The sequence below is a fragment of the Akebia trifoliata genome, chromosome 4 (assembly GCF_017979445.1).
Source record: "Akebia trifoliata isolate Shusen 1 chromosome 4, ASM1797944v1, whole genome shotgun sequence".
NCBI lineage: Eukaryota > Viridiplantae > Streptophyta > Magnoliopsida > Ranunculales > Lardizabalaceae > Akebia > Akebia trifoliata.
In genome coordinates this window covers 38861020-38933108 of record NC_141378.1, presented here as the reverse complement: position 1 = coordinate 38933108, position 72089 = coordinate 38861020, and the positions used below count along the sequence as shown (strand labels likewise).

At 34.1% G+C, this 72089-nt stretch overlaps 2 protein-coding genes and 1 pseudogene across 3 annotated transcripts; 2 read left to right on the top strand and 1 right to left on the bottom strand.

Moving 5' to 3' along the window:
* The first annotated feature begins 43011 nt into the window (after positions 1-43011).
* Positions 43012-48362, top strand: LOC147404905 (14-3-3-like protein B; annotated as a pseudogene). Its single transcript, XR_015177990.1, has 8 exons — positions 43012-43209; positions 43330-43494; positions 43585-43672; positions 44629-44870; positions 46362-46896; positions 47389-47446; positions 47578-47744; positions 48092-48362. The product of XR_015177990.1 is annotated as a 14-3-3-like protein B (transcript).
* Positions 45911-47364, top strand: LOC147404906 (potassium transporter 7-like). Its single transcript, XM_086441003.1, has 2 exons — positions 45911-46651; positions 46801-47364. Exons 1-2 carry the CDS (start codon positions 46355-46357, stop codon positions 46831-46833), a joined length of 330 nt encoding a protein of 109 aa, XP_086297129.1. The 5' UTR covers positions 45911-46354; the 3' UTR covers positions 46834-47364.
* Positions 48363-50730: 2368 nt separating the features above from the next.
* Positions 50731-51237, bottom strand: LOC147404904 (ethylene-responsive transcription factor ERF109-like). The gene has a single exon (XM_086437937.1). It carries the CDS (start codon positions 51235-51237, stop codon positions 50731-50733), a length of 507 nt encoding a protein of 168 aa, XP_086294063.1.
* Between the last annotated feature and the right edge of the window lie 20852 nt (positions 51238-72089).

Below are 72089 nucleotides of genomic sequence, written 5' to 3'. Positions count from 1 at the left end.
GAAAGCTTAATTGGAAGATCCAATCGTCGAGATGTACTTGTGAGCTCAAGGACTCGAAGAACTCAAGATCTCCATTGACAAATCTTGTAGAGTTGACTGAGTCTTTGATTTTATTTTTAATTTTAAAAATATATGTATGTGGTTACTTGGTTCAGCCCTAAAAAAACCAAGCTCTTGTTAGAATCGAGGATTCTTGATAAGAGTAAAGGTTTGTGAGTTTCCGAAGAACAAAACTCACAATTTCGAGAGAATGCGTTCTCTCGATCTTAAGGTTTTAAAATTTAGCTTATGTATAAAAATTCTATGTAAAAGGTTTGAGGTGAACCATAAACCCCTTTGATAGTGAACACCAAGTTCCTAAGTAGGAACCTTGGGAGTGGATGTAGGCACGTTGCCGAACCACTATAAAATGCTTATCTCGTGTTTGTGAAAATACTTATATTGGTTTACACTTAAATGAATGTGTACTATGAATGTATACTATGCTAAGTATGTCATGCCATGAATGTTTAGATTCTAAGAGAATTTCAATTGCATTGCAAACTAGAGACTTGCCATAAGAATGGATGTAAGCACATAGCCGATCCATTAGATGACGTATGTTTTGTGCATGTGTTTATAATTCCACAATTTACACTTGAATGTTTTGAATGTCATGCGATGCCATAAAATGCCGAATAGGTAAATCGTATATAAATGTGTCATTGAATGACATGATTAAATGAATGATTAAATTTCAAATGTATTTTCGTTAAATTCATCTTAGAGACATAAGTGCCAAATCAAGGCTAGGTGAATGACTTAGAACACATAGTCAAATTATCAACCTAAGTTAAAATTGGATAAATCGAATGAAATTTTAATTATCCTATTTACCCCCCCTTTAAGACTAGATATGGTACGAAGCACATATTTTCAGGTCTCTACTTTTCCCAAATAATACTATATTGTAAAATAAATCTAAAAATAATATAAAAATAATAATTAAAGTAATTACCTAGCAGATTACGACGATTCCCTTAGTATTAGCAGAGAGTTTCTTTGTATGAGTTTCATTGCTATTCCTCTATCATTGGATCTGTTTCTAATCTCTAAGTTGAAGTATCTTTCTTCTCGATCTGATTGTTTTTTAACTTTTTAAGGGATTTCTGGGTGTTTTTGGAGGGTTTTGAGGAATTTTTTCAGTAAAAATTGGGATTTGGATGATAGGTAGGGAGTTAGGACTTCAAAATCAGTGTTTGGAGAAGGTTAGGAAAACTTTTTGACCTACTTTTTCTGGGGTTTATTTTGACCTGCGAAATTAGGTTGTGGAAGTTCTATATTTATAGATTTTTTGGAAGAATTAGGGTTTGACTATGTCTTTTTTTAGATAAGATGAATTAGGATTTTGACTTAAGTCTTATTTGATTGACTAAGTTTCTTTAGATTAAGATTTTAATTAGGATTTTGATTTAAGTTTTATTTGATTAATTAAGTTTCTTTAGATTAAGGTTTTGATTTAAGTTTTATTTGATTAATTAGATTTCTTTAGATTAGGGTTTTAATTAGGGTTTTGACTTAAGTCTTATTTGATTGACTAGGTTTCTTTAGATTAGAGTTTTAATTCTTATGTACAATGAAAGAATATATTTTTGATTTTTGGAGAACCCCCCTTAATTATATTTTAATTCTTTAAGTCCCCTGATGGATGGGTTTTTTAATAAATATCATGGGGCTCCACTTAAATAAGTGTGCAACCATTAACAATTTTGCCTAAGGGCCTGATTGATTAATTTTCTTGGTTCAAAATTTTAAATTCATTATTAAGGTTTCACTTTACGTAAATTAATGTTTTATTTATTAATTTCAAAATTTTAAATTTTTTAAATTGAAAAATTACCGTTTTTCCCTTGAAGAAAACTTTTGTGTTTCAAGTTGTTTTTCGATGTTCCGAGATGTTTTAGAATCGATTTTTCGTAAGGAATTCAATGGGATTATGGGTTTATGCCATTTACAAATTTTTATGCATAAAACGATTGTGAACCCTATAATGAGCATTTTCGTAATTTTGCCGAATTTGAAGAAAAAATGGTTTATTTGATTTCACTTTAATATTTTATGTGTTTGAAAGGATTTTCCTAAGCATAAGGGGGGCTCTAAGGATGTTTTGATGTTAGGAGTATTTTAGTAATTTATTTATTTTTTAGTGATTTTTATCGTAAAGCTTCTTTTTTGTCTACAAAATGATGATTTCTATGTTTTTGGGGTTATATTTTTCTAGCGTAGCGTGGTTTCTACAGTTTTGTTAGCTTGAGATACCTCATCCGAATTTTTGAAACATATCTAGTAACAAATAAAGCATTGGAATAATCATCCATCATTAGGAATCGTCGCGATCGGGTTGACGAGTTGATTAATCAGGCGAGTGCAAAAATGGGGTGTCTACACCTATTCGTTTGAGTTTGAGGAGTCAACTTTTTTTACTTTTAAGCCAAAAAAGTCAGATAAATGATGTTCGTTTATACTTTTTTGACTCCCACAGATTTCAATTGAGGCCTAAAAGTAGCTCTTAAAAGAAGTTGTCCAAGAGGGATTTCTTTAAATGACTTTTTCTAGAAGCTAAAAATGTAAAACGGTTCAAGTGTAATTACCAAAATATCCTTCATCTTTAATCAAAATTTCAACCAAATTTAACCTTAAAAAACAAAAGGAGATTACCAAAATACCCTTCATTTTTACCCAAATACCCTTTATCTATAATCAAATTTTCAACCAAACTGAACCTTAAAAAATAAAAAGGAATTATCAAAATATCCTTCATCTTTACCAAAATACCCTTCTTCTTTAATCAAATTTTCAACCAAACCTAACCTTAAAATGCGAAAGGGCATTACCAAAATACCTTTCATCTTTACGAAAATACCCTTTGTCTTCCAAAAAGGGATTATTACAAAAATACCCTTCATCTTTACTACTAAGATCAAAATAAATTCATCATCACTACTTTATTACTAAAACACCCTTCATCTTTATGTGGATGTTGGATTGTGTATTATGTAGGTATTTTCATTATCAGAAAAATTTCATATATTCATTTTTAAGAGGAGTTGCTACCGAAATTTCGATAGAATTATAAATTTATAAATTTATTTAAATTAAAAATAATTATTTTTATAAGTTTTTAATATAAATTTATTATATATATATATTTAGTGTAATTATATATTTATTAAGGTATTCTACTCATTTTTGATGCATTATCAACATTAAGGGTATTCTGATCATTTTACTCGAATCTAATAATAAAAAACTGTCAAATGAATATCTATTTCTGGCTTATGTGCTTATGTAACGAATAAGCTTCTGCCGGATGTGACTTTTCAAGCTCTGGGCTTCTACTTCTTCCAGAAGCCAACTTTTAGAGTTGGAGTTGGCTTCTGTAAATAACAGACCCTAAGTTTCTTCATTTGGATGCATGAAAATGCAAATTATGGAAATCAAAATTAGGAAACTCCAAAAATTTGCGAAATTGAAGTCATAGGCCTTCTCATCTAATAAACCAAATTGAACCCCCACCAAATAATTTACGAATCTAACTTTGTTACTATGCTTGTAGTCGGATAATAGAGTAAGACTCAGCCACTTGGTCCACTCATGTAATTTTGTTGGAGATAACTCAAATGAATCCATATTTTGCTTCTCAGCAGATATAGTCTTTAGAAGTCTAGAACCATCATCTTCCAATTAAAATTTGAATTAGATTCCTAATTCAAAAGCCACAAATATATATATATATATGGACCAGGATCCGTGTACACACATATCTACTCATATATCTACAACGTGTTTTGTCCTATGTGGGCTAAAATTTTTAGATTGACTTGATTTTTGGTGAGGATGATCTCAATGATGAGGAGATCAGCCTCACAAAAAATTAGCTCAATCCGAAACTTTTAATCTCGTATTTATGAGTTGAAGAATCGTGGACCGTCTATTTTTTTGTAAACCACTTTTGATAAGGTTAAAAGTTTTGGATTGAGTTGATTTTTGGTGAAGATGATCTCTTCATCATAGAGATCATCCTCACCAAAAATCAGATTAATCTGAAACTTTTAACCACATAGGACAAAACACGTTGTAGATATATGAGTAGATATATGTGTACACCGAACCTGACCCTACATATATATATATATATATATATAGATTAGGATCCGTATACACATAAAGCTACTCATAAAGCTACAACGTGTTATGTCTTATATGGGAAATTTTTTTTTGGAATGGACTGATTTTTTGTGAGGATGATCTCTATGGTGAGAAGATCACCCTTGCCAAAAATCAGCCCATTATGAAACTTCTAGCCCCATGTTTACAAGTGAAAAAATTTTAGACCGTCCAAATTTTGTAAACCATTTTTGATGGGGTTAGAAGTTTTGGAATTAGATGATTTTTTGCAAGGATGATCCCCTCACCATAGAGATCATCCTCACAAAAAATCAGCCCATTTCGGATCTTTTTAACCATATAAAAAAAAAACGTTGTAACTTTATGAATAGCTTTATGTGTCTACGAAACCCGACCCTATATATATTGCCTTTTTTTTTTGTCATAAGTTGATGTCCCTTTGGATCTAGGCGATAATTGATACTTTACAAGTGCAACTTCTTCTCCAAGTTCCAAAGTATAACAACCCCACCATTTGTTTTTCTTTTTTCAACCCAAATTTTGCAAGATTTTGACCTCAATGTTGGACTTGGGACATTGGTTCAATCCACGATGATTGAAAGTTACATTTCTTACAGGAGATTGATTGGCTTCCATTCATAATTAATGAATCTTTTGACTATGTCTAAATCCATCACCACACTCAAATTGGATTCTTTCATTCTATTTCAATTTCAATTTCTAATCGAGCATATATGTAAGATGAATCTTTTTTCTTTATCCATGTGTATTGGGGAGAGTCAATACTTGTACCAATCAGACCAAAAGGTAATTCGGGTAACCTTATCCACACTAGAATGGAAGACATCATCTCTCTAGCTGATTTGATCTATGGAGACCATTTTCACGAAATAAGAGGTCATCCACCTATTGTCCCTGGGCCTCTTGAAGCATGCACTTGACACCAGGTAATTTGGAACTATTATACAAATTGCTGATTTAAGGACTTGTTCACTATCCTCTTAAAAAGAAAGAGTCCTTCATCAATGGACATGATGTTGACATGGCCGTTAAGCTTTCATAGTCTCATCATTGTCGCCTTCAAGCAAAAGAAATACGGTCTTTTCCCCTAGAACACTCATAGCAAACTTTTACGAACCTTGCTCTTTTTTTATAATTCTTCTAGGTGTATTTGAGTACAATCTCTACTGAGCATGATTTGGTACGACACTCTTTTGCGACGGCACCATCATTGTCACTTGAATCTAAATTTTTTTCCTTCATTTTTTACATTTGCTTAGTTTTCCCTTCTATTTTCTTTGAAAATTTCTACCTTCCTCCATATGTACCTCTACAAAATCCCATTAATCCACAAACTTTTTTATTTATTTATAGATTCTATTAACCATAAACTTATGCCTCACTTTGTATTCTCTTGGTCTAATTTCTATTGATTTTATTTTTAGAAATGTCGATGTTTGGATTTTTAGTGATTTTATATTTTGGTGAATGTTGATTTTTTCTTGGATTTGTGGTAATTGAAATAATCCTATTTGAATCCACACAAATTGTGTTGGTTTAATGTAAGAATATAGATTTTTTTAAATTAAAATAATTATTTTTATAATTTTTTAATATAAATGTATTATATTTATATACATTTAATATAATTATATATTTATAAGGGTATTCTAATCATTTTTGGTGCATTCTAGCTGTATTATTAACATTAAAGTCCTGTTTTGTCGTGAAAAAAATTGTTTTACACATCCTGAATTGGATTTTCTCTGACCCTGTGGTGGTAAATCCTACGCCATGTATGTTTGAAACCAATCTTGATATGGGTTTATAATTTATATTGTTTGTTTAACATTGGTACAAGTCTATTTTGGTGTACTAAAATTTTCAAATTCAAATTTAGTATTAACTATAAACATTAAAAAAAATATCATAAAGTAAAATCTTAAAACAAAAAAATAATATTCTAACTAAAAGTAAGAAATATTTCATTGTCATGCTTTTTGAAAATCACTCCACATTGCCTCTGTAATTGATCTTCAAAGACATTCAGCATTTTGTCGTTGTCTCCTTCTACTAAGAACTTTTGGACCTTGAGTTTGAGCTTGATAAGTTTCTAGGTCAATTTCTTGTTATCTTTCCAATCCTTCCATTTAAAAAAATAAGTCATTGCTCTTCTCCCTTCGTATATGATTATGTAGGATACAACAAACTACAACTATTTTCACTTGTGTTTCAAATGGGTATGGTGGTGCAATTTTCAAAATAGAAGAATGCCTTTTTAGTATCCCAATAATACGTTCGACAACATTTCGTAATGAAGAATGTTAAAGATTGAATATTTCTTTAAAATTTTCAAGACGAAGACTACCAAATTCTTTCAAGTGATAACGAGTGCCACGATAGGGAGCAATAAACCTTGACATGTTAGCATAACTTGCATTTATAAGATAGTATTTACCTATATCACAAAAAAATATATTAGTGGTATGTAGAATCTAATAGTTTAAATAAAAGAAAAATGTGCATTATACCTTCGGGTACATGAAGTTTGTTGATGGGCCTTGTAAGTGCCAAATTTAATACATGTGAATCCGTAGCAGAGCCTTGATTTTCTACCAAAAGGAACTTGTTCGTCAATAGGAATCAATGTTGAAATACATGTTTCATCTATTACTCTAACACAATCCTGTAACCAAATATTTGTAAAAATATATATAGTAATTATAATAAAAATTGATTAAAAAAATTCATACATTAAAATATGGATAGAATCTCGAATCTTCTAAAATCTTTTCGGGAGTATTAGATCCTGGAGCTTAAAATAATTTTTAGCTAATACCACAATTGCATTCAACACATTATTAATATGTCGATTTATCATTTCACCTGAATGTTGAAATCTTTCTTGAAGTATTCAATATCGTTGATTATGACCAACTGCAAGTATGAACATCGTTAGTTGTTCCTTTATCTTTACTCCATTAGTATGATGAAGTAAGACTTTCATTTATAGAATATCACATAGTTTTAAAAATACGTGTTTTTTCATACGAAAATTTTATTGGCAACGTATATCATGACCATTAAGTACTTCATTTACGTACATTGCACTAGTAAGTTTTGAATCATGATAAGGTGTTTTGACTATATAATTGTGGTAATAAATAACAACTAAAGTGGTAGTAACAGTTGTAGTTGATACTATAATATCTTGATTATCAGATATGACCATGATAGTTGAAGGTTTTTTTCACCAACTTCATATGTCAAAAAAAAAAAAAAAACAAAATTAACATTAGAATAAATAGAAAATTATAATATATTAATTTATAAATACAAAAAATCCCATCAAATTAAATAATCAAACATTAATTTTCTATCAAAAAAGTTATTAAACATTATTTATTTACTTTCAAAAGAGTAGTCACATATAAATTAAATAAAATAAATATTGGAAAAGTTATGCAATGGATATACATATCCATATAGTAATAAGCCTATTCTAAAGTGAACTACCAAATGATGTTCTGTGCAACACATTCATTCAATTGATTTATGGAGTTTCCACAACAACCACTCCCTTCGCCTTTTAACTCTAAACTCAATAAAAATTTTAGCTTTTTTTATCATATTCTAAAAACTCCAAAGCTTCTAAGAATGTAACTCGATCAATATCTGGCACAATTTCTGTTAAAATTTTTTGATTTTCGCCATTCTTATTCGTTAGTAATGTAACAAAAATAGCAATCTCATTAATAGCTCTAAAGCTTCTAAGAATGTAACTCAATCAATAGCTGACACAGTTTCAAGTGTAGTAATTACTTGTTTTTCTGTTGAAAAATTTTGATTTTCGCCTTTCTTATTCGTTAGTAATGTAACAGAAATAGCCATTTCATTAATAGCGTCTACCATACCCTTTCCAATACTCCTTCATGGCTTCTTTGTTGCACAAGAACTTGATCGTGTTGTCGATCGATGCTTTTTACGTTGACTTGATGGATCAATATCTTCATCCAAATTTATAGTATCTTGTATATCATCAATCGCATCTTCATTTTTATGAATTAGATTTGAATATTGCTCACTTCCCAAACCCTCATCATTATTTACTTTTGCATTATCGTTGTTAATATCTATATGTTGGGGTGCTCTATTATACTTACCAATAGCACCATCATCACAAAATATTATGCACAACTATTTTTGCAAGCCATGCTCTTAGTTCTCCAAGTTCTCATCTTCAGGTGTGCTTGCATATAATAGAGATCAACTACTTACATAACGTGAATTTTTTTATGAAAGTTCTATATACTTTGAGTAAATAAAATGTGCACCTTAATATAATCATCCCAAACTCTATCATCTGCTGTTACTATTTCTTTTGTGTCATCCCACCCAAATCCACTTTGATTGAGTAAATGTTTTATAGCATTGTAATTCTTCTTTAAAGTCTTGTTACGATTTTTCAAAACTTTCCTATTATAATAAGGTCCAAATTTCGCGCTAAAATATTCTACCATCTTCTTCCAAGCACCTTTACTAAATTGACCATCGAGTAGTTGTCCATCATGCCCTTGATCTACCATGAGATTTATAAAACATCGATCCATTGGTGGTGTCAGTTAGTCTTTGATTGTTGATTATTGATGGGGATTTGGCTATTAAAAAAATATTTATTCATTTTTCTGTTTAAAAAAAAAACTAATAAAAAAAACTATATCAACCACTTGCAACAATTTAGCATCTATGATCATGTACTAAACGTCATCATCGTCATCAATACATAAAGAGGAAACAAATTAATTGCGATTAATAAAAGACTAATAAAGCTAATTAAAGTAGAAAAAATAAATTGTTTCTAAAAAAGCATAAGATTCATGAATCATTGTTGGAAAAAGAGATGAATAAAACCAAATCAGAAATTAAAAGGAAATGATAAGTTAGAAGCAATCACATATTCTAAGGGCCAACCCATGTAAAAGACAAAAATAACTAAAGTTCTAAGGACTTAAAAGCTTGGGGCCAACTCATGTACCAAAAATCCACATTAATCAATGTGGGACTTAAAAGAAATAAATAATTTCACATTCTTTATTAAAGCTCCAGTACTAAAATACAAAAATAACTAGAGGAAAAAAAATTTTAAAATAGTAAATCACCTTTTTATTATTTAAATAAAAGAAACTTTTTTATTATAAAAAGAGATGAGATTTGTAAAATCTCAAGTTTTTGATTTGTATCTCGAGAAAAAAATAAATAAATAAAATTTTAAGAAAATCTTGAAAGTGAGACTTAGGGGTAAAACTTTAGGATATTTCTGATCATTTTTAATAGAATCTGACTTCACTATTAGATTCAAAATGATCAAAAAATATATTTTATCTCGTAAGCACGCTCAAGTGCGAGTCCAAATAGAAAAGTTGCAAAATCCTCGATTACTAAGTCGGATCAGGCTAAAATTATAATATTTTGTTAGAGAAAGAATTATTAAGATTCGATCATACCATTGGGTTCATAACGAAAAATTATTAAATATGAACTACTTATTTGTCATTTTTGAAGACCAGAAAGTTAAATTATTGTAAAAAATAAAAATAATGTCAATTTTAAGATCACATCGGGCCAAAAATGTAAATTTTTGTTAAAGATAGATTTTATAAAAATTGACCACACCATTAGATCCGAAATGAATAATTAGACAAAATAGAATATTCATTCGTCATTTTTGGAGTTCGGACGATCAATTTATCGTTGATTGAAATAATAGGCAAAATACCGATTTCGTCTCAAGACTTTATATAAATAAATTTTTTAATTTTTTTACTATTCATCTTTCAAAGTCATCCAAAAATTAGTGAAGGTTTTTAAATTTTTTTTTAGTTTTTCTTCTGATTTGTCAATTTTGATTCGTCGCGAACGGTCCGTCTTCGACCGTCGACGTAGAAGGGAGAAACGTTTGCAACCTTGTTCTTTACAAAATCCACCCAAATTTCTTTCGTTTTCTCGCATTTTTCACCCTGTATCGTCAAAAATCAGTCGTATATATATACGGGGGTTTCATTACTTTGACGTCGGATTTCATTCGTTTCGAGATCAAATCATCCTCCACCGTAGAAGGAAGAAAAGACGATGATGTTAAGATCTTTGAAACCACCGGGTCAAATTAAAAAATCAGCCACCTCGAAGTTCGATTCATCTCAATTTTAGTGCCAATCATCTCGATTTTCGCGCACGAGCTTCGATTATCTTGCACAGAGATTATAAGGAACTTTCAATTTTTATTAGTAATCGTAGATTGTGAAAATTACATTTAGGATTTTATTAAAAATTTGTAGTGTGTTTTCAAAAATATAAAATTCTTTTTGTTATTTCAAAGTTCACGCCAGAACTTGCATGTTTGATATGTTTAATTGTATTTTATAACAAAATATACGTAGGTAGGATATTTCACTAGGTTATTTTCGTTAGTTGGATCTTGTGCACCACTCGGACCCCGTTTTGATCTAAGTTTTGATACTTTTTCAATATTATTGATAAAAATGAATTTTATAGTTGAAAAAATATTTTATATTCAATGAACTTAAATTGAGTTGATAATATCAGAGTCATACGGTAAAATATTAGAGTCATACCTGAGGGGTGACGTCTGCATTTTACATTGTTGTGTTGTGTGTAGGTTGGTGAACGGATATCTAGGGATAATGTTACTGGTTGCATATTTATTTACTTTCTGTTAGCGCAATGCGCTGTTTACTTTTCCATTCTGTTATTTATTTTAAGCCAGTTGACTATAGTTGCATGGTAGGAAATTGTATATCTATTCTCAACCTTGCATTGTTAATTTCTCTTTTGTTTTTAAATGAAAATAATATATATATATATATATGTAACTATTTTGTGAGTCATTAAAGAGTTTGTGAATGCTTGAAGGGATAGTACGTTATATCATCTGGAGTGGTGTACAATCCTACGATGTACGATAGGGACCACCATGCTTATACGTGGTATGCGACGCGTATGAGAGTGGAGTCATAATTGAAATCTGGGTTATTCCTCTCTATTTTTACTAGTGAACTTGTAATGTAAAGGTGGTCGTATACGAATGATTTGTATATTTGGGAATCACATGCACGCCTGATAGGCATAGACGAAGATGATTAGTTAGTGATCACTAACAATCTATAGTAGTCGAACGTTCTGACACATCGAAAAGAGACCTATTGCTTACGGACGTCAAACGGCCAGCCTGAGCCGGATAAATGGTCCCACAAGTGTGGTAAACAGTGACCAACCACAAAATCAGAAACTAATACTTTATTATAAAACGGCATGTCCCGAATGGGAATGATCCAGTTGTGAATCCCAACTCTCTAATTCCACTACTCCACTATTGTGTATTATGTATCTGTTGCCTTATTTTGATATATAAAATGAAATGCATATTTAATATTTTCACTTGATCAATTAATCTTGTATAAAAAGAAAATGTTATAGTGAGTATTCTTGCTTGATGTAATGTGAGTTTTAAAATATTTAGTTGCTCATCCCTAACTATATGTATCAGTTAATTGTAGTTTCTTTTGTAAAATTTTACTTATTTTAAAATGGTTCAATATGTTTATTCTCTCATGTTAGGAGAGGTTATTGGTAGAAATTATTTTCTTCCTTACTAGGTAACCATTGGTACTCATATTTTCCTTCTCTATTTTTTAGTTTCAAATTTCGAAGCTTGGCGAGGCAGATGTAGAAAATGAGTGAGAATCATCTGGTGGGTCAAATAGACAGTCAGAGTCCGTCACTTGGTGAGTATTAGGGCTATACCTCTAATGGTGTTAGATTCGTCTAGGAGTATTATGAGTTTTTTTTATTGAGTTTTATGACTTTCATTAGAGTGAGAAAATAGTTGTATAATTCTGTACTTTGTTATCTTTTAGTACTCTGATCTATCGTATATTATTAGATGTATATAGGCTTCCGCTAGTATTATATTTTGTATGTATATATGCAAGATTGTATGTTGTTTATTAAGTGCAGATTGAACGCCTTGAAATGCTAACATAAACAGAGGAGACCATGCCTAAATTTCGAGGCGCTATCTAGTGCCTTGAGATCTAACATGGGACTTTGTGTTAGCGTTTGGCGGGGTGCCACCAGATGTTTCTCTTCTTTCAAGAGAGAAGAGTTGACATAACCGTCTTATCTTTATCATTATCATCTTGTAGCATTAACTACATGACTTATATCATAAAAAAATACCTATTCTAATAATACTTTTGTAATAGTATTTGTAGGTTTAGACTATAGTAATCTATATTCTATCCTCTAATTTAGTCACATTCTTCATTAAAGCTTCACCACTAAAAAACAAAAGTAACTAAAAATTTAAAATAGTAAATAACAATTTGCTTATTTAAATTAAAAATAATTCTTATTATAAAAATAAACAACTTGACATTCATGATAAATAATGAGATTTTTCTCTTCTCTTAAAGCAAAAGATTTGATAAGCCATCATTTTGTAGCATTAACTAATTGGCCCCTAATAAAAAAGTACATACTCTAATAATACTATTGTAATAATATTTATAAGTATATGCTATTAATCTATACTCTATACTCTATTTTGTCATAGATAGCGTTCACTCTACACTCTACTTTGTTATAGATAGCTCTACTTTGTCATAGATAGCTTTCACTTCTACTTTAATGATTTGCAATTGTAGTAACTAGCCATCGTTAATAACTTGAGAAGAAAGAAAGGAAAAAAAAATAGTTTTAAACGATTAATGACGATGAGATCTCTTAGAAGAAAATTGAAGGATTCTTGATATTTCAGCGATAGCAAAGGTAGGATGTTCAACAAAGAAGAGAGAGTAAAGGAAAAGATCTACATTGAAGTTCTATTTGTTCCCTCTCTCTTTCAATTTATTTATCTCTCTCGATCATCTCTCAAATTGATTCTTCTTATTTTTATTTCTTATTTTATTTTTTATTTTTTTTATAATTATGATAAATTGATTTTGTTATGGGCGATTGTTCGAAGAAAATATAAAGGGAGAAGATGGAGAAGTTGAGGTTTAAGTTGGAGAAGTTTGATTTTATTCACATAGAATTAAAAATAAAAAATAGAGAAGATCGATTAGTTACTTACCTTCTTTGAAGCCTTTTTGACTAACTTTCTTTGAAGCTTTTTCAACTAATTTTTTTATGAACATGAATTATATACTTGTGAGACAATAAATAATCCAATAATCTGAAAAACAAGTAACGTGTTAGACACCAAAAATTGAAGATAATCAGTCAAGATTAGTTGGAGAGATTTTCTCTACCCAAAATAGGCGTTTATAAAAACTAGGAAAGAGGAATCCCAGTGTTTTGGTGGGATTCCGCTTTCTCGATTTTTAACTTGCGCTAATCTACATGTGAGTTACATAATCACTTTTATTATCTTTTTATTTGTTAACAAACATAATTTTTATGGATTGTGCATCTTAACCCACGCCTTGGATGCAATATTTTGAAGGACAAACACAACCTAAGGGTATTCTGATCATTTTACTCTAATACAACAGAATTCTATATCAACCAATAATTATCAGATTTTGGTAAATAATACAACACTTTTAGAAGATTCTATCAAACAAATTTTTTAATGTTCCAATTTTTTACAGTTGTTTCTCACACCAACTTTTTACAGTAGAATCTGACAATAAATTTTGGCAATTGTATCAAATGAGGCCTTAGTTATTTTGATAGTCTTTTCATTCACATTGGATGACTAAGATGTGAGGATCACCATTGATGATATTTTCAGAGTTGACTTGCGTTAGTGCAGCGACCATTACTGAATTGAACTCTTGTTCTTGGGTTTGATGATTTAGTGAGAAAGGAGAGGGGTGTTTGCGTTTAATTGACGGGGAGGACGGTGTATGTAGATGTGGAGCTTATGATTGAAGAACAACAGTTTGAACTCGGCAAAATTTACAAACGTGAAGCATTATGAGGAGATGACTTGATTACTTACGTCATAACGGAAAGAAACCGTGCGGTTTGAACTTTGGACTAAACTTTGGAACGGGTCAAAATAAGGATTTTTTTCCTTGAAAGGGAGTTAGTATAATTTTAGACGTAATTCTTCCTTTCAAAGGTCAAACAGTTAATGGTACCTCCCAATTCAATAATTAAAAAATAGATTAACCAGCCTACCTGTCTATTGTTTTTTTTTATATTATTTATTAAGAGAGATTTATGAGCAGTTTTATTAAAATCTCACCTTCCTTTATCAAGCTTGTTATTGAACGAACCTTATAATATGAACCAGACTAGCATTACTAACTTATTAAGATTTCAAATCTTACTATGAGTTCTTTTTTTAACCGTTAGGACCATATGGATTATTAAATTGGCTGCCCTTTAAATTTCATGGAAAAATTCAGATTAAAATAAAATCTTTTTTGAGTTTGATCCATAGTGTTGAAAATGGACGGCTATTAAACTCTTAAATTTAAAATTAAAATCAAATAGTGAAACTTAACTCTTATTTTTTTTCCAAAGTTCTTTGAATTCTGTCTTCTTCAACTCTATAGCATCAAATCATGGTTTTGGATGTTAACAATTGACATAGGAAACTTTTGTTACTAACTTAGTAAGGAAAGCGTGTTTCTTTCTTAATAAACCTTGGATTGCAGCCCACATTTTTTTAAAATTAAATACCTATAACCCTTGGTGTAATGCGCATGAGATAATGAACTAAGGGTATTATAAGTATTTACTTATTTGAAACACAACAAACTTTAGAATAGGAACCGTGTACACATTTTAAAAAGATTAAATATCTATAACACCTTTAATTCTTTAAATTAAATACCTATTATGCTATATTTTCTTTCAACATTTATTCTCTCTCCTAAAATCGTGGATTAGCTTAAATTGATTTTATTTTTCCTCTTCTCTTTTTCATCTGAAATTTACATTGAAATCGACCATTTACTCTATTTCTTTGTGTGGGTGTGTGTGTGTAGGGTCCTGCTCAGCAACTAACGTTATAGAGTCAACATAGAGTCAATGATTTGTCTTAAATGAGTTGGAAGTTTGGGATTGGGTTGATTTTTTGTGAGGATGCATTATCTCTATTGATGAGAAGATCATCCTCATAAAAATCAGCAAATCTAATAATTTTAATCCCATCAAAAGTGATTTAGAATAGTGGACTATCAAATTTTTTTATTGTTAATGTGTAAACCACTTTTGATGAAGTTAGAAGTTTCAGATTGGATTGATATTTTATGATGAGGAGCTCTTCACCATAGACACCATCTTCACAAAACATCAGTCCAATTAAAAACTTTTAACCAATATAAGAAATTTTTTGGCTCCCAAACTATAGATGGTAAACAATCCAGGGATGAAAATAATGATGACATGACACGCTAAAAACAGTTGTAAGACTTCAATGCTTGGCTTGAGCCGAGCCACCAAGGATGACCAAGATAACACATTCTTTTTATTCCTTATTTTTCTCTCAATTTCCCAATAAAAGGAAACAAAATCTGGAGTTGACTTCTTGGATGGGTTGTGATAATCTAACTAGCCCAGCTGGCACATTCAATTGACTTTCTTGAAGTGACGAGTTCGGTTCCATAGATCTCTATGCCTCGGGATACACAATTATCTTGTGATACATTTTTTTATGGGGAAGTGCAGTTGGGTATCTTAAGACGTACAGATTTACAACTCTCAAAACTTGTCAGATTGAGTGTATCACGTGGGATAGTCAGATTATCACAATTCTTCTTCAATTCAGCTACAAATTCTCTCCCACACTCTTTCTCATCTTAGATGTTTGTCGTGTAGAAATTTCTTTGGTAGACCTATTGACCATTACTGCAGGGGCATAGCTATTAAGGAGCTGATGGGGGCAATTGCCCGCCCCCCCCCCTGCCCAACAGAACTTTTAGACATTCCTATATTTTCAACTAATTACATGTCCAATTTGTCCCCACTCCCTAACATTCTCCCCATTAGCCCCCACACACACATCTCTCTCCAATTTTTGCCCCCACACCCTCACCTCCTTCCATTTAAGTTCTTCAACTATACAACTAATTATAGTTTGCCCCCACTACAAGAAAATCCTGACTCCACCCTTGCATTGCTGGGGTTTTTCCCTTATTCTCTCTTAAACATGAATTTCCAACTCTTTTAGGGATAAGGGATGCTTGGGAAGAACAATATTAAAACACGGTAACTTGCAAGTTGTTGGGCTGATGTAGCAACTCAAGAAAGATAGTTTTAAAACACTGGTATCTCGTCTCATTTGCCAATTATCCTCAAAACATGCCGAGTTGACTCGTCCAATTCATTTTGTATTAAAAATTAAAATGAATCTTAATGCTTTGAAATCAATTTAGTCAAAGTTGATCGAGCGTTATCAAACAAATCAAGTCAACTTAAATATTGGACAGGATGGCATATTTTATTATTCTCCAAATTTAGCAAAAAAATATAAAAAAAACGAATCCAAATTATGTATGCATAAAACTTAAGATAATCTTATCAATTATTAAATCTTTGAAATTAATCCGTCTGGAAAATTGGAACATGGCGAGACAACCTAAACTTCCACACAACTCACAAATTTAAAAATAAAATTCAACTGAGAAGAATAACTCTTTCTTTTTGGATTTGTTTTTCCAAAATTCATAGAATTTTATCCCCTACAAAGCATCAGATCATGGTTTTGGATGCCACAAGTTAAGCCCAAAGACTCATAGTGAGGGTGAAATCCTTACTAACTTAGTAGGGCTAGTTGGACTCTATTGGGAGGGATCCTTCAAAATCTTCTTGATTGTTTTTAGGAAAAAATCACTTGAAAAAGGTCAAGAAGAAATGATGTGTGAAACTCCGACTCTTGAAGTTTGGGATTCATAATAGAAAATTACTTTCCTTACCAGCTTAATAAGACTTCAAATCTTACAAAGGGTCGTTGAGATGGATGACCATATTGGCAAATCCAGCACCACAGCCTTATAGATTTCATAGAAAAACTTAGATCCGAAAAAAAAAAAAAAATTTCAAAAACCAATTTTTTTTATGTTTGATCCAAGGTTTTGAAATAGATGGCTATCGAACTCTCAAATTTAAAATTAAAATTTAAAGGTGAATATCTTTTTTTTAAGTAGTTTTTTCAAGGTTCTTAAAATTTCACCAATGACATCCCTTAAAAATTTTTCAAGGTTTTTTTTTGGGTGATTTAAACATGTCCCCCTACATATTATTGAATATTAGAGATACCACCTATGTAAGGATGATCTCTATGATGAAGAGATCATCCTCACCAAAAATCGGCCCATTCCGAAACTTTTAACCTCACCAAAAGTGGTTTATAAAAATTGACGGTCCACAATTCTTCAACTTGTAAACTAGGGTTAGAAGTTTCGGAATGAGCTGATTTTTGGTGAAGATGATCTCTTCGTCATAGAGATTATCCTCACAAAAAATCAGCCCATTCTGAAACTTCTAACACCGATTTTCATTTAAGTAAATTTTGGTTAGCGTTTCTCTTGTTCTGTAGGTACATTCTTAGATTAAATGACACAATTGTCATATTCTAAGTCATGTACTTGGAGAATTATAGAGAGATGTTGTCAAAATTTTATGAAAATGAAAATAAACATATCGTTATTTATTGGAAAAGAGATTATACATTTCTAAATGGGATAGGGCCCCACCCATTAGAGAGGAGAAGGTGCTCATAGAAAACATTATGCATTCATTTTAATAATGTGCAATTATACAAGTTTTGGTTTCTTATTAGTTGTAAAAGACCATCATGGATATGGGTGGTGTTGAAAAATTTGGTGAAGTGCCTATTGATGACATTGTGGGATCTTCGACAATGGAAGTAGGTGGGTGGTGAGTGTATGAAGAAGATAAGTAGGAGTTGTTTAACTATTAAATGTGGACGTAAGACGTTAATTTGAATTATGCACGATATATATACTATAAGATGAAAAGTGTCGATCTTTAAAGATAACCATAATTACAAGGTAGTTACACTAGTGGGGAAAATGAATATCAAGTCAAGTTGAAACATGCCTAACGTAACTTAGAATTTAGTTGAAGCATTCTAAAGAGAAAATCTACCACTTGAAAAAATTTCTACAATCCTTGATGGTGATATGATTGATTCAATAATAAGGATTGTTACAATCATTTGAGAAATGTTAAACGTAAACAATTAGAAAAAGAAGTTTCACAATCAATGATCATATACTTTAAACGAAAACATGTTGAATACCCATAATTTTTTATGCAATATGTTAAGTGTGTAAAAGTGTGTATTTTCCCATTATGTTATAGAACACTTCACCCTATTTTCTAACCTAGAGCTACAATTTCTTCATAAAATTATGCATAATAGTTAATTAATTATAAGTTACACTATACTAACTAAATTGCATGTATTTCCATCAATTTCGAGGATTTAATTATATGTCCTTTTTAAATAGACAATGCATATGAGAATTGAATAATCAAAGAGTGGGAAAACTATCGAAGTCAAAATTCAAAGTCCAAGCATAGTCCAAGAGATTTGATAGTTTCAAATTGACAAAATCAAGTACTCAATCTGTCACATCATACCATTTTGCCTATAACTTTTGACTCACACTAGTGAAATAATGCGAGAGTTTAAGGTTAAAAAATTGATTCAAAGGAGAATCCATTTGTATTTTACAAAGCAAAGCTCATTCAGACTTTTAATTGGTTAAAAAAATGTAATAAGTAAGAGATTCCAAGTTTATCACGTTTCACCATTTTAGACATTACTTTTGACTCAATTTTCAAAATCGAGTGAGGTTAATGAGATTAGGACTCTAATTAAGAGGGAAAAATATTTCTATTATTTGTAGAAGAACTAAATCAGATAAAAAAGGACGAAAAATGTATTGTCAAAACAACTTTAATTTTTGTCTATAAAAAGATCTTGACTCTCTAGATTTTGAGTTTTCTTCTCTTTCTTTGATCCTCTTCTCCAAATCTCTTCTTTTTCTCTTTTAGATTTAGGTTTTGATTATTATTTTTTACAAATTAAAATATAAGTATTTGTTCAAGATTTATTTCAGAGATCAATAAAAGATAAGTTATTTTTCACATATTTATTTTTTGATTTTTTAGAATGAGATTTGGTTAATATCCCAATTTAAGGAAATTCATGAAGTCAAGATGTTTAATTATGTTTTATTTTTATTTTTAAAGTTTTTACATGTATTTTCAAAGTTTTTAATAGATTTTTCTTCAAAAATGTTAATTTTAAAATTCTGTTATTTATTTGTCATTATCTCTCATCTCGTGCATAATCTGTTACTATTGGGAAAACTCATTATATCGGATGCTTACTATGATGTAAGATTATTGGTCGATAAATTTTTTGAAGGAAATAAAAATTTAACCAATTCTTAGATTTATTAAAACAAAAGAGTTGTTATTGTTAAACTTTTCAAATAAAAAACTTTTGCTGATTTCTTAATTTGAGTTATCCAAAAAGAACATGAAAATAAATTGATTTAAATTAATTATTCTAGGTACATTCAGTTTCCTTAGATGTTCTCTAACTCAGACTTTTTTAGTTAATTTAATTAGTTTTTAATTTAGTTTTCAAAATCACACCTTTTTTCTTTTGGATTTTTGAAATTTTGAATATTAGTCCTCAATCCTCAATGGAACGACTCTACTTGTCAATGTAAAGTAGGAATTATTTTATATTTTATATTTTGTTATTGTCCTTTTTAGAGACAACTTTACACGATGAACAAATTGGAGCTGCAGCTATGGATTGGTGTAATTAATTTTTCGAATTGAGGAAAAGTAGGGAAGTTTTATAAATTTTCTAGTTTTTTTTTCTTTCTCGTGAAAGAGATGATGACACTCTGCAAGCCATCAGTGTTAGGTTGAATAGTTTGAACTACGCCTTTCAGGAATACATGATAAAGACTTTTTTTATAAGCAAGAAGTTATGGGTATGTGTCTGGAGATTTGGTCATTCCAACTAACACTACCTTAGACAATTATCCAGAGTTACTAGAGATTTGGTAATGAATAATTCAAAGATTAATACTTGGATTAATAACTTTGTGGATCAGTCTTGTAGACACCCTGATTTGAATGGACCCCTATTCGAAAGGACTCAAAAATATCAAATTTTCTTATAAGACTCACCAACGGGCCTAAAAAGCCCAATTCGTTAAAACGTGGCATTTTGATCAATTCGAGGATTCCTAAACCCCCTAAAATGATTAATGAACTCAAAATAAAGACTTGGCGTACCTCCACCTTCCCTACCTTTCATCGTTCGACCCTCGGGATCGTTAATACCCTAAGCCCACTTAAGGCCCACAAATCCTCAACTCCCCAAAAATCATTTTTCACTTTATCCAACCTAACCTAGACTTAATCCTACATCACCTAAACCCTAAAACACTCCCACCCTCAAAAACGCATTCTAAAATATACCCTAACTAATCCCTAAATAACCTAAAACCTTTCCAAACCCAAACCTAACACACCAACCAAAGCTTAAATCAATTCAAATCCACATCCATAATCCACAAACCATTACCTACAAACCATTATCCACGTCAACTAATCAACTTTTAATCATCAAATGGACACATATCCACATTACAACTCACCTCCCAAAAAATCATTTTACTCAACCTAATCCCTCACCTTTCTTTAACATAACCACCAACCCAAATCACAACCCATACTCCCCACACTCTATGTCATAAACCTAATCCATCACTTTTTCTCTAACACAATAACCAACCCACACCTACCTTCATTATTCACCCTCATCCCATTCTCACAAGTCATCCCCACACCCTTCTCTCTAATCAGCTCATCTAATCACTCCATCCCCATCTCTTTTTGATACATGTTATCATCCCCTTAACCTTCCTAAAAATTTAAACACCTAACTCTTTATACAATCCATTCTTCTAGTTAAACACATCACCTCTTCATCCCAACTAACACTCATTCCCATTCTTTCAACCAATCCCCCATCATCTCACCTCACCAAACACTCTACCCAAATGGGTTGGAAAATATCTAAATCTTTTGGATAAAAAATTATTTATTTACCTTCATTACACAAATACCACTATCTCAATTCTAAATTTCACACCCCTCACCCTCAAAACCCATGCCATTCTCTATTTTTCTATCTTTTTACCCCATCATACCCTCAAAAGTAACATCCCACATCCATAAATACCTCTCTTATCTCCTAAAAAAAATACCAAGTCTAAGACTAAAAAATTATTCTCTCAAGTCTCTTCTACTCCATTCTCATACTCTCAGATTAATCTTAAAAAAATATTCTCCTAATTCTACTAAGGACTCAAGAAAGCATAGAAGAAGAAGAAAAGGGAAGGAAATAATGATCAAGTTAAGGTCACAAGGTGGGTCAAAGGAAGCATTGTACCCCCTCTCTCTCCCTTCTCCATTTCCTTCTTCTACCTCCCCTTCCTACTTTTTTTAATTTTATTTTAAGAAAAACCCCTAAGATATGATATTTCCCCTCCTTTATCTCTAGTAGATTGAACCTTAGTTCGGTTAAAAATATAGGGGTCGTAACCCCTTTTCAAAACAAAATCATTTTAATCCTTCAACTAGTTTTAAGGCAATTGATATTCGGTTCCTTCTCAACCCATGATAATGGACCTCCTAACCATTAGCCAACACTATTCAAAAACATGTTGTTTCAAAGGCTAGGTTCTTATAAAGATCATCTCCTTCAATGACATGATCCTCATAAGCTAAATCGATAATAAATCCCTACTTAGTGTACAAGTTATCAACACGTTGTATTTTTATTTTATTTGCGATTTCATCCAAAATGATCGAGTTATTTTAAGGTTACTATCATTTTTATGGAGAGAGAGAGGGGTGCCTAACACCTTCTCTTCTCTCTAATCAGATCGCTTACCTAGATCTTAGGTGGATCGGTGTTTTATCTGTAAGAGAGTCACTAAATGCTAAAAATGATATTTTTTCTAAAAATGTATATTGGGTGACCATTCATTCCTTTTTACAAAAATAAATGGTGGAGACTCCAACCCTTCGTAGAAGTGATCTTTGGATATCAAGAATCACGCATCTACAAGTCTATTAGCATGCAGTTAGCAAAGGTCTCCATAGCAAATGTAGTTTTGGAACACTTAGTGAAATTATAGATGCAATCTAATTTTGCCCAGAGATATTAATTAGAGACGAGCATTCAGCCAGTAAGACAAACAAATAAAAGTATACAAGAGTTTTACTTAATCATGACTAAATTTTGGGGTGAACTAATCCTCATAGAACTTGAGGACTCAGTTCCACTAAGATATACATCAAATACAGAGAAGAACAACATTTAGTGCAATTTCGTATGGCTCTTCGAGATGATTTTGAAGCCCAATGAGGTTCAATCTTTCATTGCGGCTCTCTTCCCTCAATGGACTTTGTTGTCAATGAGCTTTTGGTTGAATAATTTCATATGAAGTCACATATGGGAAAGGGAATTTCTCTTATACCAAGTCAGACTATTTTGGCTATTCTAAACAAGCCTTCACAACTTCTCAAAACAGATAGCTAAATAAAGTAGCTATTGATGAATGTAGCTTCTACAAGCAATAAAGGTAACTAGAAAGGTCAATGTCCAAAATAGATGAATAAGAATTAATAGCAAAACTCCAAACCTAAGCAGTTTCATGTCGCATCTATTGTTTCTCTGGAAGTGAGTCTTCTACATCTATACCCAACTTGGGTCTCATTGTTGAGCAGTTGCAGAAACTTTTATCTACTTATCAGCCTAATGCATTGTCGATTATCACATCTCAGTAGGTTTGCCATTCAGGTATATCTCGCTCCACTTGGGTTTTTGACTCTAGTGCCACTCACCATTTGGAAAATGATGTTTCTTTATTTCCTTCCTTGTACTTCGCATCCACAATACTTATCTTTACTGCAAATAGATTTCCTATGCCTATGGTAGGATGACACAAAAAATCAGGACTGGAAAGCAGACACAAATGGAAGCCTCAGATTTCGAGATAGATTGTGGATACCTTCACAAGATCAGTTGAGAGCAGACATTAAGTGAGGCACATTGATTAAAATACTCGATCCAACTAGGAGATAAAAATATGTATAAAGATTTGCGAAGATATTTTTGGGTAGTGAAAGCTCCTTAACACTTTTACTAAATAATAAAAAGCATATAATGGATAATTGAGGGATTTTTAGGGATTGGGGGAGTCGCCACCTAGTTTAGAACTCCAAAATAGATCCGGATTGGTCTATGGGTAAAAAAATGGGCAAGGGGTCGAGTTACGGGTTTCAAAAGGTTTTAGGCACCAAACCCGCCCGATTGAGTTGAACGGTTTTTACTACGATCCATGAAAATTCTATGACCAACGGGTAAAAACTTGAGTCAAGCTAGGGTCCAATCATCATTATTCACGTTAAAGTGGCCAAACAATTCATCATCATTTTATATCTCGTTAACCAAATAAATCTTATGGTCATAATTTTTTAAATTTAAAATATTTTTTTCAAATTGCATTAGGTAATTTATGAAAAGTCATAACTTTCGATTAAAGCTATATGGCACACATTAATAAGCCAAATTATGTATTGATACATATAGAATGACAAATTTTGAAAAAAAAATTAAAATTATCTTAAATATGTCATGCACAAAAATAATCCACTAGCCATGCTAAGGAAAAAAAATGAAATCTCATTTAAGTGCCACATGCATAAAAAATCACCGAGACTACTTGTAATGACCTGAAAATTTAACCAGTATCTTGAGTAAAGATTGTAAGTTTTGATTTGGTAAATTTTGAGTTTATTTAATGATTTAAAAGTTTGAATTATGGGCCTTACTTGTTTGCACTGTGAACAAACACAAATAAAAATGTTTACGTTTGTTTGCGGGATGTGGGTGCTTGGATGCTAAAATTCTGGTGGGTCCCACCGCAAAGTAACGTAAAACTTAATTAAAATTATAACAAAATCTCCGTAAAGTGTTGCGGAGATAATACCTCAACAAAAATTTACGTTATGTTAACTTATCCCTCTCTCTCTCTCTCTAACTTCTTAAACCTCTCTCTCTCTGACTTTCCCCAACTTCTTAAATATTACCCAACGTTAATATAGTTATTATTTAAACAAAAAATCCTAAGATAGAATCCTACTTGGAGCTAGTAAAATTGTAAAAAGAAAAAAAAATGATTTGTTAAATATTGACGTTTTTTTTTTTAAATATAAGAAAAATGAGGGATAAAATCCTATCTCATTAATTTATATTTATTTTTTAAATTAAAAAAAATAATTGTGGGCTAATATTCTTACTTGCTTTAATTTATATTTATTTTTTATAAATTAAAAAAAATATTTTTCATTAGATGTAGGGTATTAAAAGGAGTTTGGGGCAAGTTAAGTTTAGGCACTATCAATGCTAATATTGACATATTTGGGGCAATGGGGTTTCTTTCCAAAATGAAAAATTAGTAAGTGGAAGTTGGTATCATGTAGTAGATGTTTAAGGTAAATTGTAGGTAATTAAAGAAATTTTGGATTTCTATTATAATCATGGTTTAAGAGAATAGCATTGTATGACCTATATGAAAATGTTTTGTTTATAATTTTTTGATTTGTTTTCAAGTAATATGTAACTATTTATCTTTTTTTATTTAACTTCAAACAAGATTTTAAAAAGAAATATATATATATATATATTACGTTTATGTGATAATCAAGTAAACGTAAAATTTTTCATTGGACACAACCAAGCACTCTAATCACAAAACTATGTAAATTTCAGTAAACACAAAATCTGCAAATACAAAATTTTGTGTTTGTGACAGTTTACATTGCAAACAAGCAGGACCCATTATAAACATTTAGAGAAATCTATCATTGCCAATAAATTCAAAAGGGACTAGAAACATACTTTAGTCTATAAATACGTCTGAACAGAAATTGATCAAAAAAGTTATAAAATCCTCAAATTTTGTTTGAATTTTTTATCCAATAGGCAAAATAGATTTAATGTTATAATTTGGAAAATCTAATCATACCATTAGTTTCATATTGGAAAATTATCCAAAATAGACTATAACTTTTCGAAAATCAGAATTTGGGACATAGACTTTTTAAATAAAAAATAAAATAAAATTGAAAATAATCTTTATGTCCTTAAGTCACTATAATATCAAACTTATTAGAAATTTATATATTTTCTATATTTTCTCCAAAAACAAATCCTAACCCTAGCCTCCCTAAAGATAGAATAATTGACTTGAGGATTGTAGAGCGAGATTTAAGGGCTTCGTGTGAGATCTAAAGTGATCGTGATTTCGTCGAAGAGAAAAATGAAAGTGAACAAAGAGAGATATTGGGAGTTGATCGCAGAATCATTTCCTTGTATAAGAAGTTAAACAAATGGGAACTCTTTCCTTTTACCCTTTGAAAGTGCCCTCGATCCGCGGGGTGCGCGGATCCGCTTTTGACTCTTGAGGTTTGGGAGTCGCCACCTAGTTGTTAAGGTCTAGGAATCAAACTGACTCTAAAAAAGGTAAACTAATCTACGAAAGAGAAAAAGAGTCCGGGGATCACGTTACGGGGTTGGAAGGTGTTAGGCACCAACCCCGCCCGGCCAAAGCCGGTCTCTACTAACTTCCCAAGTAAATTACATTGCTAAAACCTAGATAAAAATAAATAAAAATAAAATATTTACCTTTCCGATCGCAAGGATTTTGTTCCCTCAGATCTGACAAAATAGCTCCTTGTACCGTACTCCTTTGCTTCGTTCTGTCTCCGGATTTGATTTCAGATCTCCAAGGCAATGTATCTCCTTATTTTTGAATCTGAACTCTTCAAGTTCGTTACGGATTTGGGGCTGTTTTTGGAGGGCTTTTAGGTGTTTTCTAGGCTAAAATTGAAGGAGGGATGTTAGGTAAGGAGTTGGGACTCCAAAACTAGGGTTTATGGGAGGCTAGGGGGGCTTCTAGACCTACTTCTCTTAGGGTTTATGATTTGATCCGAAAATAGGGTGTGAGCACCTCTATTTATAGATGTTTTTAGGGGTTGATTTGGATAGAGTTAGTATTTAATTAGAGTTCTTTTAATTAGAGTTGTGTTTTAGTTAGACTTATTTTAGGTAGAATTGTGTTTTAATTAGAATTATTTTAGGTAGAATTGTTTTTAAGTTAGAACTCTATTAGATTGAGTTATTATTTAATTAGAACTCTATTATGACTTTTGGTCTTATTTGATTGACTTTTAATGTTTTGACTTTAGTCTTAATTGATTGACTTTTAATATCTTGACTTCAGTCTTGCTTAATTGACTTTAATTTTGACTTCAGTTTCACTTGATTGACTTTAATACCTTGACTTCAGTCTTGTTTGATTTACTTTTAATTTTTGAAGAACCCCCCTCTAAAATATCTTTAATTCTTTGGACCCCAAAATGGAGGGGTCCTTAAAGAAATATCCCACGAACCCTAAACAATTTTACTTGAAAGTCCGATTGATCGATTTTTTTAGTTTCAATTTTTAAATTAATTTCATTAATGTTTCACTTTAATTATTTAATATTTTATTTATTAATTTTGAAAATTTTAATTATGAAAATTGTGAAATTACCGTTTTGCCCCCGGAGAGGACTTTTCACGTTTTAAGTCGATTTTTAATGTTCTAGGATGTTTTAGAATCGATTTTTCGTAAGGAATTCAATAGAAATATTAGTTTTTGTTATTTATGAAATTTTGTGTGTGAATTGGTTGTGTACTTTATGAGGGGCATTTTCGTAATTTTGTCAAATTTTGTGAAAATTGGTGAAATGATTTATTTGATTTCGATTTGTTATTTTATGTGTTCAAAAGGGTTTTCCTAATCGTAACGTAGGCTTTATGGTTGTTTTGAGGTTAGGGGTATTTTGGTAATTTGGTAATTTTAGTGATTTTTATCGCGAAGTTTCTTTCTGGTCTGCAAGATGATGATTTCTGTGTTTCTAGGGTCGTATTTTCCTCGCGTAGCGTGGTTTTTAAGGTTTTGTCAGTTTGAGATACCTCATCCGAATTTCTGAAACACATCTGGTAACAAAATAAAGCAATGGAAATAACATCCATCATTGGGAATCATTGCGATCGGGTTGACGAGTTGATTAATCAGGCGAGTGCAAAAATGGGGTGTCTACAGATGCCCCTCTTTAGCAGAGGGTTGAAGCAAACTAGATAGCAAATCTATTTTGGTAGATAGTGCGATATCTGAATGCCAAAGCTAGTGATAGTTCATTTTGCAGCCTGATTTAGCAATTCGTCGAGGTATTCGGATCCTTGAGGGTAAAACTCTCCCCGAATTAAAAGATTGTCAGGTCCTTGAGCGTAAACTCTCACTAACGGTGTCAGATCCTTGAATTTTAGAAAATTCTCCTTGACTAATGTGACAACTGTGCAAGTGTGTGATTTAAAATCTGAGCATAAACTAAGCATAATTTGAATATAAAATGAGCATAAACTGAGCATAACTTCGAGAAAATCCTCAACGGTAACTGAGCAAAATCCAAGATAACCCTTGGCGGCATCTGAGCAAAATCCAAGATAACCCTTGATGGAAACTGAGCAAAATCCAAGATAACACCTTGGCCGCAACTGAGCAAAATCCAAGATAACCTTGGCGGCAACTGAGCAAAATCCAAGATAACCCTTGGCGGAAACTGAGCAAAATCCAAGATAACCCTTGGCAGCATCTAAGCAAAATCCAAGATAACCCTTGGCGGCATATGAGCAAAATCCAAGATAACCCTTGGCGGAAACTGAGCAAAATCCAAGATAACCCTTGGCGGAAATTGAGCAAAATCCAAGTTAACCCTTGGCGGCAACTGAGCAAAATCCAAGATAACCCTTGGCGGCATCTGAGCAAAATCCAAGATAACCCTTGGCGGCAACTGAGCAAAATCCAAGATAACCCTTGGCGGTAACTGAGCAAAATCCAAGATAACCCTTGACGGAAACTGAACAAAATCCAAGATAACCCTTGGCGGCATCTGAGCAAAATCCAAGATAACCCTTGGCGGAAACTGAGCAAAATCCAAGATAACCTTTGGCGGCAACTGAGCAAAATCCGAGATAACCCTCGGCGGCAACTAGCTGAGCATAATCGAGCAAACCCTAGGCGGCAACTGGCTGAGCATAATCTGAGCAAACCCTCGGTGGCAACTGGCTGAGCAAAATCCAAGATAACCCTTGGCGGCAACTGAGCAAAATCCGAGCAAACCCTCGGCGGCAACTGGCTGAGCAAAATTCAAGATAACCCTTGGCGGCAACTGAGCAAAATCCAAGATAACCCTCGGCGGCAACTGGCTAAGCATAATCCGAGCAAATCCTCGACGGTAACTGGTTGAGCATAATCCAAGATAACCCTCGGCGGCAACTGAGCAAAATCCGAGATAACCCTCGGCGGCAACTGGCTGAGCATAATCCGAGCAAACCCTCGGCGGCAACTGGCTGAGCATAATCCGAGCAAACCCTCGGCGGTAACTGGCTGAGCAAAATCCAAGATAACCCTTGGCAGCAAATGAGCAAATTCCGAGATAACCCTCGGCGGCAACTGACTGCGCATAATCCGAGCAAACCCTCGGCGGCAACTGGCTGAGCATAATCCAAGATAACCCTTGGCGGCAACTGAGCAAAATCCAAGATAACCCTTGGCGAAAATTGAGCAAAACTGGCAGGGGAATGAATGAATTTTGGGAAAGAATGAATGAATTTGGAGAAAACTGATTAGAACCAACCGGAAAACGAATAAATCTAAAAGATAATGAATCTGGAAGAGAAATGATCGATTCCAAGAATGATCGGATCTAAAAAGAATCTGGAGAACGAAAGAATGCCATATCTCCTTATGTGAGATCCAAAAATACTTTTGTTTGAACCTAAAGGATTTATCAAAAAGTTTTAAAACCTGATTTTTTATTTCTTTTGAACCTCAAGAATGTTTTTTGAAAAACTGTTATCAAGAGGGTTACCTTAAATTTGGGGTTCTCATTATCTCTTAGGATTAACATTGCTCAAAAGCAAAATGCCTCTAGTTTGACAATGACCATGGCCTTGAAAATAATTGAACACATCATAAAAAAAAGCCCCTAGTATAAGGGGAAAAAGTTACATTAAAAAAGAAAGAAAATGCCCCTTGTATGAAGGTTTGAAATAATTGATTACCACAAGCGCAATAAAGACTCAACTTTTAATTTTGATTAATTTTATTGAAGGTTTTGAGTCAGGCTCAAGAGTACAAAATTATTTCCTTTCGAGACTCATCATAGAATTCACCCTTATCTCCCTTGGTTCACTTGGGGCAGTAAAAATTTTCAGATCGATCGTAGACAAGATACTTGTGGCTTTTGAGTCTATGTCTGATTTAAGCTAAGTATTGAACTTGATTATTCGGACTTCTGATGTTTCAGCTCGGACCGCTCTCAGCTTGGGATTTTCTTCTGTTTTTCTTTGTTGCTCTAACTTTTGCCTAGATCACCTTTTCAGGTTTTCAATCTAGCGAGCTTGCTCTAACTTTTGCCTAGATCGCCTTTTCAGGTTTTCGATCTAGCGAGCTCTTCTCTTTTTTTCTTTGCTCTGATTGTTGCCAAAGTTGTCCTTTCAGATTTTCAACCTTGTGAGCTTGCCTTAATGTTTGCCTAAGTTGCCCTTTTCGAATTTTCAACTTAGCAGGCTTCATCATTTTTTTTATCTTTTTCTTCTCCTCTGAACTTCTGGAGTTGCTGTTTGATCATGCTTTGCTATCTTCCTTGACTTTTCGCACGGTACTTAGGAGGACTTTTATAGGTAAGCTTAGGACTGAGTATAAAAAGAAAGGAATTTTGAGGCTCAAAAATCCAAATGCCCCTTGTGTGGCATTTCCTTTTAAATTATTTCTTTTTTTTTAAATTTTCTTCCCCATTTTGAAGATATTTTTCTTTTCTTTTGAATTTTTTTCTTGATTTTTTTTATTGTGTGGGAACTATATTTTTTTTATTTTGATGTGGTCGGGCCTGAAGTAACTTCTCAGGTTGCCTACGTACCCCAGAATTTTGGGATCAGACCAAAATGTAGTTCGAACCTTCCCTTCCCTAGGTTAGGTGATCAGGCTGAGAAATAAAAAGGCATCATTTTTTTTGAAAATGCTGCAAAGGGCTGAGAAAGGAGATAATGAACTGGGTAGTAGGAAAATTGATTCGGCCAAAGATGGCCTCCTTAAATGTAGTACAATTTGATCCGGTCAAGGTTGGTTGACTCTAGTAGTTCACTTCCATCATGATCTTGAAGTCTAACGACTTTTCTAGACAGTATTTCCTTAATGAATGAATTTCTCCAATTGGGTTCAGACTTTCTCCTATAGTCGAGGAGGAGTGTTCAATTTTCTTTGAAGTCTGATAGTTAAATCCTTGACTTGTAATTAATGAGCTTTGACCTTTTTGTCAAATGCACGGGTGACTCTTCTTAGATAAGCTTGAACATGGTACAGGGCTTTAACTCGTTTTCTTTGATCAAGTTTAATTCTTCATACTGCTGATGAACCCAATCTGTTTCTAACAAATGATTTTCCAACAAGACCCTGAGAGACGAAATTTCCATTTCAATTGGCAAGACTGCTTCCATGCCATACACTAAGGAGTAGGGAGTAGCTCCAGTAGAGGATCGAATTGAAGTTCGATATGTCCATAGCGTGAATGATAATTTTTCTGACCAATCTCGATGTGATTGACACATTTTCCTGATGATAGTCTTGAGACTCTTACTAACTGCTTCAACTGTTCCATTGATCTGAGGACGGTAGGGGGATGATTTGTGCTTCCGGATCTTCAACTTTAAACGTAGAGTAATGATTTATGCTTTGAAGTACGACCCATTATCAGAGATCAGTTCAAAAGGTACCCCCATATCGACTGATAATATGTGATTTGAAACTCAAGATGTAGTAAGGATAGTGCTGATACATTTTATAACATCTTCTTTGATTCTATCGATATAGACGAGTATCTATTCCGTGTTGAACAACACTCAAGTTTGTACTTAACATACCCTCATATGATCACACGAACAAGTCTTTTGAAATTTCTGAGTAAATTCATTATCCCCTCGTGTTCCTTTAGGGATAAGATGGTTTCTATTTGAATCTCTTTAGGAATTATTTTTTGTTTCGAGGTCAAAGACCTTTCTTTTCTCGATTAAAGGTTGAGCCCGACTCTTATCTTCTGGTTCAGAAACGAAATCTATCAAATTATTAGTTAATTCGTTAATGCGCGCGAGGTATTCAAAAATTTCCTTTATCCGATCAATTTCAGATGGGGCAACAGACACCTCTATAGACTCGATGAACTAACTTGACTCAATAGGAAAGAGTAAACTCAATCTAAGGAAGACATGACCTTGCTGGAAAAAATGACTCGAGCTAACCCAAATGACTCATGAAAACTCAAGACAAGTACCCACACGAGTTTGATTAGGACTGAGGACTGAGATATTGCTTATAACCGGTAGGATTGAAGCACTATGATCTTCAAAGAACAACCGGACGATGTTGAGAAATTTTGAGGTCATTTCTGACTGTTGACTTGATATTGACGTTTACGCTAACTGACTGGATTTACAACCCTAGCTAGACGATGGACGATTGAGCTTAGACACAATGATAACCCTTAAACCTCTTTGAAGGTGAATTTAACCAATTTCAGTGTCACCCCCTTGATAACATTTTAAATAAACCCTGAGATTTTATTGAATTTTGTGCACCAATCCATTAAACAATTCGTCCATTCAATGATTATTCAGAAGGAAAATAATTTTATTGCACTATTGAAAATAATATTTTTATTGAATAAAAATTTTCACAATTCTGATTATTTTTTGCAATCATTTTCTTTTTAGAAAAACATATTTTGATAATTTTACAAGGTCCATGCAAAAAATAGATTTTTGGTAAAAAACATATTTCAAAAATTTTTCATGCAAAAATAGATCTTTTGTAAATCATTTTTCCTTCATTTTCTTTTCTTTCGAAAAATATTTTCTTCTGAAAAATATTTTTTCTCTGAAAAATAGTTTGTTATTTGGAAAGCATTTTCTCTTGGAAAATCTTGTTCTTCTGGAAAACACTTTTTCTTAGAAAACATTATTTTCTAAAGAATAACACTTTTTCTGGAAAACACTTATTTTGGAAAACACTTTTTCTAGAAAATACTTTCCCTTCGTAAACCATTTTTCTTCTTTGAAAATTTGATTTTTATTTCAATTTAAATGGCCCAACCCACCATGATTATTGGATCAGGATGGACTGGGTCATTATTGTAAAAGAATGGATTCTTTATTGGGTCGGTGCACCCATTTTAATTTCCAAAATTTTTTTTTTGATCCTTGAGGACAACCATGCATTCCTGATCTCATCATTCACATACATCCATATATATTCATCGATCCAAAGGTTCCATTCAATAAACAACCCGGGAACACCCACGATAAGTTCGAGTCGTGACCTACAGGGAAGGATTCTAGACTCTAAGCTTACTACGTGCAATGCATTTTTATCTGGCCACCCTTGCCCAAGCACACCTATATACCTTTCGATACGTGGTGACTTGGTTTGATATACCGTATAGGTGATAATCTAAAACCTCAACTCACTTCTCTGAAGCCAAAAACAGCCAGTTCGATCTCCAGTTGAGAGGTGGCGCACAATGCTGAGCAAGGGCCCACTTAAATACCTCTCGTCTAGAATAGACGTAGTCTATCCCCCTGGTACAGTAGGGTACAGCGGGGCAAGATCTTGCTTAGGCACCGGTTTTGACCAAGAAGTGCAATTGATATACTTAGATTATCTTTTACACCTACGGGTACGAGTCAAGAGTTGTAACTTTCATAAATGGTTTGGCATCCCACGAGGGGACCGACCACGTACTAGTACTACGTTGGCAATCGGGACATGTGACGGTGTGGTTCACAATAGGTAAAAGGCTCAGGTCGCTCCAGCCTGGGCGCATCAATATACTTCTCAGAATCACCTGATCAGACGGTATTGATGCCCCAGTTCAATATACCTTAAGGTACGTGACTGGAGTTGTGGTTTTCATGAATGACGTCGCATCTCCGAGGAGACCGGGTCACGCACTAGTGCCACGTTGGCTATATGGGACATGTAAGTGGGTAAAACAATAAACGTGCATGTGGTGTGTGCAAAACAGGGTGGGGTGTGCCCGGGGTCTTTTCAACAAATGGGGCCATAGGCTCAATTAATCCAATCATTATAACATGAGTTGCATGAATATTTAATCAAAATAAATACTATCCCAATCACATGACTACTTAATCAAGATGAAAACCATTCAAATCACATGATTAAAGATAAGCATATCAAGTATATATCCATGTTAGAAACAAGCATTTAATCCAACATTATTTCCTTATGTATTCCAATCAAGGGTTATTTCGGGTGGCCCAAAATAATTTGAAATTTCAATGTATCTTGAATCGAAAAATAGGATGATAGTTGTTGATGAGGAGTATTTTGAAAATTTTTTTTTTTAATTGATTTTTATTTTACCAACCAACGTAACAAGACCTCTTTTTTTTTTTTTTTTTTTAGAATGTTGCTGCCACGTGGAGAGGTCAAAGACCTTTAGCAAGATTTGAAATCTTACTGAATTGGTGAGATATCCTTCCCTTTTGAATGCCATTAACTAACCAATGAGTGAGACTCACATTGTTACACCGGATTGAACAAATATTTAATCTCAAGAATGGGATTGCAAATTTGAATTTTATTTTTTTATTAAAAAAAAAAAAAAATGGGCTCCAATATAAGTTTGATGTGCAACAAAGTTGATAAAAAGATATACATTTTTTTTTCAAAAGTTGCAATTCGCATAGCAAAACTGACTTTGGTGTAGGTCATGTTCCCATCTCAACAGTTTGTTGAGTTACAAACTTAATAAAAAGTATGGCAAATGTGAGCCTAAGCCATGGTTTGTTAATATACTTGATAGAGTAGAAAAGTTTTTGTAATTTAAAACTCAAGCAGACAGTAATCTCATTTTTTTTTATTATAAAAACATTGATATGTTCCTGTCAACCCCTTTTCTTTTCTTGTTTTTAACAAAACCCAAAAAACCCGATACAGTGTTGGTAAAAATTGGTGTGGCCATAGCCACTCTTAAATAATACAGAATTATTTTCTTTTCCTCTTTCCTATTTTCTGATACAGAAGCGTTAATTTAAGATAGAGAGAGACGTAGATCGATCTGGGCTGGAAGTTGAACGCCATTACGATACTCTTATCGGCTTTTCCACTCTACTGCCATTATAAGAAAATGAATTTAACAACGTCCTATCTAGCTCGACTGCTGATGTGGTTGAGAATGAGAGCTATATTACGACCGATTCGATTGGGTTTGCTACTACACTCAAATCGGGTTCGAGTTCAAGAATTTCCCTAACATTTGAGCGAAAACTGAGTCTGAAATCAAGATTATTGGTTCGGAGTTTCGATTGGAAGGGATTCTGAAGATTCAAGGCAAATTGAAAAGATAGAAGGGAGATAGTAAGGAAGAAACCATCGCCCAACTCGAATCAGTCCGTAGTCATCCAATCCGATCGATTTAATTCTATATCAATTGAAATCGAACCGTTGATCAAAGTCATCTTTTCAAACGATCCACCCATCAGGCTCATAGCTTTCTACTCTGTTGTTCCAAGATTTTGAACTATAGATCCAAATCGAATACGCAGAGAATTTTTTTTTTTAATTTATGAAAAACTCTTTTCTTTGATGTCTCTTCTGTGCGAAAGAAATCAGAGAATGAAAAGAGGGTTTTTTTTTTGTTCTGCCCAGAAAACCAGCAGCAACATCACTCGAATTTATTACGAACAAACCCATTATTCCCCTCTCCAAAATTCCAAATTGGGTCGGTCTCTCTTCGATAATTCCCAACCGGATACATGTGATTCTTTGTTGGATTCCTTGCAAGCAAGATGAAGAGAGAGTGAGAGTGAGAGAGAGAGAAAAAAACGTTCTCTGTTGTTTGCTGGTTTTTTTTCGTTTTTTAAACATGGAGAAGGAGATAAAAACAGCAAAAGCTGTTTTCTGCTAATGGCACACCAAGTTTAAAAATTTTTTTTATAATTTTTTTTTCTGATTTTTTTTTCCCGAAATCCTCTCCTCATCACGAACAACATTAAAAAAGGCAATTTTTTCGTTTCTTAATGCATTACTCACAAATAATTTTTTTCACACTTCACCGCATATGCTTAGTAACGCACCAAAAATCATCCAATTTTTTTTTTTTTTTAAATAATCATAACTCTCATCACAACCACCATCATTCCATCCTCAATTTATGTCAATTTGAATCTTTCATTATTTAGGGTCATCCCAAAACGACCCTAGATTGAATCATAAAAAAGGATACTCCAAAATGACCTATCCAAAATCAATCCAAACAATGCCAAGAAAAAAAAAATAATGCGATCAAAAATATAAAATAAATCAAATAATGAGAATGGTTCAACAACCATTTTTTCACACTATTATCCTCTTGACATCCTGCATTATTTAGGGTCAGTCCGAATGATCATAGCTTGAACTATGAAAATGTGCTAAAATAAAGTATTCGAAATCCAAACAAATGATCCATAATTAGGCCAAAGAGAATGATAAAAAAAATAAATAAACAAATAAACAAATAACTAAAAATAAAAATAAAATAAAATAAAATAAAATAAAAAAGGTCCTACTAGCAATGTATCCCACACTTGGGGTTTTTCAAGTTTGATCCTCAATGATCCCCAGCGGAGTCGCCACTGAAAGCGCCCTTGATCCGCGGGGTGCGCGGATCCGCTTTTGACTCTTAAGGTTTGGGAGTCACCACCTAGTTGTTAAGGTCTAGGAACCAAACTGACTCTAAAAAAGATAAACTAATCTACGAAAGAGAAAAAGAGTCCGGGGATCACGTTACGGGGTTGGAAGGTGTTAGGCACCAACCCCGCCCGGCCAAAGCCGGTCTCTACTAACTTCCCAAGTAAATTACATTGCTAAAACCTAGATAAAAATAAAATATTTACCTTTCCGATAGCAAGGACTTTGTTCCCTCAGATATGACAAAATAGGTCCTTGTACCGTACTCCTTTGCTTCGTTCTATCTCCGGATTTGATTTCAGATCTCCGAGGCAAGGTATCTCCTTATTTTTGAATCTGAACTCTTCAAGTTCGTTGCGGATTTGGGACTGTTTTTGGAGGGCTTTTAGGTGTTTTCTAGGCTAAAATTGAAGGAGGGATGTTAGGTAAGGAGTTGGGACTCCAAAACTAGGGTTTATGGGAGGCTAGGGGGCTTCTAGACCTACTTCTCTTAGGGTTTATGATTTGATCCGAAAATAGGGTGTGAGCACCTCTATTTATAGATGTTTTTAGGGGTTGATTTGGATAGAGTTAGTATTTAATTAGAGTTCTTTTAATTAGAGTTGTGTTTTAGTTAGACTTATTTTAGGTAGAATTGTGTTTTAATTAGAATTATTTTAGGTAGAATTGTTTTTAAGTTAGAACTCTATTAGATTGAGTTATTATTTAATTAGAACTCTATTATGACTTTTGGTCTTATTTGATTGACTTTTAATGTTTTGACTTTAGTCTTAATTGATTGACTTTTAATATCTTGACTTCAGTCTTGCTTAATTGACTTTAATTTTGACTTCAGTTTCACTTGATTGACTTTAATACCTTGACTTCAGTCTTGCTTGATTTACTTTTAATTTTTGGAGAACCCCCCTCTAAAATATCTTTAATTCTTTGGACCCCCAAATGGAGGGGTCCTTAAAGAAATATCCCACGAGCCCTCAATAATTTTACTTGAAAGTCCGATTGATCGATTTTTTTAGTTCCAATTTTTAAATTAATTTCATTAATGTTTCACTTTAATTATTTAATATTTTATTTATTAATTTCGAAATTTTTAATTCTGAAAATTGTGAAATTACCGTTTTTCCCCCGGAGAGGACTTTTCACGTTTTAAGTCGGTTTTTAATGTTCTAGGATGTTTTAGAATCGATTTTTCGTAAGGAATTCAATGGAAATATTAGTTTTTGTTATTTATGAAATTTTTTATGTGAATTTGTTGTGAACTTTATGAGGGGCATTTTCGTAATTTTGTCAAATTTTGTGAAAATTGGTGAAATGATTTATTTGATTTCGATTTGTTGTTTTATGTATTCGAAAGGGTTTTCCTAATCGTAACGTAGGCTCTATGGTTGTTTTGAGGTTAGGGGTATTTTGGTAATTTGATAATTTTTAGTGATTTTTATCGCGAAGTTTCTTTCTGGTCTGCAAGATGATGATTTCTGTGTTTCTGGGGTCGTATTTTCCTAGCGTAGCGTGGTTTCTAAGGTTTTGTCAGTTTGAGATATCTCATCCGGATTTCTGAAACACATCTGATAGCAAAATAAAGCAATGAAAATAACATCCATCATTGGGAATCATTGCGATCGGGTTGACGAGTTGATTAATCAGGCGAGTGCAAAAATGGGGTGTCTACACCCTTTAGTTACTAAGTTTTTAGTAGAAAAATATTTTACATCCATGAACTAGATTTTAATTTCTATCTAGGGGCACAGTCTTCAAAAAAATCGATTTTTTTTTTAATTTGTAAATCTTGTGTTAAAAGTTAGAAAAATAATAGATATATTAGTTTTATGATAAAAAACAATTGAGAAAAATTTTAAAATGATTGTGGGAAAGTTTGGGATGAAACTGAAGAAGAAGATGAAAAGTTATTACGTTCGATCAGCCCTACAATGCTTAGTCGACCTAGTTTGGTCAACTTACCCATCGTCCCGTGAAGGATAGTAAAATGCACTTCCTTTCGTGTTCGGTCGTAAAAATAAACAATAGTACACATTATCTTGCGATAATGGAATTTAAATAAACCAACGACATCACCCGGAGATAATAGAAAATAAAGTTTAACCCTAGATACTCGCTCGCCAACACACATACAAAAAAGGAGAGTCCACACTTTCATTCATAAACATAGGACATCGTACCTACAATGCAATCCCTCTAACTCTTTTAACACTTAAAACACATCATTTTAAAAAAAATTAGTCAAAATACGTATACACTTTTGAAAGAGTTAAAATTAGAGTTTTCAATATGTTTAAATACCAAAAATCACTTTTTAAAAATTATTTTGAAGAAAATGATAAAAAATGGTAAAAAAAAAACAAATTAATTTGCGACAAAAAAATGTTTATGTCGTTAGCACCGATGGAATCTGTTGGTGGTTGGTATGTGGCATTGACATAACCTTCTCTAAAACGAAAGGTTTTCAAAAGTTGCGATTTTTTTATTTTCAAATTTAATTTTTCCTTAACCAAACTACATTTTTTTTTTTTTTTAAAATATAGATTCATCCCTAAAACATCAAACAACATAATCAATCATGCTTTTGTAAAATATTGTTATTTTCCTAATTTTTAACAAAATATTGAATTTTTCGATCAAAATCTATGATGAAACGAAATTTATGACTATCAAGAAGATCTAAAAGTTCCCTACCTTAGATTCAATTTGCAAAAGTCTCAAAATCCATTGTGGATGAAATTGAGTCGAAGGTTGTCTCTTGAAAATCGTCAAAAGCACTACTTGTTTATTTTTCCTTGAAGCTTGCGACGAGTTCATCACTTCCCTTTTCTACGCTAAATCCTAATGGAACCTTTAAGTAAGTAGAAATCGAGGTAGAAGGTGAAAGGAGGCTAAGGTTTTCTTTAGGATTTCCTTTTAGAAAATAAAAAAATGCAGGAGATGTAAAAATCTGTAAATTAATTTAAGTTTGGTATTAATATAGCCCAAAGGATGTAAAGGTCATTTTTCAATTTGTTTGAAAAAATCTATGTCCCAAGCTCTATTTTTAACGAGATAAATAATATATTTTGGGTGATATTTTGATATGAACCTAAAGGTGTCATCGAATTTCTAAAATTTCGACTACGAAATTATCTCCCTTTTGGGTAGAAGTTTGACATGCAAATCAAGGTTTTAATAACTTTTTCCTTAGCACTGATTGACGTGTGCTTATAGGCTTAGTATGTTTTTCTACTATTTTGGATCTAATGGTGATGTCAGATTTTCTCAAAAGTTTGTAAATAACAATTTGTATTTTTAATCCATAGTATAAATTTAGATTTTTATAAACCATTACTTTAATTTTTTTCTTGAGATATGAGTTGAATTTTTAGGTCATTACACAGTGCATATAGTCTATCAGTTTCTCTCCTCCCACATCACTCTTCATTGGTCTACTATAACTCGTATTCTTCTATATCTTCGGGGTACTATATATCATAGTCTGTTGCTTCTTTCTTCCTCTAGCTTAGAACTTAGAGCATTTTTTGATGTTGATTGAGCAGGTGATCCTTTAAATCAGGTCTCCACTATTGGATTCTACATATTTATGAGATATTCTCTTATTTCTTAGAAAAACAAGAAGCAAACCATTTTGTTTCGCTCCTCTACTAAAGTAGGATACCATACAATGACTTCTATCACAGCCGAGATTGTTTGACTTAGGTGGCTTATTGAAGATATGGGTGTTTCTATTTCTAATCCCACTTCAATGCAATGTAAATACAAGAGTGCTATTCAGATTGCTCACAACTAAATTTTCCATGAGTGTACCAAGCACATTGAAATAGATTGTCTCTTCACGTGACATCATCTACAGCAAGGCATTATCTCTCTTCCTTTTGTTCCTTATACTTAATAATTGGTAGACATCTTCACCAGGTCTCACACTATAAATTGCAGAATAGGAGGTCGCTAATTATTCTTGAAAAAAAATAAATAAATAATGGATTGGGTTTAGTTGGACTTTGATCTAGCGATTAGCAAATAGTTTGGGTTATGATTTTTTGAGCCAAAAAGATCGGATCAAGAAAGTGGAATTGACGATTTTTTTAAAAGAGTACGTAAGATGTACCAGATCAATTTCCTTTAATTTTGTTTAAAAGTCATGATAAACTGACTTGAAAAAAGCCACTCAAAACACACTTGTTGTTGTGGCATGTGCGTAGAATCATAAATATTTTTCCTTGGGATATATAAGAAATAATATCTAGAGAGATATACCAGGCAGACCTATCTATAGAAATTTTGCTACAAAAACTCCCTTACTTTATCAAGTTTGTCACTAAAAAAAACCTTATTTTATAAGTCAGGTTAGCATAACTAACTTAATAAGATTTCAAATCTTACTATGGGTCTTTGGGCCCACATGAACTATCAAATTGGCAATCCAACCTCACATCTTTTTAGATTTCATGTAAAAACTCATATTAAAAAAAACAAAATTCTTTATTGAGTTTGATCGAAGGTGTTGAAAATGGATGACTATGGAACTCCCAAATTTAAAATTAAAATTTAATAGTCAAATTAACCTTTTCTTTTTTCTTTTTTTGTTTTGAAATTTTTTCAAACTTGTGAGAATTTTTTCCAATAACTCCGTGGCATCATATCATATTTTTGAATGCCACAAATTGATGCTCTTAGAATCCACTCCAAGGTATGTTAAGTAACAAATTGACTGGCAACAATTTGAATTTTATGACGTGGATTCCCACTCCAAGCTAACAAACTTGATAATGTAAGGTTTGGTGGGTAACAGACTGTATGGAGTAACATCTCCTTGGAGTTGTTAGTACTCTAAGGGAGTTTTTTTATGATAAAAATACAACAGTTAAGTCTGCCAGATAAATCTCTCAAAAATACCTATGCCTCTGTGCATATGCCACGTTACTGAGTGAATTTTAAGAGACTTTTTCAGAAGAGACCTACTATTGCCACACCAACTTTTACTAATGCCACCTAAATGTGTGTAATTTAGGTGGTGTTTGTTTGCGCTATTTTTCAGTGCTTATTACTGAAAAAAATTAAATTCAGCACTTTTGTCAAAATAGCGCGTTTGTTTACTCGTACTTATTGCTGAAAATAAGTGAAAAAAATTCAGCACTATTTTGATGCTGAAAAAGAGTGCTGAAACGGTAAGCACTTCGCTTTTTTCAGCACGGACAAGTATGCCCTTTGTTTTCTTGAGCATGGACAAGTATGCCCTTATTCTTAAAAGGATATTACCTCTTATATCCCATGGATAAGTATATAAACACCCAAAAATTAATAAACCCACACCATAGCTAAATTATTTTGTCTTATATGAGTTAAAATTTTTGGAATGAGTTGATTTTTGGTGAAGATGATCTCTACAATGAGGAGATCATCCTCACAAAAAATCAGCACATCTTGAAACTTCTAACCCTATCAAAACAAGTTCAAGAACCGTAAATTGTCCTTTTTTTTTTTTTTTTGAAATCTATTTTTAACGAGTTTGGTGAGGATGATCTCTAGACCATATAAACCATCCTCACTAAAAATTTGCTCATTCCAAAAACTTTAATCCATATAAAACAAAACAAAAAATGGCTATAGTGTGGGTTGCCCCTATTAATTCATAGGGTGCTTTTATAATTACACATCCTTCATTTCCATCGAAAATTATTCATCCAAAATTAAGTTCTTTTTAAATTTGATTTCAAATTTTGGTGACATGTATGACATTATTATTTTTAATTTGAAATTTGTGGGCTTTTATAAATAGAAATTATTATTTATAAATTGAAGATTTGAGTATTATTTATTATTTAAAAATAAATTGTATTTTAATTTTATAAGAAATAATATATTTTATTGTGTTTGATAATAAATAAGCATTTGAAACATGCAAACAATGTATAATATGATTATAAGGGTAACAAAGACAATTTATCAGTTTCAGCAATGTGTAACAAACATAATTCAGCATCTAAACAAACAACTTTTTCAGCACTTAAATTCAGCGCTTAATGCTATTCAGCACTTATTTTTTTCAGTTTAACAAACAACACCTTATTCGTGATTTATGTTAGAATTGGTGTGGCATTAACAAAAGTTGGTGTGTCAATAGCATCTCTCTTTTCTTGCTCTGCCGAATTGGTTTTCTTCAACCGCCCAACTGATGCAATGATTAACGGGAGCCACTTCAATTAGGTTGGACTTGGGACCCAAATAGTTTTCTTAGAAAAAGACTTGAGATGGGCTGAAAAAACGATTTGGGTTCACCATCTTAAGAGAAACTCGACCTTGACGTAGTGAATTTACAAATAAAAAAGGAAAAATAAACAAATGAAGGTTTTCTTCAAGCTTGGAATAGGGAGCAGGTCCTCTATAGCGGGAATCTCCTGTAGTCCTCTCTAGATCATGTCAATTAAGATGATTGCATCCACTCATTTAAATATAGGAGTCCAATGACGGTCCATTTTCAAACACTTGATTAAGAAAAAAAAAAAAAATCTTTTTGATAAAATAAATTCCAAATCTTATTTAAACCATGAATCTTCTTTTTTCCTTCAATGTGGTGTTCTATGGACGGTAGAACAAGAGCTACAGAAGAAATGGGCCACAGAGGACCCACTCCCACTACAAAAAAATTGACAAATAGGAACAAACCTTTAAAACGGTATTAAGCCGTTTTAATTTAAAAACGGTATTAAGCCGTTTTACTTTCTAAAAACCGTTTTAATTAGTATTTTAAATGTCCAAACACATCGTTTCTTTCTAGTCGAATTTGGAACGAACCTCACTCTCTCTCTCGCTCTCGCTCACGCTCGATCTCATCTCTCTCTCGCTCACGCTCACAGTTGCTTCCTCGATCGACCTCTCATCTCTCTCTGTCTCTCTCTCTCTCTCTGTCTCTCTCTCTCATTCACTCCCGTGATCGACCTCTCAGTTTCTCTCTCAGTCGCTTTCTCAGTCTCTCCCTCGATCGATCTTATATCCCCCTCGATTATGGCTTTATCTAAAGAACGCAATAGCTTTGTTTACGTCGCTAAACTCGCAGAATTGGCAGAGCGATACGATGGTTAGGGTTTTTTTTTTCTTTTCTTCTGTGGACCTCGAATGTCAATTCGACTAGGTTAGGGTTTGAATCATTTGACGCATTATTAGGTTTTAATTCTATTTGTTTCTTTGTTTTTGGCAGAAATGGTGGATTCGATGAAGAAAGTTGTGAATCTCAATGTCGAATTAACTATAGAAGAGCGGAATCCTCTCTCTGTAGGGTATAAGAACGTAATTGAAGCACGAAGAGCTTCATGGAGGATCCTTCAGCTACTGCTGGAGAATCCTCTGTTTTTTACTTTAAGATGTGAGGGATTTTTGTGTGTCGGATGGTTTTTGTTCCGATTTTGTGGATTTTTTCGGGCTTTTTAGGGTTTGGAAATTTGCTTGGTTGCAGGAAAGGGGACTATTATCGTTATCTCGCGGAGTTTAAGATTGGTACTGAGAAGAAAGAGGCTGTTGATCAATCATTGAAAGCATATGAGGTAATTTTGCTTTTTATTTTTTATTTTTATAAATGTTAAATTAGAACTATTTCTGATGATCAATCACTGAATGTGTTTGAGGTATTTTGTTTATTTTGCTTTCTTTATGAATGTTAAATTAGAACTATTTCCGATGGAGATAACAGAACATTTTTAATTGCTTAATCTGCATTTATTTGGGCTTGAAATCATACTTTGGATTTGAATATCCCAAGAAGTCTAGAAATTCATGTGTTTAGTTCTTAAATAGTTCGGTTATTCAGTCGAAGTTTGTATTGGAACTTGGGATGAGTCACAAATGGTTAATGAAATCAAGTTGACAAAAATCTGCGATTTTTTTGTTGTTGAAAAGATAGATATTTTAATAGTTGTCGATTAAATCATGGATTTTCAACAAATTGCAAAGTTTTTGAAAAGTATTTTTTCTTCAAAAAAATCACGATTAATCGTGATTTATTAAAACAATCTCATATTATTCTTATTTTTAGTATTTTTAAGTGTTTTTTTATTATTTAATATATGAAATACAATTTTTTTTTTTTTTTTTATACTTAAAAACATATTTTTATTTTTAAATTTATTCAATGTTTTCTTGACTCTATTGATTTTTACCGAATTTTTCCAAAACTTTCTCTTACCGAATTATTCTTGAACTCTTAATCAATTTGTGGGTCTTCAATCTCAATTGGGGTTATATTATGTTAACTTTAGGTATGGGGTCGTATAGAGCTGCTTTATATCATTTAGCACTCATGCCTATTCGAAAGCAATTATTATTTTTAGGATCCAGATCAATTATTCCTTCAATTGGAAACCATTGTTGGTGATTGTCTTCTTGGAGCCATAAAATATGGAACATTGCATGTGATTTGACTTGTTAAACAATGAAAATATAAGATAAGATTGCTTACCACATACTCCTTTTTTGCTTATCTATTCATGCTAACTGTCTGCAGATGGCCTCCAGTACAGCAGAGGGTGTGGTCACTTGATGGGGTGTCACTCGCTTCCCACGTAATACCCACCGTGGCTTGCGTAAGGTAGCCTGCATTGGAGCTTGGCATCCTGCCAGGGTTTCTTTCACAGTTGCCCAGGCTGAGCAGAATGGGTACCATCATCGGACGGAGATGAGCAAGAAGATTTACAAGCTTGGGAAGGCTGGACAAGAGTCTCATACTTCCATCACTGAGTTTGATAGGTGAGGCAAATTTTCTTTTGTGATCTTTTTCCTTGTATCTCTAAATATATTTTCGAAAACCATTAATGGATTTTGATTTTTTTTGTGAGACCATTATCTTTGACAAACATGTAAATATTGTCTCCTTCACATTTCAACACACCTTCCACTTCTCTTTCATCTTTGATTTGAATTTTGAAAAGCCATCCTCAAAATCAGGTGTAGGTCTCTTTCTTCTTTTCTCTTCATTTTTAAATCTTGGAATAAAGCATTAAAGTTTTCCTTACTGTTTTATGTCTATATGTGCACAGGTCTTCTGTGTAATGGCAGTAATATAGTTTTGGTGTGTGTGTACATATGTCACCTTTCATTGTTTCTATCTACAATCAAATGGTCCCACCCAACCAACATAATTTGTCAACAATCCCATCATACGTCATATAGGAGATATATAATACAAATACTTCAACATTGGTGTCATGTGTCATCATGAATTGGACTGATACCAAACCAGATTAACGTTTCTAATTAATCCAAATCATACGAAGCCAAGACTTTTTTCAGTGTAACAGAGTGTGCGGTGCACCAAGGCCAATTTATTTTCATATTTGTACGACTACCTAGATATATTGGTCGGCCTTCATGACCTTACCTACTACTCTATTTGGCTTGTTCTGATTTGGGACTTGCATTGTTATATTTGATGTGTTCTCATTAGGGCTAGCCGCATTAATGGATCAGATTAGATTCAACACAGGACCAAAACAATAATGATCGGATCAGGTTTTTATCAGATCTCAATATTATGATCCAATAACAATTTAATTTAATTTAATTTGATTTATAAATAATATAAATAAACTTTATATATTTAAAATAAATGTATATATAGCAAACAAGGGGTTGATGGTTAATGGAGATGAACATGGGTTCGATGGGATTTGACTCTTGGTCATGGGATGGCATAATTTCCCATCTTTATCTGATCAGGCCTTTATTAGACCAGGATTGCCAATGCCACACACGATACTTTCTCTTATGAATAATGATGTTATATAGGATAGTTTCGTAATTTGAGGAAAATAGATAACTACTGTTGTGGCGTGTCCACCACAACAGCGCCGCCCACTCTCTTTAGTAAACCTCTCAAGTCAAGCACTTTAATTTTTGAAATATTCTGAATTTTGATGGCATTTGGTATTTTGGGTCCAGATCTTGTTTATGGTTTCAAGGGCAGTTATAGATTATTGGCGTGGTTCTATTTGTGTGTGATTTTATGTACTACTTGCAATGTGAACTGGTTATTCTTCTTTTGGCATATGTCTAGATACTAAGTGGTACTACTAGTTGTATTTGGATAACCCCTCTAAAGTTTTACTACTACTAGTAATGTTTCTTCTCACTACAAGGTTCTTTATCAACAAAGTACTTTTACTTTTTTAGTTATATTGTTTAACTAATAACTGATTATGTTTTTGTGTCAACTAACCCCTTTTTAGTTATAAATGACAGTCATTCGGAATTCTGATAGGGCTCAAACATGGTTGGTGATGTCAGAATCCTCCAAGACCCTTGAAGGGAACAACGAAACCTTTACTGTGCAGAGCAGCAAATTGGGCACACTGCAGAACTTGCAATCCTTATATGAGCAGGAACCACCTATGACAAGGCAGAGAAGGCTTTTTCGGTATGAGATACCAAATGCAGAATATCTGGACCTTCAGGTCAAGGAGGAGCTCCAAGACCTTGTGGAAGCTAAACAAGCGGGTATCGCATACGTGATGGGCCACTCTTATATAAAGGCAAGTAGAAATTCATCATTTTTAAAAAAGTTTGTGATCGACGTAGCCTATTCTTTCCTCAAGATCATTCCTCACATTAGTCTTATTGAGGTAGGAATGACCTACTACGTGTAGAGGTGCAATGATCTTGCTGTGATTTTGTTTTCTAGCAACAAAGCTTGGCTAGTACATGTTGGCTGTAACGCCAAACTTCAGAGAAAGACTCATTACTTGAATCTGCTCATTTGCAACTCTTTGATGCAAAGGCATGTTATCAATTAATTGCACCATCTTTATTAGTAATATGTGTGGCCTTTTAATAATGTGGTGTCATCATTAGTTCTTTTCATCACCAATTGTAGATCCTTCTAAATTTATAGCAGTTTGTGAGTTTTACTGAAACTAAGTGCATTTAACAGCCTCTGAATTAGTTTTGTGAATTTCTCCATGGGGTTCATGTTGTTGAAATCTCCTTAATGGCTTTACCTTTTGGACCATGAGAATTATTACCAATTGTACAAGGGGGCACAATTAATCCTTGATTAAATAAAAACATCAACATTAGTTAACTAATGTAAACTGTCTACAGCCCCTTACATAGCTCTTTCAATCACATTGCTTCACATTTCAACCAATATGTTTATTTGTCCTAAATCACCATTATTTAGTATAAAAAAAGAATATCATTTTAATGTTTGTTCCTCAGACTTTCTCTGCTAAAAGTATCTGTGTCTCTTTCTGTTTGTTTTGTGCAACAGTCTGGTTATGGTGATCCTGGGGGTCTGTATGCACTTCAACCTCCTGGGGCCAGGGCATGTGCTTATTTATCTATTTCCTTCGTGAGAGTTATATATATACATATGTTTATTAGTTTTGCAACCTCTAACTGATGTAAACATTTTATTAGTTATATCTATTATGATGCTTGAAAAAAAAATGAAACACAGGAAAACAAGTTTCTCAAGAGATCCACTGAAGATCGATCAATCAGCCCGCACTGGAGAGTTCCTACCAATCACAAAGAACACTGGTGATGAAGTCTTCTCTGGGTCCACTTGCAAGTAAGGTGAAATCGAGGCCATTGTTATAGCCATTGGAGTCCACACATTCTTCGGTAAGGCTGCATAGGTTTTGACTATTTATAAACTTTGTTTTAGTCTGTATTTTCAATCCACATCACACCATTAGTTGTGGTTGTCACTATATTTCAGTTTTGGTGAACATTAATGTGGGTACATAGCACAATCTTACCTGCCTTCCATGAACTAACCATTCAAACAATATGTAATGGATGCAAATGTCTGCATAGATCGAACTATATTTACAACTAGATAGTTGAAGGTTGTGCTGTTTGGTTTTCCTTTTTGACCATTTTTCAAGTAATATAATTGGATCTGCCTAATTGGATTAGGCTTCCTTGAAGCTTAATGTTCACTATTTTCGCACTTTTTTTAATTGTAGATGCTTGGTAGTATTGAGGAATTGGAAGCTGCAATTCAAGATAAGGAGCACTTGTTTCAAACACTTTTTTGAAGGTGCGGAAGCTCATCGTGAGAGTATGCAATGTGGTGACACGAAAAAATTCTTTTATTGGTAGTTGCGGGCATTGTAGGGATCTTAAAGAAGATAAGGAGGGATGGGAGTGATGGCATTGCTTCCTTGTAAGCACTTGTGCTTGTGTAATGATTGTGAATGGTTTATCGATGCATTGTAATTTTGGATTTGTAAATTATGACTCATTGCAACTATTTTTGTGTATAAATTAATGTGATAGAGAACCTCGATGTTCTCTATTTGGATCTATTTTAACCGTGGGTAATAGGCTAGTAGCAAGAATAATAATAATTTTAGATATCAATTTATAACAATTTTAGATATCGATTTATAACTGATGTCTAAAGTCTCAGACGTAGGACATCAGTTCTATAAAATCCGATGTCTCAAATCTTTTTGCGTTGTTGTGTGCTGTTATATAAAGACGCAGATTAGGAAGGGTTTTAAGCCGTTCCAAATTCTGATATCAGGAACGGTTTTTAACCATTCCAAATCATGAAATATAGAACGGCTTCCAACCGTTTAACCTCATTAACGATGCCTCGATTAAAGGCGGTCCGCAAGCCGTTTCATAGTGGCTTAGGAACGGTAATAAACTGTTCCTAATTGACATGTTTGTTGTAGTGTCCCCTTGGAATGATGGAAGGAGGAGATGGTCATTATGTGAAAAATGGAAAATTTGATGGGCCAGTCCATGAACTTTAGAAACAGAATTTCGACCGCAGCCCAGGGCCGATGAAATTTTTTATGTTCCCCCAATTTGACAGCTTAGAGCTTTCCAATTTCTCCCATCCTCCATTAATTTGACGGATTGGGCCGGTCGAAAAAAAAAAATTGACATTGAAAAATTCGACACCTTGTTCCTTCCAATATGTACTTTTTTCACTTTGTGGGTTATCTTCCCTTCTCTCACAACGATATACAATCCTTGACCTTGAGGGCACCAACAAAGCTTGTCAACCATCCAAAGCTTATCAAGAAAACATCTCTTCTCCATCTTTCTTCTTCTTTTGGAAAAGAAAAGGCTTTGGTGGGCTAATGAAGATGATGCAGGTATGATGTTAAGATAAAACACAAAAGACCTCTTAGGCATATATATAATAGGGTCTTCATAAGAGAAAAAGGATGGGCTGCAAATGCTAGGATGGATGGGTTGAGTGTTGAGTGTTGAGTATTTGACAATGAATGATACGATGATGATTTTTTTGATGAAATGTGCGCCAATGAGAAGTGGGATGTGTCGCTAATCATGAATAGTGGAATGGATGGTTTGGCATCGAGTGGTGGTGCCACTGCCCGCCTGAGGATATAACAAGACTTTGAGCTTGATTAGAATATCAAAACTCTGATACCATGAAAAATAATAAAATTTGATTCTATGTCGTTAATTACGATGAACTCGCTTAGCCAAAAATAAAAATAAAAATTACAGTGAAGTCAGATTGGGTTTATATAGAAATAACATTTGAAAAACGTAACTAAACATAAACCTACCATATTTAATTTAAGAGTCATGATTTTCTGACGCACCCTCCTCCCCTCCTCTTGTGACATACGCTCCCTAACATGTGTCATGGGTTAGAATCATAGATCCTTTTCCTCGAGATACACAACTGTATACATCCCCTTAAATATGTGCAGTTATGTATCCCAAGGAAAAAGATCTATGGTTCTAGTACATGCCACATTAAAGGCATATGTCGGGGGTAGAAAACTTATTCTTAATTTAATCCTCAAATCTTAAAAAATCTAATAACTCCTCAATTCTAAATTGGTTTAGTGTATCACATGCAGTACACCTTATTAGAGTACATTTTTATTTTTATTTTTTGCTAAATAACATTTATATTTCATTCATAAAACATAACCATATCGATCGAGTTGACCAACCTGGCGAGGCCTTACAAAACAAGCACTATTCACACATAGAACAACAAATCCCATATCAATTGTACATAAAATCCTTGAAGAATAAATCCCTAAACTCCTTATAGACTTTGGACCAATAAAAGATAAGTCCGAAAATGGATATAATTTTTTTTGTTTCCCCTCAAATATAAGTCTATTCCTTTCAAACCACACCCTCTAATAGATTGTGAATGCTATAATATTCCACAGTATTCTCTTTGCACCACCAAACGAGTATCCAATGGACGACCAACAAATGAAGAGATCCCTAACTGTTTTAGGGAAGCATGTTAAAACCCCCCCCCAAACAACTTAAAAAAGTGATCCGGTGATTCTCCATTAGAGTACATTAAATCTAATTACTTCAATACTCACCTATTAAATTGACAATATCACGTTTACTCCATCAAAAATTCAAGTCTAGATTTATCACTTTGCCTACAAGTCCCCATTTCACCATTAAGGGACATTGATTTTTGGCCAATGTGTTAAAATTAATCTTGTAAAGGGGAGTAAACCAAATATCGCCAATTTTGCAAGTTTTATTACTAAAATTCTACGGAAAGTGTAGGCAGCTGAACCCATGTGCGTGAAAGGACGTGGAAGTAGCACCATCACTTCTTCCTGCTGTTGCAACATTAGTGAGGTTGGAAATTTTGATTCAGTGGATCGTCACATATCGGGAAATTCAGCTTCGCCTTGACCCCACGAAACTCAAATGCTGCCCTGTCGTAAGCACGGGCAGCTTCTTCAGCACTATCGAATGTGCCAAGCCATTTCTTAGTTCGTTCACGTGGATCCCATACCTCAGCAACCCATTTGCAGCTGCACGCTCTCTGTCTGACGCCTTTGTATTTCTTTTTCTTCTTTTTGTGAAAAAGTTCACACCCCAAACAATTATTGTCTCCGCATTCTCTACACGTGTCAGCAGCTGAAAGATGTATAGTAAGTTGTTCGACTGTTGCAGAAGAAGAAGATGTGCCTTCTTCACAGATGGCTGAGAAGTGAGGATCACCATTGATGATGTTCCCAGAGTTGACTTGTGTGAGAGCATCAACTATCATTGAACTGATCTCTTGTTCTTGGATTTGATGACAGAGTTGTTCGGGTGTTTGAGTTTGAACATTTTTTGTGGATTTCTCCATCTTTTGATGTTCTCTTCATCAGAAGAAGAATTCTTTTCTTTATATAAGTTTCATAATGTTCTCCTCTTCATCAGAAGGAAGTTTCATGGACGCTACATTCAGAAGTACAGATTATGATTGTAGAGTTCATAGCCGCAAATTTACAAGCGTGAAGCACAATGTGGAGATGACGTGGTTGCTTACGTCATAACGAAAAGTAAACACCGCGTTCATACTAAATTTGTGTTTGACCCTAATATGGTTATCAACGGGTACGAAACCGAACCCAAACTGAAAACCCTGACTTCGGTTCCTTTTTATTGGAATCCATTAGAATTGGGTCTTCAATGGAACCAAACCAATAGGGACCGTAACAGGTTCTATCTAATGGGGTACCTATGGGTATTGTAGATGATTTAAAGTATCTTTTTTTATTTCAAAATAAATGCATCTTATATAAAATTCTTCAAATTTTTATATAAATTATTGATTTGAGCTTAAAATAAATTACTCTTCTAAAAATTTATTACTTGTAACTACAATATATTTTTCTTTTTGAAAATATCATTAATTGCATTTAATATAACAAATTATAATTAAGTTAATAATTTTGTTGATAATATATTAATTTTTTGAAAGGAAGGTTTTTTGTATAATGATTTAAAATAATTTTTTTCCCATTCGATTCTTGAAAATCAAAACTGATGAGTACCCATGATTTTTGTTTGTTCTGATTCCGGTTGCATTTATTTTGGATATGAACTTGGAACCGACCCATTGACACCCCTATTCCACACAATAATTAATATTAGAAGAGTAGGATTCATAACGGTGTCCCATTCTTAACCAAGGTCAAGTGGCACCCCATTTTATGCCACATGGCATTTTTTTGAGATCCACTAATCGTATGGATATGTGGTCCATCCCTTGGTGAACCTATATATTGAAAATCACAGTGTTTGATTACTTGTATCCACTAGTTCTAAGCTCTTGAAAATGAGTTTAAATTTAATGATTAGAAATCATTCTTAAGACACTATTATAATCAATGGATGCACATCACCAATCAAATTGGTCTTTTATGTGTAGATTCACCAAGGGATGGACCACATACCATATGGTCATTGGATCGCAAAAAATGTCACGTGACATAAAATGAGGTGCCACCTGACCTTGATTAGTAACAGGACACTAGATCCCTACTCATATTAAAATTGTTTAATTGAGAGTAGTATGACAATGAAATGGGAAAGAGGACTTCGCCAAAAGATCGGGATCCCTCTTTCACATGTCTCAAATAATTTCCTTTCCCACCAAAAAAGGGATGGACATTACCCATACTTTTTTGCCAATATTAAAGATACCCTTGTTTTCCTTTTTGATAAGCCATTTCATTAATAAGAGAGCTAGGTCCGTCGTAATGCCAACCAAGTGAGAACAAGTACAAAAGAAGGTGGTGTGCAGTAATAGAGCATACCATTTCCCAATTTCCTACAAAGCCTTCAAAGAAGGGCCCTCATGAATTATCTAAAGATTTTTGACAAAAAAAAAAGTATAATCTAAAATAAGCATAATCGTATCCTTACAATCATATCCTTTGCCTTTGAAAGTACGACTATTTCTCTATTTCCAAACCCCCCAACATACTACAGAAAGAGTAATACTTCATAATAATCTCTTTTCCCCTAATAAAGAGTATCCTAAGAGGAGCAATAAACCGAGCATGTCCCACACTGATCTAGGAAAGCAGGACGACGTTTGAACAAGCTAAAGAAGTGCACCCAAATCTCAAAAGTGAAGCCACAATGGAACAGAAGATAATCGATTGATTCTCCATTTCTTAAGCACAAGAAGCAACAATTAACCCCACGGAAACCCTTTCGCATCAAGAAGTCCTAAATTCTCCCCAATGCTACCGTTTGGTTGAAGAACACAACCTTGACTAGGACTTTCGGACCCAAACTAGCAACATATATGAGAGAAAGACCCCCAATACTACACAAGGAATGATAAAAAGATCTCACAAAGAACACCCCATCCGTTCTTATACCCCACACTTTCACCCCTTTAAATCAGAAATAAAAGAAGTAGTGTCAAAGATCAACCTTCCAACGAATTCCAGCTCACAGTCATTGAAAACTTTAAGGAAATCAAAGTCCCAAGCTCATTGAAATCTCCTCGACCCTGTCGTCTGCTAAATAGCTGATAGGGGTCCGATCTACGTATTTCGGGGATTTTAAAAGAATAGGGAGTCGCCACCTAGTTTAGGTCTAAGAACCAAAATTAATTCCAAATAGATATGGGTCGGTCAACGGATCAGAGAGATAGGTAAGGGGTTAGGTTACGGGTTTCGGAAGATGTTAGGCACCGAACCCGTCCGATCGAGATGATCAGTCTCTACTACGATCCAAAACTAACCTATGGTCAACGGGATAAGACTAGGATCAAGACCATGGTCCAATCATCATCATCAGTTTATTTCTGGTTTGCCAAACGAATCTTATGGTTAAGATAATTACATAAATTCTCGAATTTTGCATAAAAGGAATCCCATGATTTGATAAGGCTTACGTGGCACCAAAAATTAATGGATCAATTCGATCACATTTTGAATAGTATGAAATCGATTATCAATGTCACGTATGCAACATTAGTGAATTGGCTCATTAACGACATTTTATTAAAGAAATTTAATTTTTTGAATTACCACGTGATGACATTGATCGATATTGAGGGAGTCCAGATCGAGCTGCTAGTCTTCAACTTTCTTCTCTTTAACTTCTGTGCTTGCTTCCTTTTCAGGCCATTTCATGCCAAAGAAGATTTCAAACCTCGGTAGACAAGTACCTGTGATGTGATCAATGAACGGCTCTGGGAACCCACAGTAACGGAAGTCTTCTCCTTCTTTCACAAAATAATCATTGAGGGTCTTTCGATAGGGCTTCATTTTAATGAGATCCGTGGTGCGCCTTTGCCTTTTTGCAATAGTCTTATCCTGTTTTGTCTTCCAGTATTGGGCCCAATCTTCCTTAGTAGGCTTATATCCTAGTCCGAATGTGCCGATGACCTCTTTAATCACTGGTGCCTCTTTAATACCTTGCTGCTTGCGATCTAAGTCCATACCAGGGAAGAATCTCATTTTCTTGAATATATTGGCCATGTAACAATTAGAGGTATTTTCCATTGAAAAATATTCTTTCATGGTTTGATCCCATTGGACTGAGCATATCTTTTCAAACTCGAATCCACTGAGCTCTATTCCCTGTTGTTCTGGCTGAATCTCAAGCAACGGCTCATCCTTAGCTTCAGTACTGTTTATAATCCCTACAATTTCAGCATCTCTATGGAGAGTAATTACTAGTCCATCCTTGATAAACTTGACCTTCTGGTGTAGCGTAGAAGGGATGGCTTTGTTCTGGTGTAACCATGGTCTCCCTAACAGTAAATTGAAAGAAGACTGGATGTCAATAACCTGAAATTCCACAGGAAATTCAGCTATGCCTGTGGACAATCGAAGGTGCAAAATTCTCCGTACATCCCTCTTGGTGTTATCATAGGCTCTAACACCTTGATTAGTGGACTTGAGATCTTCAGCCTTAAACCCAAGACAAGTAGCCGTTTTCAACGGGCAAACGTTCAGTGCACTCCCGTTATCGATCAAAATCAGAGGTACCCTCATCCCGTTAAGTCAACTGTAATGTGCAACGGCTTAGTGTGACTTGCCCCTTCTTTTGGGAGATCTGAGTTCGAGAAGGATAGGATATTCTCCACGTAAGTTTCCCCTACTATACTGGCCAACTGATCTGGAGAAGTATCAAAGGAGACTTGGGCTATGTTTAGTGCTTTGAGAACAGCCTCCCTATGAGCAGTGGAAGCCATGAGTAAACCCCATACTGAGATATTGGCCCCTGATTTTTTCAACTGCTTGATCACGAAGTTATCCTCTTCGATGCTTTCCTTGGTGGGATCTTCTCCTTCTTTTCTTGCCAGGGCTGTAGGATTGTTAACACAGAGTTCTTGTGGCTTAAAAAATCTTCTTCCTCGAGTCATATGTCTAACTTCATCACAGGAAAGGGAGAAAGGCTCATCTTCTTCAGTCAATAAGTATGGATCTTCGTCTGTCAAAGGTACAGGGTTTTTCAGATTCATTTGAGCCAACAGGTAACTAGTGAATGCGGGATAATCATAACGGGGCGGGGATAAACAATATGTATCATCCGAGGTTAAATCAAATGGTTCATAGTTCGTAGTGAAAACCTCATTAGTGAAGGCTATTCCGACAAGGGGGTAGCTAGGCGGTTTAACTTGGATTAGATGGATGAGAGAAACAGGATCGAATAGTAATGGGGTGTGAGAAACCATGTTTAGGGTTGGTGGAGTTTGATAGGTAGGTAGTGGATTAGTGGTGACATTTGGTGGGCTAGGGATTGTGATCTTTTTGTTATCAATAAGGTTTTGAATGGCATGGCGTATGGTGATACATCGATCCGTGTGATGGCCATAATAAGTTAGGGTTATGTCCGGCTGGCAAGGGATTTGGTAAATGTCGGGGTTGAATCGGGGTAAGCAACCCTTTTTTCAACAATTTTTGCAAAGCTATGGTAAGGGTCATCCCTAAATTGGTAAATTGACGTGAAGTTCGATGTTGACTTGTGTGAACCTGGTTATTAGTCTGGGCGGGGGGTTGAGCTAGGATAACTGAGGTATTGGCGATGTAAGTATGGTTGATATTGGGTTTGGGAACATATGATTTCTTAGGCTTGTTATCTTAGGGGTTAGAAAGAATCCCAAAGGCAAATGCATCCTCGAGTTGGCTTCCGGCTTGTAACAAGGAATCAAAAGTAGGAAGGTATTGGGCCACTAGGTGCTGAGCATATCCTTGAGAGAGGTTCTTTAGGATAATCGCTACTTGTTCTTTCTCCGAAGGTCTATCCCACATTTGAGTAGCCTTGGCTCTCCAGCGACCAATAAAATCAGTGAATGTCTCCCCATTTTTCTGTTTAGTTACTTCCAAATCCCTTCTTGAAGTCTCAATCTCGATACTGTACTTGTATTGATGCCAGAAGGCCTTTGACATGTTCTCCCATGTACCCACAGTAACTGGATCTTGAGACATTAGTCAACGTAGTGTTGATCCTGATAAAGTTCTTTGGAACAATAATGTCATCTGTTCGTCGCTGAGCCCCATAGTGCGCATGTTGGTAACATACACCTTAAGATGTGTTTTTGCACACCCTGTCCCACTGAACTTGTCCATTTCAGGCATCACAAACTTCTTTAGCAAATAGATTCTAGGGATGCGGTTCAAAGCTTCAATGCCTGCTGCAATTTCATCAATACCCTTTATACTCTTCATAGCTGACTCCAATTGAGACATTCTGTTAGATAACATCGGATTTTCATCAACATACTTTTCGTCTCCGTCGAATTCGAAGACTTCACGTGGACGTTTTTCTTCAACCTTTTTTCCCTTTTGGTCATCTAGAGGATTTTTCGTTGATTCCGAGGTCTGTTCTAACATTTCCACTTTACCTTTTATATTGTTGATATCATTGGCAAAGGCTGCCAAGATCTTACGGATCTCTGTGAGCTCAGATTCTGAAGCCATCTCTGCTTGTTGACTTGGTACTGTGGTTCGTTCTAACCGATTGGACTTACGACTCCAACTAGGAGGTGGACGCTTGAGTTTGGGCGCAATGATAATCCTATATGACCCCATCAAAGGTAGATTTAGTCAATTTCAACATTACCCCCTTGATAACATTTTAAGAAATCATTTTATTGAGGTTTGTGCACCAATCCATTAATTAATCCATTCACACAATGAATATTCGAAAAGGAAATAGATATTTATTCAAAAAGAAATATAGTTTTATTAAAAATGATTAACAAAGAATATGTTCTTATTAAAAACATCTTTCAACAAATTTGACGTGAACTATTTTTACATGGACGCTTGGCTTTGTCTTGATGGTCATCAGGATTGCTGTCAGGCTTGACCCTCTTGGCTCTAACAACTGGCTCTTTGAATTCTGCTGGTCCGTCTGGATACCCTAAGGTACGTTTGTTCCAAGTTTCTCAATGAGGTGTACTAATTTTTCAGTCAAAGGCTCGGGGGGGAAGAAAGCTTTGTGCTGAGGTAAAGATAACTCTATAGGTACGTCATACTGTTCTGGGATCAGATTAGGATGGTAAAAAGATGTTTCTTCTAAACCAATCAGACAGACATAGTAGGATCCTTTGGTTCTTAGAACAGGGGGATCAGTCATCCACCAAGGGCACCTAAAACTGATATGATAGGCAAGGCGAGAGTCTAACCATTTGCTCCAAGCTTTGACTGAGTTGTAACGTACTAACAAGTTTCTCTTGGAAAAATGCTCTGGCCTATACTCGAGGTTTGAGGGAACATCTACGATTTTGAGACGATCACAAAGCCACATATAGAATAAGTAGGGGTTTCCTTTGAAGTTTTCCCGTTTACCCTTTTTTATGGCATCTAGACCTGAAAAAGTTTCAGCTAAGATGAGGGGTACTGGGTTGGATTTCCTTAAGAGTTGAGAGACTATATCTATGAAGGACTCAGGGATAGTTTGGCCATCACTATTAGAGGCCAGTATGTATTGGGCTAGGATTCCTAAGCATAATCGATAGTCTCTAGTAGCTCGCCAGGCTTGGGGTTTTACATTGATAGGATGACTACGGGAGCGATACGGGCCCAGTAAAGGTACTAAATCCAATCTTCCGTTATGAACTAAGGCCTTGGCTTCTTCCTTAGAAATGTTTAGTCCTGTGGTGAGTTCACCAGAATATCCGGTCTTCAATGAGGGCCTGACTAGAGGTCCTGAAGTGGATATCCTCATAATGCCACAATAATCCTCGTGAGTGGGGCACAAGTGCATATACCCCATATGGAATATATGAAGATAGGGGTTCCACCGCTTAGCCATAGCATGTAAAAGGTTCCAGTCTATCTCAAACTCATTGAAGTAAAGAGCACTCCTCAACATGAATCTTCCAAAATTGATCCTCTCTACAGGGTGCATCCCTAAGACGGTTGTTTTGACTAACTGATCGATTGGGTTATCGCCTGCGACTAGCATCCTGGTTTGACACAAAATGGTATTTTAGTACTCTTTCAAAGTCCATGTAAAATGTCAATATTCTTTTTATTTAGAAAATATTTTCCTTTCAGAAAATCTTATTCTTATGGAAAACATTTTTTGTAAAATATTTTTTCTTGGAGAACATTTTTTCTAGAGAACACCCTTTTTTTTTTTTGAAAATATTATTTTCTGGAAAATATTGTCCTCCTGTAAACTATTTGTCTTCTTTTGAAAATTTGATCTCCATTTTCAATTTAAATGGCCCGGCCCACTATGATTATTGGATCGGGATGGACTGGGTCATTATTGTAAAAGAGTGGATTTTTTATTGGGTCGGTGCACCCATTTTAATTTTCAAAAATGACATTTTTGATCCTTGAGGACGATCATACACTCTGATCCACCATTCACATCACTCACATACATTCATCAATCAACAGGTTCCATTCAATAAACAACCCGGGAACACCCACGATAAGTTCGAGTTGTGACCTACTGGGAAGGTTTCTAGACTCTATGCTTACTACGTATAATGCATTTTTATCTGGCCACTCTTGCCCAAGCACACCTATATACCTTTCGATACGTGATGACTTGGTTTGATATACCATATAGGTGATAATCTAAAATCTCAATTCACTTCTTTGAAGTTAAAAACAACCAGTTTGATCTCCAGTTGAGAGGTGGCACACAATGCTGAGCAATGGCCCACTTAAATACCTCTCGTCTAGAATAGACGTAGTCTATCCCCCTCGTACAGTAGGGTACAGCGGGGCAAGATCTTGCTTAGGCACCGATTTTGACCAAGAAGTGCAATTGATATACTTAGATTATCTTTTACATACCTATGGGTACGAGTCAAGAGTTGTAGCTTTCGTAAATGGTTTGACATCCCACGAGGGGACCGACCACGTACTAGTACTACGATGGCAATCGGGACATGTGACTGTGTGGCTTACAATAGGTCAAAGGCTCAGTTCGCTCCAGCCTGGGTGCACCAATATACCTCTCAGAAGCACCTGATCAGACGGTATTGATGCCCCAGTTTGATATACCCTAAGGTATATGACTGAAGTTGTGGTTTTCATGAATGACGTCGCATCTCCCAAGAGACCGGGCCACGCACTAGTGCCACGTTGGCTATATGGGACGTGTAAGTGGGTAAAACGGTAAACGTGCATGTGGTGTGTGCAAAACAGGGTGGGGTGTGCCCGGGGCCTTTTTCAAACAGATGGGCCTGATCATACTATCATAACATGGATTTCATGGAAATATTAATCAAGATATTACGAAAACAAATCACATCGAAATTAAAATCAAAGCAATAAAATCACATGTATCAATCATGGCATGTTGAATATACAGTCAATGGGGATAACATAGAGACTAATAATCACAAACAAATACCCAATTTTTTAATCCGTATTGTTTTGGGTGACCCGAAATAATTTAGATTTTCCAAGGATGTTAAATTGAAAATAGAATGATTTTTGAGGATGGGGAGATTTTTTTTTTAGGTTTAAATATGTTGGCTTAAAAACTTGAATTTGTCAAAAGACAATTTAACAATGTAGGCTTAAAAAATATCAACTTACTAATTAATGGTTGATGGAAAAACTACATCTGCCAACTAAGAGATACTAACCACCAGATTTAAGTTTAAAATGTTGGCTAAAAACTTGTACCATGCACAAATAAGTTGACCCAAAACTTGAAGGATGAATATTCCCAAAGCTCATGGCCACAGCCAATGCCAAATTCTAAATTTTTATGGTGAAAATCAATCTTCCAAGATCACCAGTGTAGAATCTTAGTGGGATTAGCAAGGACAATTTTTTGGTTAGGATTCTGGGAAAGCCCTCTTACAAGTAAAAGGAAGGGTATCTATCCTTTTTATGGTCTTGACCCCATTTTTTTTCCTCCATACAACTATGGTAACAATGATGTCATCTCATAGTGGGTTTGCTTGCTGTACTTCAAATTCATTCTGTTAACAGCAGTTGTGTAGATGTTGGCTTATAGTTGTAAACAAAAGTGTAAGGCTCTACTTTTTTTCGTGTTCATTCTTGGTTGCTTTTGATGATACATTGATCAAGATCAATGATTTACGTTTTTTTTTTTTTTGCAAAACTAGATTTTGGGTTGGACAACGAAAATCAACACTGACCAAATACTTCTTGAGAGAGGAAGAGAGAGAGAGAGAGATGCGTTCCTCTCTCTTACTGTTTTTTTTCTTACTGGTTTATGGTTTCTTCCATTGGGGAAGAAGACGATGTGCAGATTAAAAAAAAACAATTTATTTTGGCACACCAAAAATATCATCATGTATTGGTGGTGTAAACAAAAGAAAACATCAACTTATTCATGGCACACCATGCGCATCAGCACATTACTGCTGTTGACAGAACCTTAAAATTTTTTTTTTTTTTAACCTTTTTTATTTCCTTCTTGTTGTCAATGGACAACATTACTTTCCTAAAAAAAATTATTTTATTTGAAAAAAACTGATTACACACTTTTTTTTTTTTAAAACTAAGAAAACAAAACGACGTCTAAGGATCAACCGCACGCACCCTAAAAAATAAAAAAAACCTACACACGTAATAAAAAACCAAAGGTCATGGTCCAACAATCATTGTACTATCTTCAATAAAATCAACCATTTCGAAATCCTTCGTTATTTAGGATCACCCTAAACAAACCTCGTTTAAACCACAAAGATAATATTTGATAGAACCATAAGAATAATATGCCAAAATATCCGATATTCAAAGTCCAAACGCACAATCAATAATCGAACAATAAAAGATAAACAAACAAATAAACAAACAACATAAACTCAACTAAAAAAAAAAAAAAATAAAATAAAATAAAATAAAATAAAAAATAAAAACTAGGTCAATATGGCAATGTTCCCATACTTGGGGTTTTTCAAGTCTGATCCTCAATGTCCCCAGTGGAGTCACCACTAAAAGCGCCATCGATCCACGGGGTGCGCGGATCCGCTTTTGACCCTTGAGGTTTGGGAGTCGCCACTTAGTTATTACGGTCTAGGAACCGATCAATGACTCTAAATGGATAAAGAACTAATATAGAACAAAAAAAAAACTGAATTCGGGGATCATGTTACGGGGTAGGAAAGTGTTAGGCACCAACCCCGCCCGGCCAAAGCCGGTCTCTACTAATTTCTCAAATAAGTTACATTGCTAAAAAAACCTAGATAATAAAAAAATAAGAAATTATACATTTTCGATAGCAAAGACCTTGTTCCCTCAGATCAGATAAAAATTGCTTTTTGTACCGTACTCCTTGCTTCGTTCTGTCTCCGGATTCGATTTCTTATCTCCGAGGCAAGGCATCTCATTTTTTTCGATCTGGATTCTTCGAGTTTGTTATGGATTTTGGGGTGTTTTTGAAGGGCTTTTAGGTATTTTTTAGGCTAAAATCGAAGAAGGGATGTTAGGTAAGGAGTTGGGGCTCCAAAACTAGGGTTTATGGGAGGCTAGGGGGGCTTTTAGACCTACTTCTCTTAGGATTTATGATTTGATCCGAAAATAGGGTGTGAGGACCCCTATTTATAGATTTTTTTAAGGGTTGATTTAGATAGAGTTAGTGTTTAATTAGAGTTCTTTTAGTTAGAGTTGTATTTTAGTTAGAATTATTTTAGGTTGAATTGTATTTTAATTAGAATAATTTTAGGTAGAGTTGTATTTTAGTTAGAACTCTATTAAATAGAGTTATTATTTAATTAGAACTCTATTAGGGTTTTTGACTTTTGGTTTTATTTGATTGACTTTTAATATTTTGACTTTAGTCTTAATTGATTGACTTTTAATTTTGACTTTAGTCTTACTTGATTGACTTTAATACCTTCACTTTAGTCTTGTTTGATTGACTTTAAATTTTTGGAGAACCCCCCTTTATTATATCTTTAATTCTTTGGACCCCCAAATGAGGGGTCCTTAAAGAAATATCTCACGAACCCTCAATAATTTTTCATGAGAACCCGATTGATCGATTTTTTTATTCAAAATAAATTAATTTCATTAATGTTTCACTTTAATTATTTAATATTTTATTTATTAATTTCGAAATTTTTAATTATGAAAATTGTGAAATTACCGTTTTACCCATGGAGAGGACTTTTCGCGTTGTAAGTCGGTTTTTAATGTTCTACAATGTTTTAGAATCGATTTTTCGTAAGGAATTCAATGGAAATATTAGTTTGTGTCATTTATGAATTTTTTTGTGTGAAATGGTCATGAACTTTATGAGGGGCATTTTCGTAATTTTATCGAATTCTGTTTGGTTTCGATTTATTGTTTTATGTATTCGAAAGGGTTTTCCTAATCATAACATAGGCTCTAGGGTTGTTTTGATGTTAGGGGTATTTTGATAATTTGATCAATTTTTAGTGATTTTTATCGTGAAGTTTTTTTTTGGGTCTGCAAGATGATGATTTCTATGTTTCTAGAGTTGTATTTTCCTAGCGTAGCGTGGTTTCTAAGGTTTTGTCAGTTCGAGATACCTCATCCGGATTTCTGAAACATTTCTGGTAACAAAATAAAGCAATGGAAATAACATCCATCATTGGGAATCATTGCGATTGGGTTGACGAGTTGATTAATCAGGCGGATGCAAAAATGGGGTGTCTACACCACCTAATTCCTTACATAACATATTCTTTTAATCAATCACCACACCCCCTCATCTCACCTGACACTTAATGAAATTCTTTCAATCAAACACCACATCATTTCACATCACCAAACACTCAGTCCAAATGGGTTAGGGGTGGATTCAACCCATTTGATTAAAAAAATTATCAATTTACCCCAATTCCACAAATACCCTCATCTCAACTCCAAATTTCACCCCTCTCACCCTCAAATCTCATGCCATTTTCTACTCTTCTACTTTTTCACCCCGTCCTACCCTCAAAAGTAACCTTCAAACCCTATAAATACCCCTTCTCACTTCCTAAAAAAGGGTACAATTCTCAGTCAAAAAGAAAAAAGAATGGCATGGGTGAAAAAGAAAAAGAAGAGAAGAAGAAAAAAAGAAAAAGAAAAGGGAAGGCACAACCCTCAAGGTAGGGTGAACATAAGCATTGCATCTCCCCTTTTCTCTCATCTCCCTTCTCCACTTCCCTCTTTTACTTCACCCCTCACCTCTTTAATTTTTCTTTTAGAAAGACTCTTAGGATGTGATGCTTCCCCTCCCTATCTCCGATAGATTGAACTTTGGTTTGGTTGAAAGTATATGGGTTATAACTACCTTCAAAACAAAATCGTTTTAAGTCCTTCAACTCGTTTTGAGGTAATTGGTATTTGAGTCCTTCTCAACCCATGGAAATGGACCCACAACCATTAGCCACCACTTTTCCAAAAAAAATATATGTAGTTCTCAAGGTTAGATGTTTATAAGAATCATCTCTTTTAATGAGATGATCCTATAATCTGAGCCGAAAATAAATCATTTCTTAGGGTACAAGTTGTCAATTAATGAACTCTTTTATGTTATTTATTATGAAATGACTAAGGTTTTCGAGTTTACTACCAATGGGTGGATAAAAAGGGGTGCTTAACACTTTTCTTCTTTTTTAACCAAATTTTTTACCTAGATCTTAGGTGGATCGGTATCTTATCTGTCTAAGAGTTATTAAACGTCAAAATGATAATTTTTCTAAAAAAATATATTCTGGGTGACCATTCACACCCTTTTACAAAAATTAATGGTGATGACTCCAAACCTTCAAAGAAGTAATATTCAAAAATCGAAAATCACACATCTACAACTGGCAACTCCATTGGGGAAGTTATGTTGAACCCTTACGTCAACTCGGTCATTTTGGAAAAAAATAAAAGATTTTTATTTGCTAACTAACGTTATTTGTTGTTTGTGTTTTTTTTTTCTTTTCTTATTTACATGTTCAAGTTGTAATGTTTATGTACACTTCTTCTATCACTATGCGCTTATAAGAGGGTCAAAAAAAAAAAAAAAAAAGAATGCATGAGCACTTGCGAGCATAGCCCATTGCATAAACCACCTCACCCTAAAAAATATCAAGTCTTGGTGCTTAGTAGTTCTACGGCTTGAGATCGTTATTTCAAGTGTTAGGGATGAACACATCAAGTCCAATCACCAACTTACGACGTGTATACTCCAATATGCATTTAGGTTTGAAGATCGGATAATCGTAAATCCACCTATTACCGCATGCATATGCCCAACTAGATGCGCTAAGATGCATGTTATAAACGAATGCATAAACCCCCAATTGCGAGTTTTATTTATTTTTGAAGTCTCGAAACCCAAGTTGTAAGCCCACGGAGGCAAGTTGTATAGACCTAGGTGTGTTTTTTCCTTTATTTATTCCCTTACGTAAGAGGGGAAAATCCTTTTTTTTTGTTGTGCATATTATTAAAAAGAAAAAAAATGTATTTTCTTCTTAGGTCAAGCCAAAAACAAGAGGCAATCTTAATAACTTTATCTTGGATCTTTTTTTGTTTTGAATTTTAAGGCCTAAAAATACTTAAATGAATGATTTTTATCATTTAGGGCTAAAAGCGCCCTCGATCCGCTTTTGATTTTTGAGGTTTGGGAGTCGCCACCTAGTTATTATGGTCTAGGAACCAAATATTGACTTTACCAATAGATAAGATAATGATCTGCACAGAGAATAGGACCAGAGATTAAGTTACGGGGTTGGAAGATGTTAAGCACCAACCCCACCCGACGAATGTTGGTCTTTACTTTTCCCAAATAATACTACATTGCTTAATAGACATAAAAATAATATAAAAAAATAATAAAAATAATTACCTAGCGGATTACGATGGTTCCCTCAGTACTGGCAAAAAGTGTCCTTATATGAGTTTCCTTACTATTCCTCCATTACTGGATCTATTTCTGATCTCCAAGTTGAAGTATTTTTTTTCTAGATCTGAGTGTTTTATGACTTTTTTAAGGGATTTATTGGTGTTTTTGAAGAGTTTTTTTTTTTTGAGGGGGGGGTTTGAGTAAAAGTTGGGGCTTAGATGATAGGTAGGGAGTTAGGACTTTAAAATTAAGGTTTGGAGAAAGTTAGAGAGACTTTTTGATCTATTTTTTCTAGGGTTTATTTTGACTTACGCAATTAGGTTGTGGAGACTCTATATTTATAGAGTTTTTTGGAAGAATTAAGGTTTGACTAGGTCTCCTTTTAGATAAGGTGAATTAGAGTTTTGACTTAAGTCTTATTTAATTGACTAGGTTTTTTTAGATTAGGGTTTTAATTAGGGTTTTGACTTAAGTCTTATGAGATTAACTTGGACTTTTAAATTAGATTTTTAATCTTTCGTATAATGAAAGAATATATTTTTAATTTTTGGAGAACCCCCCTTAATTATATTTTAATTTTTTAGGCCCCCAAATAGAAGGGTCTTTTAATAAATATCAGGGGGCTCCATTTAAATAAGTGGGCAACCATCAACAATTTTGCCTAAGGGCCTGATTGATTAATTTTCTTAGTTCAGATTTTTAAATTAATTTTATTAAGGTTTCACTTTATGTTAATTAATATTTTATTTATTAATGTAGAAATTTTAAATTGTTAAAATTGGAAAATTATCATTTTGTCCCCGAAGAGAACTTTTGCGTTTCAAGTTGTTTTTTAATGTTCTAGGATGTTTTGGAATCGATTCTTCGTATGGAATTCGATGGGATTATCGATTTGTGTTACTTATGAAATTTTTGACGTGAAATGATTGTGAACCCTATGAGTGGTATTTTAGTAATTTTATCAAATTTGGTGAAAATTGGCAAAATGATTTATTTGGTTTCACTTTTTTATTTTATGTGTTCGAATGGATTTTCCTAAGCATAAGGAGGGCTCTAAGGATGTTTTGAGGTTAGGGTATTTTGATAATTTAATCATTTTTTTTAGTGATTTTTATCATAAAACTTTTTTTTGTGTGCAAAATGACGATTTCTATATTTTTGGGGTTATATTTTTCTAGCGTAGCATGGGTTTTACAATTTTGTTAGTTTGAGATACTTCATCTGAATTTTTGAAATATATCTAGTAACAAATAAAGCATTGGAATAATCATCCATCATTGGGAATCGTCGCGATCGGGTTGATGAGTTGATTAATCAGGTGAATGTAAAAATGAGGTGTCTACAACTGCCCCTCTTTAGCAAATAGTTGAAGCAAACTAGATAGTAAATCCATTTTGGTAGATAGTACGATATCCAAATGCCAAAGCTAGTGACAGTTCATTTTGTAGCCTGATTTAGCAATTCGTCGAGGCGTTCGGATCCTTGAGGATAAAACTTTCCCCAAACTAAAAAAAATTATCAGGTTTTCAAGCGCGGGCTCTCACTGATGATGTCAGATTCTTGAATTTTAGAAAATTTTCCCTGGCTAATGTAAAAGTGCACGTGTGTGCAATGGTGTGATGCTTACTGAGTATTCTATCGGATCATTGAGAATAAACTTTCATCGATTAAAAAAGAATGTCAGGTCCTAGAGATCTTCTCTTACTGATAATGATGATTCAAATTGAAATGCACATACGTAATGAAGACAATCACACAATATTGAATTATGGTAAGTTTGAATAACAAGATAGGTGAAGTAAAAACTTTATTAAATCCTATCAAAATTCTTTTTTAGAGTTCGAAAAAATTTGAATTTTAATTATCGGATTCTAGCTAAAGTTTACAAGAACTTAAACAATCTTGTTAATCCAATTTATGATTCAAAAAGTTGGAGTTTCGTTTCTCGGATCCAAACTTAGGTTTGTAAGCATTTTAAAAAACCTACTCATTCTATGATTTAAAAAGTTGGAGTCTCGTTTCTCGGACTCGAACTTAGGTTTGTATGTACTTCAAAAAATCTACTTATTCTATGATTCAAAAAATTGGAGTCTCGTTTCTCAGACTTGAACTTAGGTTTGTAGGTACTTCAAAAAACCTACTTATTCCATGATTCAAAAAGTTGGAGTCTCATTTCTCGGACTCGAACTTAGGTTTGTAGGTATTTCAAAAAACTTACTCATTCTATGATTCAAAAAGTTGGAGTCTCATTTTTCTAGCGTGGCGTGGTTTCTACAATTATGTTAGTTTGAGATACCACATTTTAATTTTTGAAACATATCTAGTAACAAATAAAGCATTGGAATAATCATCCATCGTTGGGAATTGTGACGATCGGGTTAATTAATCAGGTGAATGCAAAAATGAGGTGTCTACAGATGCCCCTCTTTGGCAGAGGGTTGAAGCAAACTAGATAGCAAATCCATTTTGGTAATAGTACGATATCTAAATGCCAAAGCTAGTGACAGTTCATTTTGCAGTTTGATTTAGCAATTCGTCTAGCCGTTCGGATCCTTGAGAGTAAAACTTTCCCCAAAGTAAAAAAATTATTAAGTCTTCAAGCGCGGGTTCTTACTGACGATGTCAGATTCTTGAATTTTAGAAAATTTTTCCTGGCTAATGTAAAAGTGCACGTATTTGCAATGGTGTGATGCTTACTGAATATTCTATCAGATTATTGAGAATAAACTCTCATCGATTAAAAAAAAACATCAAGTCCTAGAGATCTTCTCTTAGTATCAATGATGATACAAATTGAAATGCACATATGCAATGAAGACAATTACACAATATTGAATTATGGTAAGTTTGAATAACGAGATAGGTAAAGTAAAAATTTTATTAAATCCTATCAAAATTCTTTTTTAGAGTCTGAAAAAAATTGAATCTTAATTATCGGACTTTAGCTAGAGTTTACAGGAACTTAAACAATCTTGTTAATTCATTCTATGATTCAAAAAGTTGGAGTCTCGTTTCTCGGACTCAAATTTAGGTTTGTAGGCACTTCAAAAAACCTACTCATTCTATGATTTAAAAAGTTAGAGTCTCGTTTCTCGGACTCGAACTTAGGTTTGTAAGTACTTCAAAAAACCTACTTATTCTATGATTCAAAGAATTGGAGTTTCGTTTCTCGGACTCAAACTTAGGTTTGTAGGTATTTCAAAAAACCTACTCATTCTATGATTCAAAAAGTTGGAGTCTCATTCTTTTAGCGTAGCATGGTTTCTACAATTTTGATAGTTTGAGATATCTCATCTGAATTTTTGAAACATATCTAGTAACAAATAAAGCATTGAAATAATAATTTATCATTGGGAATCGTCGCGATCGAATTGATGAGTTGATTAATCAAGTGAATGCAAAAATGAGGTGTCTACAGATACCCCTCTTTGGCAGAGGTGTTCGGATCCTTGAGCGTAAACTCTCCATGAACTAAAAGAAAATGTCAGGTCCTTGAACGTGAGTTCTCACTGCAGTGTCAGATCCTTGAATTTTAAAAAAATTCTCCTTGACTGATATTACAACTGTGCAAGTGTGTGACTTAAAACTTAAGATAAATTTCAAAGAGTTTAAGTTGGAACTGAGTAAAATCTGAGCATAATTTGAGCATAATCTGAGCATAAACTGAGCATAGACTGAGCATAAACTGAGCATAACTGAGCATAAATTGATTATAATTTCGAGAAAACCCTCGATGGTAACTGAGCAAAATCCAAGATGACCCTTGGCGGCAACTGAGCAAAATCCAAGATAACCCTTGGCGGCAACTGAGCAAAAATCCAAGATGACCTTTGGTGGTAACTGAGCAAAATCCAAGATAATCCTTGGCGGCATCTAAGCAAAATCCAAGTTAACCCTTGGCGGCAACTGAGCAAAATCCAAGTTAACCTTGATGGCAACTGAGCAAAATCCAAGATAACCCTTGGCGGCAACTGAGCAAAATCCAAGATAACCCTTGGCGGCATCGGAGCAAAATCCAAGATTACCCTTGGCGGCAACTGAGCAAAATCCAAGATAACCTTTGGCGGCATCTGAGCAAAATCCAAGATTACCCTTGGCGGCAACTGAGCAGAATCCAAGATAACCCTTGGTGGCAACTGAGCAAAATCCAAGATTACCCTTGGCGGCAACTAAGAAAAATCCAAGATAACCCTTGGCGGCATCGGAGTAAAATCCAAGATTACCCTTGGCGGCAACTGAGCAAAATCCAAGATAACCCTTGGCGGCATCGGAGCAAAATCCAAGATTACCCTTGGCGGCAACTGAGCAAAATCCAAGATAACCCTTGGCGGCAACTGAGCAAAATCCAAGATAACCATTCGCGGTAACTGAGCAAAAGCCAAGATAACCCTTGGCGGCATCTGAGTAAAACTGGCAAAGGAATGAAGGAATTTGAGAAAGAATGAATGAATTTGGAGAAGACTAATTAGAATGAATCGGAGAACGAATAAATTTGGAAGATAATAAATCAGGAAGAGAAATGATCGATTCCAAGAATGATTGGATCTGGAAAAGAATCTGGGGAATGAAAAAATGCCATATCTCCTATGTGAGATCCAAAATGCTTTTATTTGAACCTCAAGGATTTATCCAAAAGTTTTATGAATTTAAAACCTGAGTTTTTATTTCTTTTGAACCTCAAGAGTTTTTCGAAAAACTATTATCAAGAGGGTAACCTTAAGTTTGGGGTTCTCATTATCTTTGAGGATTAACATTGCTCAAAAACAAAATGTCCCTAGTTTGACAATGAACATGGCCTTGAAAATAATTGAACACATCATAAAAAAATGCTCCTAGTATAGGGGGAAAAGTTACATTAAAGAAGAAAGAAAATGCCCATTGTATGAAGGTTTGAAATATTTGATTACCACAAGCGCAACAAAGACTCAACTTTTAATTTTGATTAATTTTATTGAAGGGTTTAAGTCAGGCTCCAGAGAACAAAATTATTTCCTTTCGAGACTCATCATAGAATTCACCCTTCTCTCCCTTGGTTCACTTGGGAAGTAAGAATTTTCAGATCGATCGTAGACGAGATACTTGTGGCTTCTGAATCTATGCCTGGTTTAAGCTAAGTATTGAACTTGATTATTCGAATTTCTGATGTTTCAGCTCGAACTGCTCTCAGCTTGGGATTTTCTTCTATTTTTCTTTGTTGCTCTAACTTTTGCCTAGATTGCCTTTTCAGGTTTTCAATCTATCGAGCTTGCTCTAGCTTTTGCCTAGATCTCCCTTTCAGGTTTTCGATCTAGCGAGCTTTTTTTTTTCTTGGCTCTGATTGTTGCCAAAGTTGTCCTTTCAGATTTTCAACCGTCCGAGCTTGCCTTAATTTTTGTCTAAGTCGCCCTTTTTCGAATTTTCAACTTAACAGGCTTTATCATTTTTTTATCTTTTTCTTCTCCTCTGAACTTCTAGAGTTACTGTCTGATCATGCTTTGCTATCTTCCTTGACTTTTATAGGTAAGCTTAGGACTGGGTATAAAAAAAAGGGATTTTGAGGCTCAAAAACCTGAATGCCTCTTGTGTGGCATTTCTTTTACTTTGCCTTAAATTTTCTTTCCCATTTTGAAGATATTTTTCTTTTCTTTTGAATTTTTTTCTTGATTTTTTATTGTGTGGGGAAAATAGATTTTTTTTATTTTGATGTGGCCGGGCCTGAAGTAACTTCTCAGGTTGCCTACGTACCCCAGAATTTTGGGATCAGACCAAAACGTAGTTCGAATTTTCCCTCCCCTAGGTTAGGTGATCGGGCTGAGAAAGAAGAAATGCATAATTTTTATTTTTGAAAAGACTGCGAAAGGGTTGAGAAAGGGTATGTTGAACTAGGTAACTGGGTAATACGAGGATTGATTCGACCAAAGATGGCCTCCTTAAATGTAGTACCGTTTGATTTGGTCAAGGTTGGTTGGTTCTGGTAATTCGATTCCATCATAATCTTGAAGCCTGATAGCTTTTCCTGGTAGTATTTCCTTGATGATGAATGGACCTCCCCAATTTGGTTTGAACTTCCCTCTAGGGTCGAAGATAGGTGTCCAATTCTCTTCGAGTACTAAATCCCCGACTTGTAAGTGACGGGCCCTGATCTTTTTGTCAAACGCACGGGCAACTCTTCTTTGATAAGCTTGCACGTGATACAACGCTCTTAGTCATTTTTCTTCGATCAAATTCAATTCTTCATACCGTTGGCGAACCCAATCTGCTTCTGACAACTGACTTTCTAACAAGACCTTGAGAGACGGAATTTCCATTTAAATTGGCAAGACTGCTTCCATGCCATACACTAAGGAGTAGGGAGTAGCTCCAGTAGAGGATCGAATTGTAGTTCGATATGCCCATAGTGCAAATGGTAGTTTTTCTGACCAATCTCGATGTGATTGACACATTTTTCTGATGATAGTCTTGAGATTCTTATTAGCTGCTTCGACTGCTCCATTAGTCTGAGGACGGTAAAGAGTTAATGTGATGTCGAATCTTGAACTTTGAACACGGAGGAATGACCTAAGCTTTGAAGTATGACCCATCATCAGAGATCAGTTCAAAAGGTACTCTCATATCGACTGATAATATGTGATTTGCAACTCAAGATGTATTGAGGATAACACTTATACATTTTATAACATCTCTATCGATATTTTCATCTGATCGGACGAATATCTATTCCATGTTGAATAACACCTAAGCTTGTACCTAACATATCCTCATCAGACTACGTGAACAAGTCTTTTGAAATTTCTGAGTAAATTCATTATCCCCTCGTGTTCCTTTAGGGATAGGATGATTTCTATTTGAATCTCTTTAGGAATTATTTTTCGTTCCGAGGTCAATGACCTGTGCTTTCTCGATTAAAAGTTGAGCCCGACTCTTATCTTCTTGCTCAGGAATGAAATCTATCCTTGAAGTCAAATTAGT

Bases quoted from the DNA above. Each gene is read 5' to 3' on its own strand.
- LOC147404906 (XM_086441003.1), top strand. From the start codon at position 46,355: ATGACAGTCATTCGGAATTCTGATAGGGCTCAAACATGGTTGGTGATG. The intron at 46,652-46,800 runs GCAAGTAGAAAT...TTTGTTTTCTAG, and splicing joins TGGGCCACTCTTATATAAAG to CAACAAAGCTTGGCTAGTAC.
- LOC147404904 (XM_086437937.1), bottom strand. From the start codon at position 51,237: ATGGAGAAATCCACAAAAAATGTTCAAACTCAAACACCCGAACAACTC.